This window comes from Alligator mississippiensis, chromosome 7 (genome assembly GCF_030867095.1).
Source record: "Alligator mississippiensis isolate rAllMis1 chromosome 7, rAllMis1, whole genome shotgun sequence".
NCBI lineage: Eukaryota > Metazoa > Chordata > Crocodylia > Alligatoridae > Alligator > Alligator mississippiensis.
Genome location: NC_081830.1, coordinates 59,824,507 through 59,896,595, shown reverse-complemented (window position 1 = coordinate 59,896,595; position 72,089 = coordinate 59,824,507). Strand labels below are relative to the sequence as shown.

The 72,089-nt window shown below is 43.5% G+C and overlaps 2 protein-coding genes and 1 non-coding gene across 4 annotated transcripts; 2 read left to right on the top strand and 1 right to left on the bottom strand.

Annotated features, from left to right (window-relative positions):
• Positions 1 to 39,508: 39,508 nt before the first annotated feature.
• LOC102558366 (zinc finger protein ZIC 1) lies at positions 39,509 to 43,822 on the bottom strand. The gene is made up of 3 exons (XM_006278598.3): positions 42,172 to 43,822; positions 40,894 to 41,057; positions 39,509 to 40,130 (listed from the first exon to the last, which is right to left on the bottom strand). Exons 1-3 carry the CDS (start codon positions 43,145 to 43,147, stop codon positions 39,933 to 39,935), a joined length of 1,338 nt encoding a protein of 445 aa, XP_006278660.1. The 5' UTR covers positions 43,148 to 43,822; the 3' UTR covers positions 39,509 to 39,932.
• Positions 43,823 to 46,374: 2,552 nt separating this feature from the next.
• On the top strand, positions 46,375 to 49,734 carry LOC102558599 (uncharacterized). Its single transcript, XR_009463460.1, has 3 exons — positions 46,375 to 46,514; positions 48,134 to 48,276; positions 49,537 to 49,734. It is a non-coding gene; the product is annotated as an uncharacterized LOC102558599 (transcript).
• Positions 49,735 to 55,032: 5,298 nt separating this feature from the next.
• Positions 55,033 to 65,757, top strand: ZIC4 (Zic family member 4). 2 transcript variants are annotated; one of them, XM_059731016.1, is made up of 3 exons: positions 55,033 to 56,367; positions 60,845 to 61,169; positions 63,226 to 65,757. In XM_059731016.1, coding segments are annotated over exons 1-3 (1,533 nt in total). In that variant the 5' UTR covers positions 55,033 to 55,160; the 3' UTR covers positions 63,227 to 65,757. The 2 variants fall into 2 exon arrangements, with proteins under 2 accessions (XP_059586999.1, XP_059586998.1); XM_059731015.1 differs by lacking the exon at positions 63,226 to 65,757 and having other exon boundaries at positions 60,845 to 62,203.
• The last annotated feature ends 6,332 nt before the right edge of the window (positions 65,758 to 72,089 follow it).

Here is a 72,089-nt window from a genome sequence, read left to right as displayed (position 1 = left end):
ACCAGGACCCAGGGATCAATGTTTCTATGAAATCAATATCAATAGTTCCCTATCCTTTCTTTGCACACTTCTTAAATCCCAGAGCATGTTTCTTTGAGGGATTTTTTGGTTTTTTGTATGTTTGGCTAAGTTACAGGAAGGTTAGGAGGACCAAGTGGACATTGATGGATTTTTTTCTTATTTGGAACAGTGAAAAATAGAGAGAAACAGGGGAAAAAAAGATCTGGATAAATTATCTGCTCTAAGATTATGTTGGCTGGATATAGCAAGAGAGAACCCTTCAGAGGCAAAAGGTACAGAGATACTCATGAGAAGATCCATTGTTCAGAGGTATGTACTATGTAGCTACATTTCCAGAACCCATAAAGCCCAGATTAATTTGATGAAGTTTGGTGAGTCATTCAAATTTGGAATATTTAGTGAAATTAACTCTCTGATCATCCTGAGGTTAACACATCACTAGTAATTTGGCACTTTTTCCCCTAATATACACGTTTTTGCCCTTGACTTCAGGGTCATCAGGAGGCAGTTGTATATATGAAATGAATATATAACCTAGGAATTGTACAGCCAAAATGATCCACAAACACTCTATGTCTAACAAAATACTGTAGGTCCATTCATTTCAAGATTATTTTCAGTTTGAGATGACCCATCTCCACAAATAGTTTCATCATAAATACAGTCCCACTTCAAAAAGACAGGAGAGATGGAAAGATTATTTAAAACACAACAGTTGTCCTTGCATGATGAGTCTAAAATAAGGTTCTCTGGAGGTTATATAAAATCAAAAAAATCCTGTTCCTGTTGTAATTATTTGACCTAGAGAAGTAAGTTATCTTGACAAACAGACTTTTTTTTCTGGTGGAAACTATGCCTCCCCAAGGAGGATTTGCTGAAATAAATACATTTTAAAGGTAGAAAAAGCCTTAGACTGGCTCTCAAGAAAGTTGTTTTCTGTGCAGATGTTTGCCTTCCTAACAGAAAGTTGTGTTGTTCTAGAAGACATGAGTTTTTGCCTGCAATATTCATCCCAAACAGTAACACCAGTATAACTAAAACATGAATTAGGTTCTGATAGAATGGCCAAAGGTAGAGCAGATTTTCATTTAATTTAATCCATCTGGAGTTAGACACCCAACTCCAGTGGCCTGTCAATTGGTACAGGATGCCTAATTCTTTTTGTTCCTTTAAAAAAACAAAAATCCCTGTCTAATTAGGTAATTTACTGACTTATGAAGTCATCTTCATATATTGCTACCTTAACATAAACTTCAAGTGGGGCATAGCTTGTGCAGCTCCTTCACACTGAACTGGGCCATGTTATAAGGAAATATTTTTTTCATCCCTCTATCATCTGCTCAGATTAGACACCATTGGGTCAACTATGCTGTGACTCAACTCCACTGGAGTTACTCAAATAAACATAAGCAACAAACTGTGATTAGCCAATCAGTATATTTTTTCACCCCTAATGCAGGGCTTTTGAGTCACACAGCAGCATCAGAATTACAATTGTTATTTGGCTTTCAAAGGTAAGAAGAGCAGAACAAATCCAATAAAACAGCATTCACATTCATTCAGATTCCCCAAATTTATTCATCTTAACTGTGTTCATGATCGTTGACAGGGGTGACACCAGCTTCTTCCCAGTGTTGGGGCTAAGGTGGGCTAAAGAGAAAATTGTGGGGGCTGCGTTTTCTATCTTCTGGCCAAACATACTTATTTGGGTTTTTTAACAATACCCACTTAAACATGTTTCTTTTTCCTTCCTTCCTTCCTTCCTTCCTAACCCCAGACAAAGGTGGGATACGGGCCGTATGGACTGAGCCAGGTCAGGCCAGTAGCACTGCACCTCTGCGGGCGGGAGTGGGGTGGGCTCAGCTGCATGAGGTTGGTGGCAGCAGCCTAGGAGGAGGCAGGGGGCTTGGACAGGAGTGGAGCTGGGAGGGGTGGCTACAGGGGAGCTAAGGTGAATTTTGGGGCAGCTATAGCCTTGACATCTATTATTTTAAAAAATATTTTAAATAAATTGTCATGCAAAAATCCATATCCACGTGCAAACAAGGGCATTTGCATGCAAACAAGTGTATTTGCTTTTTGCTGTTTGTTACTCTCTTGTTTTTTAAGTTTCTATCATCCTATCATGGAGCAAAAGTAATATCACGTGATTTCGGTGATCAATTAGTTGCACTATTTGGATAAACTATTACTATATTAAAATAGCACCAACAATATACTGCATACTGGCTGCGTCTACATGAGATGCTGACTGCGTAGTAGCCAGTTACCACTGCGCAGTAGCATCCTGCAGCAAGAAGCATGATGCAACACTAATGAACAGTATGAATGAGCTACTGCACAGTCAGCATCCCTAAAAAGCTATTCAGCGACACTACTGTACAGTAAGTCCAGTCATTTAGTACTTGTTTATACAGTGTCTTGTGTAGATGTGTCCACTGTCTACTTATGGAAAATATAATTCCTGCCCCAAAGAATATATATACTTAAGAGACTGTTCCAATAACCTTTGACATTTTTCAAATATCAAAAAAACAGAAGTCCAATTTGATAGCATACCTATTGTTTGTACTGATTTGAGTTACTCCAGCAGGGTTATGTCACAATGATATAAGCCAATACTATAGCCAATTATTTCAAATAACTGTATGCAGAATTTCTACAGCAGATTCAGAGATTGTAAGACCAGAAGGGACTACTGAAGATCATCGGGTCCAGCCCCCTGCACCAAGCAGGAAAGACAACTGGGAGTCAGGTGACCCCAACAAGGTGCCCGTCCAGTCTCCTCTTGAAGATTTCCAGGGTAGGTGATTGCACCACCTCTGGAGGGAGTTTATTCCACAGTTGGGACACCCAGACTGTGAAGAAGTTTTTCCAAATTTTGAGCCTGAATGGATCTTCCAGGAGTTTATGGACATTACAACTGGTTTTCCCCTCAAGTGTCCCGGTGAACAGTTGCTTACCGAGCCCTTGTTGTACTCCCCTAGTGTAGCAGTAAGCTGCTATCAGGTCCCCTCTCAGCCTTCTTTTCCTCAGGCCAAAGAGTCCCAGATCCCTCAGCCTTTCTTTGTATGGCTTGCCTTTTAAGACTATGATCATACAGGTGGCTCTACTTTGGAGTCTCTCAAGCTTGTCCACATCCTTGTTAAAGTGTGATGCCCAGAACTGGATGCAGTACTCCAGCTGCGGTCTCACCAGTGCTGAATAGAGTGGAAGAATCACCTCCTTGGCTTTGGTGGAGATGCATCAATTGATGCATGCCAGAGTATTATTTACCCTACTGGCTACAGCATCACATTGCCTGCTCATATTCACACTGTGATCTATTACCCCCAGGTCCCTTTTATTTGTGGTGCTAGTCAGTTCAGTGCTGCCAAGCCTGTAGGTGTGTTGGGGGATGCTCATCCCGAGGTGAAGCACTTTACATTTCTCAATGTTGAACTTCATCAGGTTCCAATCCACCCAACTTGCTAGCCTGTCTAGGCCCACCTGTAACTGTAACTTATCTTCAAGCACGACCACGCTTCCCCATAACTTGGTGTCGTCTGCGAACTTAGCCTGTGAGCTCTTCACCCCCACATCCAAATTGTTAATAAAGATGTTGAAAAGTACTGGAACGAGCACGGACCCCTGTGGGACACCACTGCCCACTTCTTGCCAGGATGACACAGATCCATTCACTATGACTCTCTGGGTCCTGTCCTGCAGCCTTTTTCTCACCCACCTAACTGTCTTGGAGTTAAGTCCACAATCCTCCAATTTTCTCATGAGGACATCATGGGATACTAGATCAAAGACCTTTTGAGAGTCTAGGTATACAATATCAACCTGCTCTCTCATGTCCTGGTGGCGAGTTACCTGATCATAGAAGGAGATGAGGTTGGTAAGGCAAGATCTGCCTGTGACAAAGCCATGCTGGCTGTCATTCAGAATCTTACCTTCTGCAAGCTTTTTGCAGATAGACTCCTTGAAGAGCTTTTCTAGGATTTTCCCTAGGATGGAAGTTAGGCTGATTGGCCTATAGTTACCTGGGTCCTCTCTCCTGCCCTTCTTGTGGATGGGCACAACATCGGCCCTCTGCCAGTTCTCAGGGACTTCTCCAGAGCACCACAAGTTGTGGAAGAGTTTTGCCAGGAGTTCCACAATGACTTCAGCCAGCTCCTTCAGCACTCTTGGGTGAAGATCATCCAGTCCTGCTGACCTGTATACATCTAATTTTATTAATTGGTCATACACCAATTCTACAGCAATAGTAGGAAGGTGATTATTCCTACCATGCTCATCCTCTACTCTACCTGGCATGGTTTTCCCTTGGTATGGTGAAAGACCAAGGTGAAGTAGTCATTCAGGAGTTCAGCTTTCTCTTCGGTGCCAGTAACCAGCTCTCCTGAGTTGCTGAGCAATGGCCCCACACTCCCATTTGTTTGCCTCCTGTTCCTATGTACTTAAAGAAGAACTTCTTGTTTTCCTTGATTCCCATTGATAATCTAAGATGATAAATAGAATCATGTTTTATTTCTATATAACATGGTCAAACAATTCATTCATATTCAAGGACTGTATTCCCATCATTGTGATAAATATTTAAATTTATTGTTTTTATTTGTGTTGTCCAGTTTAATATTGCCATTGTCTAATATATCACATCATACTCTTAAGTACTGTGTTCATTTCAAGTAATGAAAAACTCCTTAGTAAAATACATTTGTATAGGAGAGACAATGTCTTATTTTCTTTTAATGCAAAATTCCATATATTAAATCTTTATGCACTAGATTTATTTGCATTCCCACCTCTTGAACTAGATTTGTTAGAAATGGCCTGATACCCTGTTTCACTAATCTGACTATTCATGCTGGACTGGCAGCTAGTTTTACTAAGGAAAACGGGAAGCAAAACTAGTATGTGTGTCAATACAAAGTCTGCAATTGCTGAATTTATTAAAAATATTTGGCATACCTGTCTGAAAAGTTGAAATCCCACCCCAAAATAAAGAACTTGACTTTTAGAGGTAAGAAGAGATGAATTCAAAATTTCATTACTTGACCTACTGATCTGCCTGCCCATCAAAGATCATCATAACCTTCAATAATTGGGTTAGGTGTTTGTTTACCACTTGCTAGTTAATAGACATATGAGTTGTATCCTCAGCTGGTGTAAATCAGCATACCTCCAGTTACCTCAGTAAAGCTAACCAATTGACATAGTCAAGGACCTAGCCAATTAACTTTATGAAATGTTGTAATACATTACCCAAAAAAAGTTTAGACATGGTACAGAAAGTTCATGGAAATGATCTATTGACAGTTGTTATACATTTCCTATAGATCTTTATGTTCTATCCTTTGTGTCTCCCATTAATTTAATTGCAGCCAGGATTTCACTCCCAATGTCCTAATGGGTTTTGAAAAATTCAGAATTTAAACGCCATGTTTTTTTCCATCCATGAGGAGTACTTGAGATCGCAACATTTTTCCTCAGTAAGTTGGGAAATATGGAATTTAACTCTATTGACTAATTTTTGTGCCTGTGATTTTTCTGTTTTGTTCTTATTTCCTATAACAATAAAGATACAGTATCAGTACATTTAGCTTTACTGGTAATTCAACAGATGCCTTCATTCTTTGGCTTTCATGGACAAAAAACTAGTAGTTGCCATTTTTCTTTGTTAGGGCCCCTTATGCATATGCTCAATATTAAGTAACAATGGTTCTATGAAACTTAATTGACTAGGGCATTAGTCAGTCCATAACTATGTAGCTAGGAACTGTTTTTATGTTTTTATGTTCACCTCGCTGTCATAAAAAATAATTTTATAGCTGTTTTCCAGACTATATTTAATTATTTTAAAACTGAAATGAACTGTTTTATATCATCTGCAACAAAGCAGGAAAATCCTGTAGCTGCTTTCTAGATTGTCTTTGGATCTGATAAATATGTTTTTTGCTTGTGAATTTCCTTGAATATCTCAAAGATCTGAATGCTCTCCTTCTTCTAGCATAACAACTAAGCTAGAACTATGCCACAGTAAACGTAGTAAAATAGATTACTCTGATTTACAATTTAAAATTATTTATATTTAATATTAGCGTATCTATAGTAGGTCACTGGAGAAATAATAAAAATGGTAGATTGTTGTTACTGCTTTAAAAAGGGGGATTTTTATTTAAGCAAATCATGTCAGTGTCTGAAGCCTACTGGATTATCTTCTAACATATGGTAAGTATTGGTTATGTGGTGTGCTGGCTTGCATTTCATTGTTGGAAAAGCATAGAAAACTGATTTTAGTATGCCTTTGCTCTTAGCAGCAGGGTATAATCATTTTTAAAAGAAATTATGGAATCAAGCATTAGCATACTGTGTAAATTTAGGATTTATGGAAGGATGTCATATATCACACACATATATTGCTTTTGGATGCATTAGGAAATCTTCAGTACCACATGTCACTGTTTTGTAGTAATTTAAAATGGTAACTATGAACAGCAAAAGATGTTAATGCTTCAATTGTTTTCCATATTTTTAATACTGTTAAGTATTTAATAAACATATTGAAATGTTAATATGTATCCATTTTGCAACCACTGAACTTTAAGGATTCCCCTCTATTTATACACTGATTATTATTATTATCCTGTAGACTAAGGTATTTATTAATCCTTGGGTATTTGACACCTTCTGGACTTGCCATTTTTCTAGGATTTCAGTCAGATGACTAGAGAATGGGCAATTCTGTGCAAAGGAAGTGGAAAATTCTGACAGCCCTAGAGGAGGAAGTTTAGGCCCCTTGGAAAGTTTTGGACAAATTCACTTTTACTCTTTAGTACACTCCCTTATCTTTCCTACCAGTGGCAGTGCTAAGTGAGGAGGGGGGGAGGGGGCTATAGCCACCCCAAAATTCACCTTAGCCCCCCCGTAGCCATCCCTCCCAGTGCCACCCCTGTCCAAGTGCCACCGCCCCCCGGGCTGTAGATGTATAGTGCATCCCCCCAAATTTTCTGTCTAGCCCACAGCCCCCGCACCAGGAAAAGGCTGGCTCCACACCTGTTCCCTACTCTTCTTTTTTAATAACTCCCTTTTCCATCCTTCTGGTTCCTGGAGAACCCAAGCACCCTAGGAAGCAGCAAGACCAAGGTAAGTCATTTGTCTTCCCTTCCTCTTGAATTCTTGCATCAGTTTCAGGCTTCTTTCATCACCTCCTGCCAGCTCTTCATCTTCAAGGGCCTGTATAGCTTTGCCCCTACATACAGCTTCTATTTGCCTTCTACTCCCTACCTCATACCTGACACTGAAAACTGAATCCATCCTGACGTTTCCATAGGCCCAGTGAAGTCAGTGGCAAACTTTCCATGATTTTCTAAGGACTTTGGATCATGGTCTTTCTTAGACAATATGCCATGCAGTCTCAAGCTTTCCCTTGAAATAACTTCTGGAGGCCTTTAGGTTACAAACTGCTGTCCCTGAATCAGCAAAGCATTTAAGTTCATGCCTAACTTTAAGAGTACAGGCAGAAGTGCAGCTCCCCAGCCTAACTCATGGTGCTTCACACAAAGTGCCATGACTTAAACCAATCCTCTTGACCCAACAGACATTAGCTGTTGGGTCGGGAGGGTTGGGGAACAAACTCCAATTTAGAGCTAATTGAGGGAGAGTGGCTGTGCCTCTGCAGCCTCTTCCCTTAGCACTGTCCCCACTCTTCCAGCCCCTGGTGCAGTCTCAGAATGGGAGGGGAAGAAGGCAGGGGACAGAGGTCCTTTCTGGAATTTCTTCAGCCTGCACTCAAGTAGGGAGGAGTGTGTTTTGGAGCCCTTCACCTCAGAGGGTGAGTTCCAATCCACCCACCTCACCCTCCAGCACCAGTTAAGTAACCCCCAAAACAAGCTCCCTCTGCTCCCCTCCCCCATTCTGAAAACATCACTGGGAGCAAGGCTGCATCAGCCCAGCCCTACTTTCAGCACATGCTGACACAAGTTAACGAAGGCTCTCTACTTTGAAGTGCCTTCATCTGAATCCTCATGTAATGAGGGTATGGAGGGTTCAGATTGTCATGGGATTGTGCCCTTTTAAAGCACTCTGAAGCTGTGCACTTGTGTTAGGTCATAGCTGTAAAGTACTTTCAGGGGCCATAATGGGCAAAAATTGTCACTTCTATCTGCACCCTAAGACTGTAAGTGTCCCATTGACAGTAACAAGTTTTGGTCAGATTCCATAAAACAGGTACAACAGACTGAAAAGGAGCTTGATAATGAATGCCCTGAGTAACATAACAAAAATATATTCAGAATATGACAAATAAATGTAAATTATAGTCTCAACATTTTATATTTACTACTGATACTACTACTTTCTGGGCATAGAATTCTATGGTACAGTGAGTCTACCAATGTCAAAAGAATACAGTCAGGTACGTGCATTTGTTCTGTGTATTGGTAAAATAGAATTTGACAGGTCTGTTTAAAAATCATTGTCACCTTTACCAAAATTTAAAAATGAACGTAAAAATTATCAAATGAGAAACTAAAAAGAATCTCTTCTATAAGCAAATGTCATGCCATGCAGTGTAGGGACTTTCATTCCTCCACACACATTCTCATTTTCCATCTCTCATTTGTTTATAGTTATTTATCTCTCTAAATAATGCTCTGAGTGTGATGGTGGTCATCATGGCCAATACAATGGATATTATACCACTGATGTTTGATTAACATCACAGGACATTATAGCTTGAATTAAAAGAGCCAGTACTCTCTAGTTGTGGCAAACCCAGCAGCTTGGCACTGGGGGGCCAGGCCAGGAACATGGAGCAGACAGGATTAGGGAGCAGGAAGATGGGCAACATGAGACATGTATCTGTTAAAGAAAGGGACAACTGCAATGGTGGAAGTGATGACAACAGGGCCACAGGAGAGAAGCCGTAAGCTGTTGTGGTCATATAATGACTGCTCCGAGGTGAATGCTTGAAAGCAACAAATCGTGTTATCTCATTATGTACCAGCTCTAGTCCTCTGTCCTAAGTTAGGGGCTGATAAAAGTCAAAATAAGAATAAAACTGCTGGTGTGTTAGGTCTCTTAAACTTTAAACTGCTAACTTTTCCTGGAAGTCACTGCCATGGCTAGAGGCAACATCAATTATTTTAAATTATAATGTACCATGCCAGGACCAGCAATCATGTCAACAACTAGGCTGAGTAGTTTGAAATTTCAGAGGTAAATGTTTAAAAGTAAAATCCTTTCTGATGTGTCTCATCCTGTGTGGCTCTAGCCCCCTACGTTTACAGTGACTGTAGCTCTAACTTGCAAACTCCCCTACGTAGTAAGTGGGAGCATTACAAATGATAGATGTTCTCTGAAAAGGGGCATCCCAAATTCTGGGATACTCTCATGCTCTTGAACTGATGGGCTCTTTTTATATTCCACCTCTGCTCCTGAAGATAATGAATAGAAAATAATAATGAAACTGTTGTTTGCAATACCTGGCTGCTGCTCTCTTCTATTGCTTCTGTGTTGAACAGCTATTCAGTTCAATAGCTACACTGTAAAGCACAGGATATGAACCCAAATGTAACTCATTAAGGTTACACATTTAGACAAATTTTAACTGAAATACAGATGAGAAACAGATAATTGTGAGAAAATTCACCAGTGGGCTGGAGGAAATATCGTTCTTCATATTTCCACTCTGCCACACTCCAACCTCATGATCTTCACTCATTATTGTCTCCTTTGCTGTATACGTGCCCAGATCCTGTAAACTTGCAAACAGTGCTCCAACTGGTGATCTGAATTACTGGTGATCTTCAGAGATCCTTGATGCATTGTGCCTAGTGATTAATGAGCTAACTCTAAGGATCATTGCTTGGCGGAAAATCCTGTAAAATGTGCATGATATTTGTCCCATCTCCAAATGCGTTTAATTATTCTAATGATGGTATAGAATTCTCCAGTGAGTAATCTCTTCTGGAACTGTGTGTTTTAAAGTGTGCTTAGCTAGGTAATAGTGATTCAGTCATCCTTGGTCTAGAAAATTTGCTATCATAGTGGTAGCATTTATTTGTATTCAGGCATAGTATTTCCTTATAGTTATTTCCCAGGAATCTTGTAAGGTTTACAGAGGTTTTTCACATCTGCAGTAAACTATGCCACCTACACCTCACATAGGTAGATCAATTATACCTAGTTTCTGCATCCTGGGTGGCCATTTCTTGTCTGTCTTGTGCTTTGTGGATATAAATTAATCTCTACTCAGTGCTGATGGACAATACCAACTTTAGAGAGGCGGTGATCTAATGGGGGAAAATAACTCAACTGCAAAATAGAGAAATCAGAGGTGTGGGGAATATCAGCAATCCCAAAGAAACCATTCTACAAACTAAGGAAGGAAATAAACAGGATGGCAGAGACACAAAATGAGAAGATGTAGCCAAAATTGTTACATCTATTTCATTAACATGTGTGTGTTCATTTTATTGCTTTCACGCTTTTCATGTAACAAACATAAAAACTGGGTTTAGGGGAGGTGGAATCTTGATAGGGTTTTTGGTGGGGAAAATGGGCTATAGCAATACCCAGATTATATGAAAAGGCCCACATCTTGTAGACAAGTTAGAGAACTACTATTTTAAGGTGTGGATTTTTGCCTGAACACTGAATGTGCTTTAGCTCTTACATTGTTCATTAACAATGTATCAAAGAACCAAATAACACCTTTTTATTTACATATACTGGTCTATACTCTTGCTCCTTGACTCTAGCTCCAATTTCATTTCTTCCTGCTCTTTGTCTATGAATTAATTAAAAAACAGGGCTGGAATGGACCTCAGAAAGTCATCTACTTCACTGACTTTCTCAAGGCAGGATCATCCTTGTCTAAGCCATCCCAGACACATTTATTTAATTTCTACTTAAAATTTGTCAAGGATGGAAATTCCACAAGCTCTCTAGGTAACCTGTTCTAGTGCCTTATCTCTTTGGATAACAAAATCTTCTTCTTACACAGCCTAACTTTCCCTGTTGCATTTCTTGTCCATTTTTTCTTATCCTTTCTTCTCTGGATGCAGAAAACAACCGTTCAAGGTTCTCTTTGCAACATTTTTTTTTACCTTTTAAACTGATCTCAGATCTCCCCTCTGTCTTCTCTTCTTTAGACTAATTCCAGTTCTTCCCGTTCATCATCATATGTCATATTTTCTGGACTTCTGATATGTTTCTATGTTCTTCTGTGGGTTCTCTCCAGTTTTCCCACAATTTTGGTGTTCAAGAATGGATTCCTCCCTTATCTGTTCCCATGCATGGATCCTGGAGCCTATGGAGACCCCTCCAAGTATAGAACTGGAGGGAACAACCATTAAGAGGGTTGATGTTGGCCTATATTCAAAAACTGATTTGCTACTTGGAGAAACCTTTCTTTGTTTCCATGTACGCCTCTTGTCTGGTGTCATGAAGTTACTTTCTCTTGATTTCAGAAAGCACACTGGTTCCTCACTTACATTTTGCAGAGTTCCATAGTACCATGAATGCATTAATAACATCTGTTCAGGTGTCTAGGAGGAAAATCTTAGGGAACTACTCCCTGATCCATTAAATCATTCTAAAATCCAGTTGTATCTAATTAGTGTGTATTTTTGGCTGCCTTCAGTGTTTACATTGGTTTGTTTCCTGGCAGAGGGCTTTCAGGGCTATTTATTATTGCTTATATGTTAGTGTCTTTCCTGGACAGCCACCTTATGTTACCCAAATGTCTGTGTTAATTATCCTGGTTTCACTCATGAACTTAATCTATATATTTATTGAACGATTCATATATTTTCTCAGCATAGCAGATTGTTTTTGCTATAGCATAGGCTAAACAGCTAAGGGTGGAGTATAGACTGCCCAAGTTAAAAGGAACCTAATTAGAAACAGTCTGATAGAGTAAGCTTGCTCAAGTACAGAGATTGTCCTGACTTCACATAAAACAAGTTTCTTACATTGAAGGTAAGCAAAGAAAAATTGTGGTGCATGGCTGGATTTGTAGTTGCATTTTCTATCAAGGGGATAATTTAGCTTAAAAGGTGGGTTACCCCTTCCCCTCCAATATGAATCCATATCTGCCCTTTAAAAAATGTGAAGACCATTTCTGATTTAACTTAGGTCATGAAGCAAGAACTAGCTGCCTGTACTATTTAACTGTCTTTTTTACTATTAATCATATCTCAACCTCTTATTCTCCATGTGACGATTACAATTCAAGCATATGAAAAATCTTTGTAATTGAAAATGCCTCGGCTCCAGAACCCTAAACAATACTAAGGCACAAATGGAAATTAAACAATGTAACACGATAGCAGCATATATAGTGCCCAGTACTTTATATTGCAATGTAAATATTTCTGCTGGTTGATTTATTTAAATCACTGACTATGTGGTAACCATTTGGACAACATTTTTGTTCATAAAATAGCTAGATCTTTTGTACAAAAAGTCTTTCTTGTATAGCTACATTTTTTTAAATAAGAGTTCTGATATGCTGCATAAACTAAAAATACTTTATCAATTATGGTAAATTAACATTTTTATCTCAGGATTATGAATGCATGTAAAATTATGCATGTTCAACAGTGAAAGTTCTATGAAAAAGCATAAAATTTACAACTCATTAAGAGCTATTGACTGTTGTGTCCTATGACATTATGGAAAGCTGGGATATTATGGTCCCAGGCTTTCCTTGAAAGATCATAAATGGTTTTATTTTGAATTCACTCAATAAAACTGCTTTTGACTTTATAAAGTTACCAACATTGTTGGCATTCCAAAGTTATGAGCTAGTCTACAGCTGGATAAGATCAATTAGCCCCAAAAGAGAACATTAAACAAGCTTTTACTAATATTAGTTCATGCAGTTGCATTCTGTTACAAAAACAACATTTGAAGAGTGAACATCAACAAATTTTCAGTTTCCTTGTAGATACTGACCATGAAGTTGGATTTCAGAGAGTTATACAATTATAGTTGGATTGGTTCTTATTGCTCGTTTTCTGAAGCTCTAGTGACAGTTTATTTTTTCTTCCTTGTATCCTTTCCTAGTTATGATTTGTTTAACTGCAGGTATATTATATACAGCCAACACTTGAAAGAGCTCAGATAGAATGGAAAGATGATAGACATGTTCATAATGGCAAAAAATTGTATGATGGGTACCATCTGTCTTAGCAAACATTTTTACTTCAACCTTTTTATTAAGCACAATAGTTGTGCAAATGGGTGTTCACCTCAATTAGTATGATGTTAGACAACCTCATAGAAAGATGTCTTGGATAAAGACAAACACATATAGATAACCTCCTTGTGGTGGGAAGGGAGGAATAATGGGATGCAACCTGTACCCCAAACTTATTCACCCAATGCAAGACAGAGCACAATGGGCTTCACTAGGTCTATTGCTTCCCTTGGGGAAAAAAATAAGAAAACTGCTCTTAATAGGTAACAGATGGGAGCAGGATTAAACCCAGAGTGAATCACTGAGGACTCTGTAGAACTAGTGTTGCTTTTGCCCACAGAAATCATGAGCAATGCTCTTCTGCACAGCCCCAACACATTGCAGTGGCCCTCTGCCACAAATTAGTCCATATTCTCCTAAGACCTGAATATTCATTCTCTACCTGGACAAGTCTCCTGTAAATGACAGTAGGAGATTTGTTTACATGAGGACTGAGGTCTTTAACAGTAATTCTTTTTTTTCAACAAGAGCTTAATATAATTTTGAATTTTTCTGGATATTCCTTTTTTCCCTTAGAATTTAACAACCTGGCTTACATTTCAGTGACTTTTATTCAAACTTACTACAGCTGAGTTGCAAAATGTTGTCTTTGTCCTTAAGACCATGACAGAGAACTTTATCTGCATTCAGATGCCTACTGGTTTGTGGTATTTCAATAATAAAACAGCAGGATTGAAGGCTCATGATGAGAAATCTGACTAATTACCTGTTAGATGATAGATGGTTGTAGCTCGGCAGTGCCAGTCACTGAAAACAAAACACTTCTAGATATCAATCAGCTTCCTGACAAATTCAATTTCCATCACATTCAGTGGACAATAAATGTGAATTTTACCTCTATGCTACATAGCTTTGACTTTTAACTTTCAAATATGCATAATGATATTTTAATAAAGCAGAGATTTTTTAAAGTAAATTAGTATTTAAATACCTGACATATTCATATTTCAAGCTCAAAGCTGGTGGAAATAATTAACATTGTAAATCTGTCTTGTGTTCTACTGTAGAGGTTAAGGTGTACTTAATAGCAGTTTTTTCCATTTTCTTCGTATATTTTCATATGAGGTAAATTATTCACAGCAACTTTAATGGGTGTATTCACTCTTTCTCCAATTTCTTTTTTTTATTTTGTTGTAAACAAGTTGGGTGCACATTTTGCATGTGCTTCAAAAGGAAAAATGTCCAATTAACACCATCACATACCAGCATGTGGGCAGAGTTAAAACAAAGAGGGATTGAAGCATGGAAATTGAATATGGGCTTGAAGAAACACCCCTCTTTTTTTCCTTGCAAGGACTGATCGCATTGTCAACATCTGGAAGTTATGGTCAGGCTTGTCCAGCTAAAAATTATTCTGACTCTATTTACACTGCAAATCAAAAGTCAGTAAAAAAAAGAACCCATAGTAAAATCCAGGGAAATTGCTTAAAATCAGGCCTTCAGGTTCATCTTCCACTTAGTTGCAAAAGAGATAATAAAATGAGGACTAAGAAGAAAACACCACTTTGTTCAGAATTGCCCAGAAAGTATTTTTACAATGATCTATATTGTCACAGAACCCACCTCAAACAGGGAACAGAGATCCACTGAACATGCACTTAACAAATCAAACAGTCCCAACCCCAACAAAACTCACAGTCTGAACATGTGGCGAGAGACAGTAGATGGATAAAATACACAAAGAAGTGAGCAGAGTATAAATGAAATAATCATTCTTGGTATGAGAAGTAGTAGCGTCAATATTCACCAGGACCCTGCAAGCAAAGTTTGATCTCAACCCGTTGTTACAATGCAGATGTAGCTGTCGTTCTTTTACATAGCATGGCATAAAAAGGCCACGACACATTTTCACATGTACTTCAACCAATAAGTGCAGTCAAAGGTTGGGTGCTAATCAAGTATTCTTTGCTGGTGAAGTATGACCCAGTGAAGCAGCTGTATTAGGCGTTTTACCTCTCTGCTGTTCATGAGCTATGGGAAGCTTTATACTTTGAAACCGACTCATTCTTAAGTAGGCAACTCAGTCTTAGGGACCTGCTTCCTCTAAGAACATGGAAGGGAAAGACAAAAACACTTGACTGATTGAGGAAGGTTCCCAACAGCAGGTAGAAAAGGCTGTTTCTTTATTCATTACTTGGTTTAGTCTGCTTATTTCACCACTCCTGGACATGAGTGATCATTAGCTTCATTCCTTACTAAGAATTCCTTAAACGTTTCTTCTCTGCTGCTGGCTCTCCAGCCAACTGTTGAACTAAAAATGAACTTGGATTGTTACTGTGGTGGGAGAAACCTCCCTAAGGTCCGTTGTCTAGCTGTAATTTGATTGACAGTCAACGCGGGTAAAGAAAGACAGCTGTTTATTTGCTCGAGCAAAGACCATAATGCCAGCAAAAGGCAAAATGGCCCCTCCTCAAGGGTGAGGCGATCTTTTATACTTCTTACAACAAAGCAAGACTATATGGTTAACAAAAAGCAATACTTGGGGCGGTGCTCTATAAATCTTTGTAACAGCATATTTCTATTAAGCTGAACTAGCACTTTTAAAAGCTAAAAGTTAAGTAACAGTACAATTATAATATGTTAGCAAAACCTTACACAGTAGAAGATACTTCTCAAGGACGCAACCAGTGTATACCCAGAACAATGGTTTCTCTGTCTTATCTTACTTCTTGCTGTAGCTGATTTTTTTAGCACACAGACACAGATTCACTTTTTAACTCAGAAAATGCTTGGTGCAGTTAAAATGATTACTTGACACAAGCAAAGGCCTAGCTAACATTCTGCCTTGTGGTCAGATGCATTGCTAGGCCACAGGTCATGCCTTGTATTCAGCTGTAAAGCTAATACTTCTTAATAATCCAAATTATTGTAAACCTAACAGTATGCTTTCAGAAAACTATTCTATTTCAGGGTAATAACAAACCTGCGCACTACATTACTAAGTAAACAATCACATGAACCATATGGCTGTAGAGCCAGACTGGGCAGAAGTGTAGGATCACACCAATGGCAAAAAACCAGACAGAGAGGAAATGTGAAGGAATCAAGCTATGGAGAAGCTTGGATTCAGAGAGAAAAGCTCTAGAAGTTGTGAGAAAATTTGCCAAAGATTTACAGAAATGAGAGTTCTTCAGTGTGGTAAGGGTTTAAGTAAAGCCTAGTACGGCCTTGCTATTTTCATTTTTTAAATGGCCATACCTATGAAAGGATCTAACGTCATATTATCATATGCAGGGCATCACTATTCTAGTTTAATAATTGGCCAATGGCACTAATCCTGTTCACACTGTATTCAATGGGAAACTTATTGACTTCATTGTTACAGAATTATGGCCCTAAAACAGCACATAACACACCTGGCAAACTAAGGCCCATGGACCAAAAAACTTGCAGTTTCCCAGTCTTACAGTGTATCCACATATGGATTGCATTTGGCTAGCTGGTGTTATGTTTGGGTTAAATGGGTTTAAATCTGCCCTCCAAACCACATCCCTGCCTGTTTTGCAGCCTGGCATTTTGTAAGTAGCTGTCATTTTCCAATTTGCTGTAATACATGTTGTCTTTTTGGAATTTTCAAGGACTATTTCAACTTTCAGTCAAGCCAAATCCTTTAGTAGAGCTATGAGGGCTTGTTTCTTTTTTATATTTCCTTATTGCCACAGGAGAAGGCATCAATTTATACAAGAAACAAATGGTTTAACACATAAATTAAAAGTTATATCCCCAAGTGCAGATTATTAAAAACAAGGCATAATATACTATAGATCACCCTTATAAAACAATGGTAGTATTAACTAAATATTTCCTTTCCTGGTAAAAATACTAAATTTTAATGGATGCTAACTTTTATTTTGGGGTTTTTTTTCTTTGTTTTTGACATATTTTAGTGGAAAATGTCTTAAGTGAATTATGTTATGGAAGGGGCCAGTACTTTTAATGAAATACAACATTAAAGGACTCCAAAGAAAAAGTGTCCCTTTTAAAGGGCAACACGTCATTTATCACTGTAAATGGTAGTGATATAGTTTAGCTTGCTTTATTGCAGATGCTATAAATGGCACAACATTAAGGATGCATTCCTCTATTGCTTTGCAGGTAGAATTTCCATTGACTTCATTAAAAGGCCTGTGTGTGGAACAGCTGTAGAATCATGAATCAGGCCCCAAATGGTAAGTGGAGTCATTCCATTTTTATATAACTTGACATATCGATGTGGCAGTTATTTAATTACAGTTTTACAAGATCACTAAATAAAAGCCAAATGTCTTTTAGTTTTAATAAAGTGAAGCACACTTAACACTCTATTTGTACAAAATGTCGTTTCTAATTTATTTTCACGTGATATGGTCACAAATGTCCAATTTTTAGGCTCAGTGCACAACAGCGATAAGGTCAGAACCTGAAACACAATGATGTTATTAGCCCTGGTCTACGCTACCTTGTAAAAATGTCTTCCACTCAACATGTGCTCTATCATGCAAGAAGAATTGGTTACCAAATGATTTAACTTAATAGAGGTTTATGTAAAAATGGTAATGGTGATGATGCCCTTAACTTTAACCATTAGTCCATTTTCTTCTCAACTGATCTGTACAAGGAAAACTGCAGGAAAACATATTTTAAGGAGGATAAACAGAAATCAAAACTTGATTCTCATAGAATCAAAACACCAAGTAAGTGATCTGACAACAGTGGCCCAAATAACTGTTGCAAACAGCTTTATGCAGGAAGGGGAGCACAACACTTCTGGTATGGGATATAGTCCCTGCTTCAGAATAGGCATCAACCTCACTACATTCTAACCTGGTTTGATGCACCTAGATGCCAGCTATCCAAATGAGAAGGGCTGACATTAATAGCGGCAGTACCAAGCATTAAAAGAGACAATTTTATTTCAAGTTTTGGTGTTTTTTATCACATGATTAGAGAAAACAAAGCTTTCTAAAAGATTTATTAGTAAAAGAAGCAAAAGAATCCAGTATAGACAAACTGCATGCTCCCTAACATTTCATGTGCCAGAACATCCTGCCTCAGGCTTAGGTCATGATTTGGTAAAGGTATGTGATTTCAAGACATGAGAAACAAACAATGCATCTAGGATATCATTCCAGCATATTCTTACAATGCATTTTTTCCAAAATATTTCACATTTCAATTTAAAATAAAGTATAGAGATATAGAGTTATTAATTAGCCATACACTCAGAGATTCCCCCTCCCCTTCTTGGAATATGCATTTTTAACCATTTAAATACTGTACTTTTCAATATGACAGTTTAAGTTCTTTTAAAGCTATGTAACATGCACATCAATAGGTGACAGAGAAAATCATATACAATATAGTCGAAGAGCTTTACTGGATCATATCCATCTACTAAGTTCCTTTTGACTTTCTTGAAAGTTTCAAATGTACAACGACAGAAATTAGTCTTTAAATTGTTACCCCAAAAAAGTTCTGTCTTAAAGATACCATATGACCCAATTTTACAATCAGAGTCTTTCATATATCTCCATGTCCAAATACCTATTCTGGGACTCTGGACTCCTTGTTTTTTTATCACTCTAAACATTGGGGATTTTTCTAACAAGTTCTATTGGAAGTATTTATCAGGAACAATAGTCCAGTGGAACAAGCCTTTTATACCATGAAGAGTATTGGGAATAAGGAAAAAAAAATAAATCCATGTTGCCCAAAGTGAGTGGAAATGACATTTGTTCAGATTTTTATGATAAACTCATTCTGAGCGCTATGTTGCCAAGAAAAAATTTTCCAGTTTAAGAAATATACATGTGTCTGTACAGCTGGTAGCACTAGCACACATTAAAGGCAAAGAAAGTATATTTTGTCTTTTGTACAAATATTATATTACCCTGAAATACATTGCTACCCCAATATCTGGTTTATTAATTTGAGAATAGTCACCTTGCTGTATGCACTTATTAGCCTGGAGCGAATGGGAGTAGTGTGGGCACTAGGGCTCATGGTTGATAGCCCAGAGATTGCAAGTTCAAGGCTGTAACAGAACTGCTTCCACTAAATACCTTGTCACGAGGACATAAAAGAGAGGTGGACAGGCCTGGAAAATGTTATGACAAATATTTAGGTTCAAATGAGTAAAATAGATTCCTCTGCAGGAATCCAGCACAAGGACTATGCTCTAGTTATGTTTCAGTTAAACCCTCAAAATAAAATTAATCATGTAATCATAGGCAACTGGTAGGGGGTGCATGAAGGTGCACATGCCCCCCCTGACAGGGCCAGTGCCCTGCCTGACAGCCGACACTGATGCTGTTGGTAGGGCTGGTGCCCCCCCTGACAGGGCCGCTACCATCAGTGGCTTCTGTGGGTGCCCCCCCAGATTCAGGAGGTACCAGTCACTCGTGCATGTAATAATAACCCTTAGGGATATTGTAAAGTTAATTTGAGTCAACTCACCCAACTTGTCCCATCCTTTAAATATGTTTAAAGACATTTCTGTCCCTTTTAATTGTAATGCTTAAGACAAACAACCAGAACTTAAATCCATCTGTCCCACAATTACCTTTCCTTTTTCTATCTTCTACATTGTACAGGTCCATTGAGTGGCTTCCATGTAAATTAGGTTCAATCAATAAACCAAGAAAGGATGAGCTGCCCCTCTCTTCTCATTCTAACATTAGCATCACACTGAGACAACTTCAGTCTCCAACAACCTCACAGTCAAAAATTCAAAGTCCATTTCTAAACCTCATTTTCCCATATATAATTGTGGCCACTATGCCTTTAGGAGACCCATAATTACTTTAATTATAATGCATTATCACAAGTTTCCAGTGTATACCATACTATCAAAATCAGTCCAATGAAAAAGGAAAACCTCTGGGTTTACTACTATTTCAAAGGACAGCACTTGGAAAAATAACTGTGTACTGTGGCCTTACACTATGAAGTAAAATAAAAGAATATTATGAAGGTCATCTTAATTTTATAGTACAATAGTACTCAATTGTACTTTTTGTGCAGCTAAACTAAGAACGCCAATGGGCTTTGTAAACAGTAACTCAATTCTTGTCAAAATGCCTTTTCAAAATTAGGGTAATGTTATGCCCATTATCCCCATAAGGAAAGTCAAAAACAAAAAAAATAGGGACCCAGACCTCCAGGGGGTAGAGTACCTTCAGATCACAATTGAGGGTGATCAGCCTATCTTGCAAAGCAAGGCTCTAACATACTTGCTGAAGATTAAGCAGGACACCTATAACAGAATATGAATAAAATCTAGATCTTCTAACTTCTAGTCTTGTGCATTGACTACAAGATCACCAACTCTCTCCATTATATCACAAAATAATGAAATGAACATCTTCCAAAGCCAAACAATTTTTTTTCCAACAAGTTCTTCTAAGTACCCTAACAGATGTGTAGGTATGACAGACTGGTAATTTTTAATGACAGTTTTCCGTAACTGATGCAAACATGGTTAAACCTAAAGTCCCACAGCAACATAATACATATTCATTAGTACTGCATTCATCTGTTACACATTTCTCAAACTCCAGAATAGCTAAATGGCACATATACTATGGTGGTATCAACAAACCACTTATGGTTAAGGGCCGGTCACTGTTATCATTCAAAACTTTGGCGCACCATCATATAAAATTCTTTACAATCCATTCAGAGATGAAACTTGACTCATAGATGAATAAGGAATAGCTTTAAAAAAAGGAAGTCCATGGACAATCAGTGTATAGAATAATACAATGGTCATCAACCAGTCGATCTTGATCATGGTGCCTCTTACAGTCCATCTCAGTCTGTCAGAGGCTCCACGATCAGGAATGCCAGAACACACGTGGCTTGGCCGAGCCACCGCCCCTGTCACCCGGGACGAGCAGGGTGAGTGGAGTCAGAGCCCAGGTGGCTTGTCCCCAAAGCAAGGGCGGGCCAGGGGTGGAGCTAGTGCCCTGGGGGAACAGGGCGGGGCCAGGGGTAATCCTTTACTTACAAAAAGTGATCTTCACCATAAAAAGGTTGGAGACCACTTGACTAATAGATGGACAAGATGGAAAGAAACAAGATTGCAAATTACATATCACTGTTGTATATAGACATATATACACACACACAGACTAAATATACATATTTTTATATTTATATATTTATATTCAGTCTGTGTGTTTTATGTAGATATATATCTATATCTATATATAACACCAGTATGCTGTTCTCACTCTTATTTTTTCCATATGTATATATTTACAGTGAATTTAAAGCTAAACTCCAGTCTGCAAGATACATAGTGTAACTCTTGGAGGAGAGGCAAAGGCTGAAAATTAGGGCTCTGCAAAGCTTCAGACCCTCGTTCAATTCAGCAGAGATTCGGCCTGATTCAGTGGCTGAATCTCCAAATATGAACGGTATCAGAGGACCCTTTAATTTCTCCAAATTGAATTGGAACCCTTCAAATGGATGCGGATAGATTCAGAAAGATTTGGTGGTTCGGACATAGACGCAGCTTTAAATGTTTTTTTTACAAACCTCTAGGTACCAGGCGGCTCATGACCACTGCAATGCTGGGGCAAATGGAACGTCCCACAGGAGTGCTGGAGACTCCTCAGCATGCTCAGCAGCAGACCCAGAAGTGGACCTGAAGCACTTCCAGTCCACTTCCGGGTCTGCCTGGGAGCCTCTCTGGCTCAGTGAAAGGTGCCTCTTGGGTCTGGGGGGGCACCCGGGATCCCCCCATGGCCAACTGCTGAGCCAAGAGGGTGCAGAGAAGGCCCCCAATGCACTCCCTGGCAGACCCGGAAGTAGACTGGAAGTACTTCCAGTCCACTTCTGGGTTTACCGCCAAGCATGCTGGGGGCCCCGCATGCTCCCGTGGGATGCTCCATCTACCCCAGCATCACAGAGTTCACGAGCTATGCCTGGTACCTCAAGGTATGTAGAAAAAACAATTAATGCTGTGTCTATATCCAAATCACTGTTTCTCTGAATCAGCATCAAATCTTCAGATTTGGATTCAGCTCAATCAAATCAGGGACAGTGATCTGAATCAACAAATCAAATCACTGTCCCTGATTTGGGCCAAATACAAATCCAAATTGAATAGGGCCTGTTTCGCACACCTCTACTGAGAATCTGCTCTGATCCATGACACAAGACCAAATCCAGCTCAGAGATGGTTGGCACTCTGACTAACAGAAAAACCAGTGACCTGAGCATTTGGGTCAAACTACCCTTCTTTCTAAATGAACATGGAGTACATGCCAATGCTCAATGAAATAGAAGAGTGATGACCATGGGTAGATCCAAGGTTATGTAAAGAGGAATGCAGGAGAAATGACTGGTGCTGCAGGGGTGGCTGTCCCCACTGCACATTCTCCCACCAGGGTGAGTGGACCACACTATAGGAGAAGCAGCTGGGGACTTTTTTTAAGTTCCTGAATCAGGTAAGAATTCCTCCCCACTGTCCATTTCTACAAGAGATGCTTTACTGAGCAGTAGAGCAAATTATTGCATAGTAAGTGTCTGCCTAATCTGCATCTACATGTGCACAGCCTTACTGCACAGTAATTTGCTGTACTCAGCAATTAATTTCCTACCTTCGAATGCAAGTAGAAAATTAACAGCCTAGTAATTACTGCACAGTAAGGTATGTGTCAACAGCTGACCGGGACTAAATTTGCTCCCAGTCAGCTGGGCAGCAGGGGGCAGGAGATTGCTCCCTGCCCCCAGGAGCTGCCTGCTGCTGAGGTGGGCTATGCCGTGGGAGCCCTAGGCAGGGACAATGTCCTGCTGTACCAGCAGCAGGGAGCTCCCAGCCCCTGATCCACAATCACAGAGTAGGGGCAGAGAGCTCACTGCACAGAGTTCCTCACCCTGCCTGGAGCTGGCTGAGACCTGCCCCTAACTGGGACTATTCCTGGCCAGCCCTGGGCTGAGCAGGGAGGTCTGCATGAGCAGCCTGGAGCTGGCCAGGAACTATACTATTTCTGGCAGTCCCCAGCCAGCTCTGGGCTGCATGTGCAGACTTCCTTGTGAAGCCTCAGGCTGGCCAGGAAGTGTCCTGTTTAGGGGAAGGTCCCAGCCCTGCAGCTTTTTCCCAGCCTCATGCCCTAATCAGGCAATTGAGGTACAGGGCTTGGAAAGAGCTGCAGGGGAGGGGCAGGTCCCAGCCCCTTGCCCCGATCCACCAGTGGGGCAGCTAACAGTGAGGGGGCTCCCTGCTAGCTGTCCCATTGGTAGATGGGGGTAGGGGATTGGGACCCACCCCTCCCCTCTGCAGCTCTCTCCAGGCCCCCTGCCCCCGATTGGGGAGCTCAGACTTGGAAATCCCTGCTGCTGGGGTAGGGGGGCATTGTCCCCACTCAGGCTGTGCCACAGGAGCCCACCCTGACAGCAGGCAGGTCCTGGGGATGGGGAGCAGTCTCCCAGCCCCCACCAGGAGACAGCCATCTCCTGGCCCCATGCTCCCTGCCAACCCTTGGGCTAGTACCCAGGGGAAGCCTAGAGCTCCCCCTGCCTGCTGCAGGGAGCTGGTGCAGGGCTGGAGGGGGTGGGAGCGGACTGCTGCCAGGAGCAGCAAATCTGCTCCCAAATGGGTGCATGTGTAGATGCCTGCCAAGGGAGGGTTTACTCCGGAGTAAAGCCACGCAGCAGCATTTGCACATGTAGATGTGCCCAGTGACTCTCAGAACCCCTTCCCTTTCCCTTCATGCTCAGTGGCACATCCCTTCCTCTCCCATCCCATTTGTCCCCTCTTCCACCTACCACTGCCACTGTCCCCACTATCTCCATCTGCCCTGAAGGCAGGGGGAGCTTCAGAGCCACTTCTGTACTTCTCCAGATGGACTGCACAGGAGCTGGGCTCAGCCATGAACAGCAGCAGCAGCAGCAGTGACAGCCAAGTCCTCCCTTCCTTAGCCTGCTCTTGGGCTGGTGGGGAACATATGGAGTATCTGGCAGGGATAAGAAATCCATCTGTTACCACTGTCCTCAACCAAGCCCTGCTGGAGTAGGGTAGGAATGGCTCTGAAATTCTGTCCTCCCATCCCCAGGGCAGCTGGGGACAGTGGCAGTAGTAGACAGGGGCATGAAAGGAGACAGGACATGCCATTGAGCATGGAGGGAAAAAGAGGTGTGATACTTATCTGCTTCAGGAACTAAAATGTCCCCAGCTGCTGCTCCCATGGCACAGTCTGAGAAGGGGTTTCCTCTCTGGAACCACCCCTGGTGATGGGGCTTTCACTGATACAAAATCAAATGAAAGACTCAGTGTCTTTGTTGGGGCTTGGATCAGTCCATACAGCATATACTACAAAATAAATCTTATGACCCACAAACCTCACTGGCCATCCCCAAAAGAACGAATGAAAACAACCCTCACCCCTTTTCCTACAAAGGATTTTTAATACACTGGGGGCTCCCACAATGGAGTATGACATTACTAACACTGAATTCCTTTTAAAAAATAATATTCTCCAGCACATATGCTGTGAATTATTAACCATGAGTTATTAACACAAATACTTAAAAGTGACATATGGTCTTAAAAATAAATGAGCAAGGCACATTTTGATATGTGAAATCCCTGATTTTTTATTGTGTTTGTTTGATTACTCACTAATTTGCAAAATGTGGTAATCTGTACTAGGCATCCCAGTCATTAGCAAAATCATAGTGGGCTTTAGTGCACAGGTCTGAAAAAAGGACATGTTCCACAAGCAACAAAATACCCCTTTAAAAGAATTAAGGAAAAGCAGGCCTAAGTCTCATATATATTAAGACCTTTTTACCATTTCTGACAGTCCAAAGGAACCCCAGAATGTAAAATGGCCTTTAAGATGCCAGGGGTTAGTATAAATAAAAATCGGGCCAAAATCTTTCATGATTTTTTAGTACCTATTTTATATTTTAGCAACTCTTATTAAAGTCCGTGAGAAAAGGAGAGTGCTATACTCAGGATATTTAACCACCTAAATACAGATATAACAGCCTAAATTTTGGTATTCATTTTTTAAAGACTTGGTCAGGACTACAGACAAAGTAATCTGGAATGGATATAATGATGTTATCAATGATACCACTAGAAATAGATGTTAGCTCTTTTTGAGTCAAAGGAAGGGGGTCTCTAAAGATCTGACTAAAAGACAGTGACACTTTTGAAAAAATATTAGGTATAAATATTAGGTATATATATTTTAATCCAGTAATGAATATGTTTTTAAAAAAATACTTAAAAATAGAAACTAGATCATAACAGCTGCTAACTCCAAATCCTCTGATATGTGAAAGATAGGTTTTTCCTCTCGGTCTTTAATTAACATGATATAAGCATACACCTGCAAATAACAAGTTAGAACCACAGCGAAGTTTGATCTTAACCTGACAAAAGCGAAAGAATTTGAAGTTCACCTTTACATCACCTGTTGAGGAAAGGTACCGAGAAGGAAATGATTTTTTGTCATCAGCCCTTAAATTTATAGACCAGGGTGTTGCTCCAACTCCCACGAAAGTCAGTAGAAAGGTTTATAATGCCAATGTGAGCTGTAATGCCTAGGCACTGTAGAGTGTGTTACACAGAACTGTTCACATCCACCTTGAATCTGAAGATTTCAGTCAGAGCCATAACATAAATGGGCCTATCCTCAGGCAAAACTCCCCTTGAAGCAGCATCAGGCCTTTTGTTTAATTCTGCATGCGTGCAAATTTACTTTGACCAAACAAATAATTAATGTATTAAAAGGCTCTATGGGATGTTGGAAAAGTTGTCTAAAATTATTGCCAAGGCAGTGCTGAGACACTGCTTTATAGAATTAGACCATAAAATAGTATCACATGTAATTGCATTCATGTTGTCTTTGCCTTTTTGTAAATCTCTAGAGATTTACAGCACCATAGATTGAAGCAATACCACTAATATTTATAATGTTTCATTATTTTTGTCTGCTTGGAACAAAACCTATAGATTTATATAAAATCCAGCATGATGTGTCAGGAATAGCAGTGTCCACTTGCAGGATTTATAGCGGTTCACAAAATGCAGGCAGACACAATACCACAGTAATTGCAAGCTCCCAAACAGCTGCATGGCATTTACTCAAAACACTTTATGCATTTAGCACACTTAGCAAGTGGAACTTGAAATAGTCTCATTGTTTTTTGGGGAGGGAGGGTAAAGGGGGAATTTTATTTCTTTACTAGAATTGCAGAAAAATATATACAGGTCTAAGTTATGAAATCTTTGCATTGTTCTTACATCAGTAAAATGTGATCAAAATCAAAAAGAGCTGAGGAGGGATTAAGGACTTTAGGAGTTTGTCTATAGAGACTGTATTTAAAAGTTATTTTTGTAACTAGTCCAATTGCAGCTGAATAGCTTTCATATCAGAAGTGAATTCTTTCCAGCCTTTCAATAGATTTATGTATCTTGAAGTTTTGTAATGTATTCCCAGGAATACAAAAAGCATGGATGTTTATGACAGTTACTGGAACACAGAATCCAAATACTGCACAGACAGTGAAACATGTTCTCCTTACAACTGGTGTCATTCTAAAATGTGGGTCCATGCTTTCTGAAGAGCAAGGTTTTGATGCCAATGGGAGTCAGGCCAGAGTAAGAATGGGACTTTGTCCAGACTGAAAACACTGGACAATATTGTGATATTATCATTTTTAAATTAAATGTATTAGTGGCATTCTTAACTATACAGTAGTATATTTAATAGTAGTATATTTAATACTGCTTATTTGTGGTACTGAGTTCTGGAACCTTTACTGAAACCGCATTTGTAAAGAATGAGAAGGCCAAATGCCCTCAATATCTTTCTGTTTGAAAATCAAAAATTACATTTAGGGTAAACCTCAATGGATAGGGAAGCTCTTCTGATAAAACCAGAAAGATCAAAAACAGCTCTACTTTATGGCAGATTTATTACAGTCAAACGGTCTGATTTTGCTTTCATTAAAACATTGTTCTTCCTCCAGTGGGAACAGGATCCGGCCCATAGCTAGCACACATCAAGAGAAATATCCAAATTGCTGTACAAGTGTTTACTGCATGTAAATTTTCATTTTACAAAGCACCAGTCTCACCATCAAATCCCAACATTGATAGGGAGTTATCAGGATATATTTAGAAAAGACAGGTATAAGAATATTTTGCTTGTATCTGCTAATCCTTGACATATGAAAGCAGCTGTAGTAATCTGGTGAGTTTCTAACTTTTAGTCATTTGGCTGCAAGGGGCATTATAGTGGAAAGGACTAGAGCAGCTCTGATAGTTATTTGCCATGTTTATTGAATATATATTCAAAGGCACTTTTTTAAACTAAAGATACATATTTGCCCTGAAATTAATCATTAATCTTTAATTTATTCCAAGAAACTAATTTATTTGAATTAACATGCAAATCATTTTCCATAACTAAAAACTAAAGCAAAACAGACAAAAATGCTCCACCTGTAAAATCATTCATATTGGTCTGCAGTTTACTATTAATTGAGGGCCTGATCCAACTCTCACTGAAATCAGCAGGAGCCTACCATTGATTTCAAAGTGTGTTGGATTAAGTCCTTATTTCAGAACTCATTCATTTCATAGTAAATGTAGTTACATCCCCTGCATATCTTTTTCCATAGTGGCTAGTAGGGATAGTCAATAATATGGTATCTGAGAAAAATAATTATGTGAGAAAATACAAACCATTTCTTACAAAGCCTGAATATACTGAGTAATTACCAGAAGTATTACACTAAGAAAATAATCAAAGTCAGAAATGTGGGGGGTTTTGCCCCTCCCCCCAAAAAAACTAAACTAAAGCATACAAGAAAAGAAATTAGACAGGTGCTGAACTATGGTACCAACCATGTTCAATTTAGTAAAAGTCTTGTAAGCAAACTATTGTGAATAAAAAATAAATAACAAGAACCAAACTGATTTTATAATGTGGCTGTCAGTAAAGGCGCTGTAAGTTGTAGCATTGCAACTATCGTTCACTCACTCACAAAAAAGACTAGGCTTTTGATTTAAACTAAGGCTCTAGAATTATGCATGTAATTGTTTGCATTCTGACTCCACATGCGGAATCTGAGATGCCTGTAATAAGAAGCCTAAAGGCTTCAGTCTTCTGAATAGTTTACCACAAACTGTAAATTCAAGACAAGTACGGAAAATTCGTTATGTTAAATAAAAGTTATGTTGATACAAAGAAACATTTTAAGTTAAATGATGTTGATAATACATTATAGGGTATTTACAAACTATTGGTATAACAATTAAGCCTACAACATGTCTGGATTGGAAACACAGACTTGGTAGAAATGTATTTATATACAATGAACTATATATATGCATTCAATACAACATACGATATATTATGCAGTCTATGTTTGGTTTTAAGACATTTATTAAATTCCACTTCCTTTAGATAATAAATGAAAATATTCTTGTTCTCTTAGCAATATAAAACTGCACAATATTTTCTCATTTATAGTTTCGGTATGGTTTTCCTTCCTCATACAGTTTAGTAAAAGAGTGAAATAAATGCAAGTCATTCAAGTGTCAAACAACCTTAATATTCTAAGCAAGAGCCTTTTTGTTAAGAATAAGCAATACAAAATATCTAGGAAATATTCTAACTACTTCTTTTAGAATAGTATTTCCAATTCAAGTGTGTGTCTTGTGTGATCAATTTAAAAGTCCCTGTGAGAGTCACCACCCTCATTCCATCCAGACAGTGATTATTAGCAAAAATTACTTGAAATTAGCCGTAGAAGATGTTGGACTTTATACTGAAGGAAAGTTGGGCCTTATACAGCATTTAGAGCCTTACACCATTATACTTTATATATTTTTTGAATTACTGTTAAACATCTGAAGCATCACTCATCTGTCCTTCTGTGTAGAGTGGAATACCTGAAAACCTCTGCACAAACATGAAGAAGAAAATGAACCATTCCCAGAGTTCCTGCACCATATCTTCCTTACAGATAAGGAAGTTTCTGAGGACACAGCCCAGGATTGAGCAACTGAGGAAGGGGGAGGGGGGGGGACTGTAGAAAGGCATATTTTTGCCCTTCTACTGGTTTTATTCAAATGATAACCAGCTTGGGGGAACAGCCACCTACAGCACGTTAAAGGTCAGATGATTCAGTGAAATGTATAGCTGGAATCTGGCTTCTGAAATACATGTAAATGAGGGAAGGGGTGTGTGGGTGCGCATATATTTTGCTAACATACCCGTTTTTCATTGATAATATTATTACTTCCGGAGGAATCATTTCCTGACAAAGGTATAATATTAGAGCAAATTTTACTAAGCAATGAAATTGGGCAAATAAATAAAGAGTCAAATTCTACTGCCTCTCAGCTCAGTGGCAAGACTCTTATTAGGTTCAGTAGAAACAGAATCCAGCCCATAATTTATTATCAGAGATGGCTGATTAGAAACAGCGACCCTGCTCTCGCCTTGAGAGCCAACCTTGCTTTTGATGGAAGTTTCACCTGAGTAAGGAGTGCTGACGGGGCCCTTGTTCCTGCCCCTTCCTCCACGCTGCAGGAAAGAACATTTCTGCTCACGTTTAGCTAGTCAAAATAATGCCCGACACTGGAAGCTGTGTATTTAATATATCAGGCACCGTTCTCTTGAAAACAGCAGCCTCTTGCTCTGCACTGGATAAGCTGGGACTAGTTTTATCAGATACATGATTTATTAAAAACTGAACGCCTGCTTTCCCTTCCTTTTGACAACAAATTCAAGACGACAGACCAGCTCCAAAGTTGCCCGTGCCTGGCACCTGAGCTGTAAGTCCTGCACAACTTAACAAGACAAACTTTGACAAGCTCCTAGAGTACGGTGGGGGCGATCGTTGCCTTTCCCCTAGGACTGGAGCTAGCCTCTATGTAATGTATGCTTCATCCCCCAGACAGTTGGGCACTCAGATTACTGCATCACCTCAAGGAATTGCAATAAAACTCTAAATAGCACTGCCATGGATAGCTGCGTAGACACACAGGCATGGATGTATGTCTCTCTAGTAAATATTTAGGGATGCGCAGATTGACCTCACCCTCCCACCTCCAATATCCCAAGCGCAGTGTATGTCCTGAGTAGCGTTTGATTATTTTCTCCCGATGATGCCATTCCTTTTTTTAGGTAGGGTTCAACTATCTAAGAACCCTGCATGTTTTGCAGCTATGGAAATGTCAAAATAAGAACCAGCCACACCAAGATAAGATCACTCACAACTGGCTTTCCCGTGCAAGAAGGCACGAGCCCAACCCTCCCAGGCTGAGCTCAGCCTGCACCGCGAGCGAATTCCATTTGGATTTAAAGAAGAAAAAAAAAATCAAGTGTAACCCTAGCTTTTGATCTCTTTTAAGACTTTGCAGCTTTGTAGTTGTTGTGCACGATGCGCAACACCTCCCAGCTTTACTAGAGAGTGAAATAGCAACACTTGTTAGCAGAGCTGGGACGCTGGTTTCACACGCTTGCTCGGCGCTGGGGTTTCGAAGAACTGTATTCATTAGGACGCGAGGATTGGGCTTATTTATAACCAGCCCCAAGTGCCAAGGTGCCAGCTCCGAGAATCAACAAACGCCATGAACTCCCGGGTGCTGAACCACTCACTCCAGGGCCCGAAAGGCGAGGGATCCGCTCCCTCCTCCCCCCGCCCGCGCCCCCCCCCCCCTTCCTGCTGCTCCTCTGCCCTCAACTTAGTTCAACTTCCCAGCCTCCAGGGACAACTGCTCTCTGATTGCACTGGGATCTGGACCCTGGGGCTCCCTTTGCTCTGCTCGCTCACAGGGTATCATTTAACACCCCGCACAACTTCCAAGCAGCCTCCTGCTAAACGGTGGCAACCCGAGACCCGCCCCCGGAATCGGGACGTGCGGGCACCCGGGGCTGCCCCCGGCACGGGCGCTGCCTGCTCGGGCTGGTTCCCAGAGGGCAGGCGGTTTCGGAAACCACCCTGGTGCTGAGCGCTCAGGTGCCGGCAGAGCTCGGAGTGGCATCGGGGTGTCTGCAACACGGGGGGGGGGGGGCGGCATGAAAGCATCACTGAACGTGGAGAAAAGCCCTGGCGGCAGCTGCCTGCTCTGGGTGCTTCACTACGGGCTGCTGTGTCATGTCAGTGCCGAGCCCGGGCTCCGAGCCGCCGCCGCCCCCGCTCCCCGGCAGGATGGACAGGGGGCTGCTCCGCAGTCTTCGAGGGAGGCCACGAGCGCGGCCCCGACGGCGCTGCTGGACGGGGGGCCGCGGGCGGGCGCGGGGAGCCGAGCGGGCCGAGGCGGCGATGGAGAAACGCGGCACTTACCGGGCCCGGGAGCTATTGCGGGGGACGCTGCCGGGAGCTCTGAGCAGGGGACTGAAGGGAAGCGCAAAAGGCAGAAAGTTGGAAGAGAGGATTTAGGGGGGGAGGGGGGAGCAAAAGCACAGGCGCTGCCTTCTCCCCGGCCGCCACCGAAACAAAGGTCCCGGAGTGCGGGAGCCCGGCTCTGCGGGGCCAGACCCCCGCTCCCCCCCGCCAGGGTGGCTGCGGCTGGCCCGCGGGGCGGGGGCGGGGGCACGGCGGTGCGGGGCCGAGGCGCACCGAGAGCCCGGGAAGGCCGGGCCCTGAGCAGCGGGCGGCCCCGGGGCCCGGCGGGGGGCCGTGCTGGCGCGGCAGCCCGCGGGCCGAGAGCCTCTCGGGGGGGCAGTGTGTCTGTGTCGGTCTGGGCACGTGACGCAGGTGTGCGGGGGGCCCTGCGGCCGCCGCCCCGAGCCCGCGTGGGGCTCTCCCGTGCTGCTGCGAGGCGAGGCCGGCCGGGATTAGCGCTAATGCAGCGCCCTGCGCAGCTCGGCCTGATCTAGCACCTTGGGGGTGTCTGGCTCGCGCAGCGGAGTCAAGCAGGGGGGAAGAGTCCCCCGGCGGGCGTTTGTTTTAGCAGATCCGAGACTCCCCCCCTCACCTCCCCCCGCTGGGCTGGGGGATTTCGGCTCAGCCCAGCCCGGCCCTCCTGCTACCTCGGCAGTGGACGCCAGTCGCAGCAGCTTGAGGGCGGCGAGAAACCTGGCCGCAAGGCGCAGGTGTAGCAGGCGCCATTGGAGGGGCTGCGCGGGGGATCGGGCCTAGGAGGCAGCAGTCCTGCCACACGCGGGGTGCAGGGAAGTCGCATTAGTGCTGCTGGGCCGGCCCGTTCCTCTAACCTGCTCTGTGATGCTGCTCTCGTACAAAGGCTGAAAAAATCCCTGGGCGCCTAGGAGCGGTGCAGGCTGCAAATGGTGCCGGGTTTGCAGCTGCAAATGGACTCCATGCCCAGGCCGCGTGGGTGACTGGCACGCACGTGGCGAGGTGGGCAGCTCTGGCCCGGGCCCGGCAACGCCTGAGACGGGCTTCAGGGAAGAAATGCAGGAATCCACACCCAAACCCCGCTCCCTTCTCGAGACACTGCACTTCCCTGGGGGCTCCTCCAGGTCCCCTGTGCCACATAACACCACGGAAAGCCACGCGGCTAGCGGACACCTGATCTGAAAATTATTAGTATTGAAGGATCTGGCGATTTGCTAAAGTATCCGTTAAATTAAATAGGTTGTATCAGTGCAGCCCGCCGTGGGGAGGGGAGGGAGGACACACAGATGCATGGCGTGCAGAGGGGAAGTCCTTCAAAAGCTCAAATGCCCATGAACCGTTTCCAAAGGGATACAGATCCATGTAGGTAAATACTGGCTTTCTTTCAAGTGGACAAGAACGTGAATGCGACTTGGAACTCGGGACCTGCCGTGAAATAAGACCCGGTCTGTGACATTAGAAAGGGGGGGAAAGCCAAGCCCTTTCCGCTCGGCAGTAGATCTCCTTCTTAAGCAATTACAAGAAGACAAATCTAGGGCTCGCTTGATATAAACTAATCAAATTATTGCTCGGCTGCAAGTAGAGCCCGTGCAGCACCAGCCAGACGCTGCTTATTAGAAACTCTGTTGATGAGCAAAACGCTTGAGCTTGCTACATTGTCTGTTTATCCGGGTGTCTCGTAGTCAAGGTTTATGACCCTGCTTTGCCTTATATTATGATCTTACTTAAACCATCGATGTCTGAAAACAAACACGTGCATATTCCCTACCAAACTATTTTGGGAGCAAAGCCAGCGGTTTTCAGATGATTTAGGCTCTGTGTGGTTACCTTCTCTAGACAGTTAGGAGGTGGTGAGAGTCATAAATATTCAACAGCACGTGGAGCCAGTGTGCCCAAGCCCGGGAAGTGCGCAGGCGCAGGAGGCTACATCTAAAGCCAAAGCACTGTGTGTACTTAAAAAGAGAGCAGCCTGTTTCATGTGTGGCATTAGAAACTCTTTCAGAAACACTGGCAGCCTGATGCAGCAGGCAAATGCAGACTCTTCAAAATATGGTCGTTTCTTGTTTTCTAGGAATCATCCTTAGTAAAGCAGCACCCATCACCTATCTCCAAATTCCCAACTCGTTCTTCCTGAAAGAGGCAGTATCGAAAAGAAAACACATGTCTGTGCAGCTTGAAAAAAATGTGTTTTTGCTCCCATTTTTTCCAGCCTTCTGTGTTTCTAATAGGATTTTGCAAATGAGAAAGATCCAAAAATATGGGTTTACGAAGTCTTAACCTGCGTTAATGCAGAACTTTCAGGTTCTACTAAAACTGCACTGGGAAAAATATACACAAACACACAGACGTACACGTGTTTGTGAGTCGGTGTGTATTGCTGATCATGTGGTCTAGTTGGAGATCTACAACTAACGTGGGGGGGGTGTTGTGTGCGTGTGTGCCTTTGAAATGTAAACACACGCAAAGTCACACATATACACACGGACAGTTATAAAAAATATTAGCCTTTTCATAGAGAGCCAGTATGATCGCATGTATCCAAAAGGTAGTTAATTTGATTTATTATACTTGAAAAATCCTGTCTACAGTACGGGCGTCATCTGGAAACTTCATGCTATTTTATACTATCATTCTAAAGCCGAAATAAATGTTACGAATTGATGACAGCTTCCAGCTGCATGGTAAAAATAGCCCCCCTGGTTTCACATGATCGTGTTTCTTGTTATCGAAAATGAACCAAACCTGACCTAGAGAGTTCAGCAGGGGAAAAAATAAAATAAAAAACTTGGGCTGTGCTTTGTATATAACACACCCTATGGTTACAGTATGCCTGGGATAAAATAGAATAACTTAAAACATTCACCGAATTTGAAGAATTTGTCACTATTTCTAGTCTAGAATTAGTCGTCCAATTACTAATCCCATTGTATACATTAAAATAAATATTAGCTTTGTAAATATAATTAATTTATACTCATATCTACTGTATTAATTGCGTCTATGGAAAGACACTCCTACACAAACACAGCCAGGTAGATCTATTTTAGTTTAGGCCACAACTCAATATTAAAAAAAATAAATAAAAACACGAATGACATTTCGTCAATTATAGTCCTCTTTTCTGTATCTCCAATAATATGTGTATATATGCATCTGTGAGCGCCAGCACTTACGTTTATATACACAAAATATATATAGGATAGATCTGCACCGTAAATCCAGCAACGTTAGTAGCATGTACAATTATGTATGGATATAGGTATACAAACAAAATAGATCACATAGAGATCAGATAGAAATCTGTGCATCGAATCGCTGCCTGGAATCATGGAACCGAAAAAGATTTATTTCCTCACGTTTTTCTAAATGAGAATTTGTCTTGCCTACTCGAAGATCTCTGTTAATTTCAGCATCTCAGAGTGTGCCCATGAAACGGTTTCCGGGCGTTTTAATGCGTTGCTCCATTCATTCAACAATAATGGAGTCACAAGAGTATTTTTGTATTTTAATGAAAATGTAGCACTTTCCTGTTTAAACATCCTGGCTAAATGTCTGCGATTGGTTAATACAGCAGGATCGATAACCAATTCTGAAAGTTAAGTACCCGACCCCCACGTGTGTGTGTGCCTTCCACACACACATAAACACACCCACGCCTATATGTATAGAGGTGGAATATGGATAAGCATATGCGTGTGTCTGTTATTCATGTATAGTATCGTATCAGATGTACAGGTATAAAATTGGTGTGTGTATATATATGTATATGTGTATATATATATATATATATATATATATATATATATATATATACACACACACACACACACACACACAGACAGACATCTTCGTATGTCTATGCACAGAGCACACACACATACGAGCACACATATATACATTTCGCCAATAGTTTACACCGTGGTAGCTATCAGTGCAGTACACTTCGATTCATTTACACCAAAAGACATCAGCTGCACTTTTCTTACTAAAAATTAGTTTGTTACCCATAGATTTAAATTTTTGCAATTCTGCCTTTTGGACGTTTTATATTTAATAATTATTTGCAATTATTTCCCAGATGAAAGAGAACTTGGACTGATCACAGTGACAGCCTGTATGCTTTTTATACTCTAGTATACACAAATAATACCCATTACTATCATTTGCACAGAATTAACCGCTAAAAAGGGACTCTTGAAAAAATGAACAAGTGCTTCGTTAAGTGTCAAAAACTTACACGGTTGTGACAATTTACCGAAGTAACCAAGATCTCAGCAAAAATAAATAAATAAAAAAAATCCAAGTGGCATGCCCAGCAGTGGTGTGACTGTTATTTTTACTTCCAGTTAAAGCAAGAAAAAGGATAAGTAGGCAAGGCCAATTCGAAGCTTATGTCTTTATTTCGGACGTGGCTCGCTTTCTGCAGGCTAACTTGTATCATGAATGGTCTCGATTTTTTTTTAAAAATGCAAACGATCATTCACAAGCGATTAAAGCGATTTGAAAGGCGATTCTTGAAAGGACAGAAGCGACCGATTGCTGTTCTGTGTTGATGTGTGTGCTCGCATATAACACAAACATGTATATCTATGCTGTGAGAGTGTGCGCGCGCGCACACACACATACAATCTCTCACACGAGCACACATCACACAAACATAATGGCACAGGCGGGGTGTGTGCGTATGTGCACACGCATCGAGGCACCATTTGACAAATCGTGCTGTCTTGCTGGATATCTTCACAGGTTTCATATTGACACTAGGGAACTTATCAATAACTTCTCGGATGCAGAACGACCGAGCAGCGGTTTAAGCCCCAGCATATTGGCTCAATCAAAATACACAACTAGGTACGAAACAAGTCATTTTCAGCACACTCTTCCGTTTCTGCTAAATAGAGTCTCTCAATATATTTCGCTCCTAACATTCATGTATTTCGAAACCTAATAGCCCATGAAGAAAAGTATGAAAAATACATTTCAAGAAGCAGACGTTAAAGGTAGGGACAAAATAACAGGCTACGTGTAAGTTTGAAACCTCTATCGTTAATATTGTTCTTCTCGAGTCTTTGTTGTTAAGAGATCATGGTAAACTGTTAATTTCTACTGTAAAGTTGCTCCAGTGATTAGCTAACCAGGTTAAACATCCGATAGAATAATCACAATCTTTCTCTGAAAAATACCCCTGTGCCTTGAGGTTTCCAAACACTATTCTCGTCTCGACAACCAAAGAGAACACAGCAACTGGGAAGTGGATTTGAATTCAGCATTAGCGATTATTTATTTATTTTATTATTTATTTATTTATTTCCAGCAATACTCCCTAATTCTGACCACCGCTGCTGAAGCGATCGTTCATTAGTTCACGGCCGTCACCGTGTTCAGAGAACCCATCCAAATACACAACAACAAAAATGAAATCTCAGCCGTTTGGGATGCTGAAACAATTCTCAGAGAAAAAGCCTAAAAGAATAATCGTTAGCCATGTGTTCAGATCCATGTAAGTAATAGGTGCGCGCTAAGTGACCACTAGGGACTAAAATATAAGCTCAGAGAAACTTGCAAATGTTTTCTTCCAACTATTTAGCCCAACCTATGTCTCCTCTTTTAATTTACACTGCTGGCCATTTACATCCCCCACTATTTTCCTTCCTCTATGTTATTTTTTAAACACCTTCCCGATTAAACTGATGGGACACCTACCCTCCGACTATTCAGAGTTACCAACACTTTAGACCTTACTCATCGATTTTGCTCGGTTATTTTTGTCTTATTAAATACATTTCTGCAAGTTGCAACAATTCCTGGTTAGGTCCCAATGGTCTTGAACTTCTTTAAATCTCGCAAAACCCTGCAAGGTGGCGCTCTTTTCATTGAGAACTGATATTAGGCTTATAATAAGAATAACATTTTGTAGAAAGTAAAGTTAAACTATAGCATTTCTCGCGAGGTCTTTAGAGACCAGGATTGTGTGCACAACTAGCTGAAGGTTTTTCCCTCCAGTTTGACCAATTAAGACTTATTATTGTGATAGCTCGGGGACAGCAATATAAAAAGGTTCAGGGAGGCACAAAATGCATTTTAAAAAAATAAATAAATCTCTCGGTGATATGCTCTGGATAGTTTACAGATACACTGAAATTGTGAACGCATTAATATGAGCACAGGCTCAGCTTCCTCCTCCACTTCTAGCAGTTAATATGCCTATTGACTTGCTGTACACATAATATTTCTTTAAAGAAGCTGTTAAAGTGTCATCTTGGTCTACTGGAAGGTCAGTTTGTGCAATTCACTCTATGACATATCACAAGCACTCGCAGCTTTAGCCAAGCTCATGATTTGTGTTGTCTGTTGATATGTTGTCTGCTTAATGGGGCGATCATGCAAGCTACAACAAGGAACAAAGCCCAACAGTTCCAACAACCGTAGCTAAGTTAGTGGAAGCAGTACAGCCTGCAAATCTATCAAACTAAACTGCAAGAAAGACAATCTGATTTAGAGAAAAGGCGTTCTGCTACAGTCATTAAGCACAAGTAATTTAGATTTTTTATATTGTCTTCGCATTTACAAATTTACTGTATCAACGCCAGCCAATGGAACGAATTTCTTAAGTAAATGAGAAATAAATAAAAGAGATAGAAAGATAATCAAATTACATAAAATAATTCTTAGCCCCTAGATTTATTTTTTTTAGAAAGCTATTAACACTGGCAAAATTATAGTAATAATAATAGCACAGCATACGAAGTAATTGATTTAAATTAACATCACGTTTTAAGGAATATCAGCAAAAAACCGCCTTTATGAACCTAGTGCTGTACTTCCAGGGAGAAAGGGGAGGGGGTAGGGGGTGGGAGGGGAAGGCCCTTGGAAAGCCATGAATCTACAGCAGGAGAATTAGTTATGGTCATAAATGCTTTAAATTAAAATAGCAACTAAAATATCCTCTGTTTTAAATCTCCTAATATGTGTTATCCGGATTAATTTAATTTAGGGACATAGTATAGGCAGATTCATTGGTGGAGAGCGAGGCACTCCCTAGCACAATTCCCCCACATTAATATTTATGTAGCATATGCAATCTATTTCTGTTATTTTTATGGTTGTTATTCTATGTCTGCAAAGGTCATTTAAATTATACTGCGGCCGAAAATTTGTTTCATAAATTTTGATATAAATACTAATTACACACTATACTAATGCCAGCAGGGATCCGTTCATTTATCACATTTATATCACCGTCGCTGCTTTAGTGATGACATAATGGAAAGCAGTGAAAAACTGGTACAGTTTTATTTTAATATCCTAAAGCTGGCTGAAGTTGCAGCAGGTTGGCTGAATGAATAAGACTTCCTACCACAATGGATGGGATTTAAGAATCTTTAATAAGGTACGAAATGTTACCAAACAGTTCTGTAAACTAAATTTTACATACCAATTCTTCTAGCCATAAATATTGAATATCTGTAACATGTATAACCGGACCTTTACATGCGGATAAATATGGAAATTAGGATTTATATACATTATGTTCTGGTATTTGCCAAAAGCAACGGACAGATATAGTTTATAGCTTTTTTTAATATCACTTTACATAAACAAATGTAACAGTTTGACACGCAGATCCAGGCTTTCACTATACGAATTGCTTGACAGGACGTGGAACAACATTTTACTGCACTACTTAGACTGGACTTTGGGACGAAATGTTTGCACTTTATACAAAAAAAGCACATTAATACCAATAATATTCTGTTAGATCGACGTTTAGACTGTAATAATACAAAGTAATTCACATTTTGGTACACATTTACTAGAACATTCTTGCCATTCAGTACAAATAGTTGAATTTCTACCGCCTCCCTCTTCCCCCCTCCTCCCCCACCCGGCACCTCACCCTCCCTTCCCCTCCCCCCACATAAATGCAAAGACCACAATTCCACAGATTCCCCTTATTCAACTTGCGATATAACTATTTACAAAATCAAACAGTACATTTTAAGCTAATAATTCTGTATTTACAGAAAAAAAGGCCGCTGCCCAAGGAGACATGCAGTTGGAGACCTCTAATCAGTGGTTCCAGCAAAGCCCTACACAGTTGGCATCTGGCCTGGTAACCTTGTCCTCTCATGCATCGCACTAACCCCTTGCCTACCAAGCCTCTCAACAAAACAAAACAAAAAAGATTCTTCATTTGAGTCAGTCCTGGGTCTACTGGCAGCTTTTTTTTTTTATTAATTTTGATTTCAAAGTGTTCATTAATTTTGGAGTCTTTTAAATAGGGTTGGTTGGTTGTTATTTTTGTGGGATTTTAAAATTATTTTGTTTGTATTGGGTTTTAAACGTACCATTCGTTAAAATTTGATGTAAGCGTGCTGTGGCTGGACGTGTGATGGACTGCTGAGGAAGAGGGGGATAAGGAGCTTGTGGTCTGGTTTTCTGTAGATGGAGACACGATTGTTGGGGGGGTCGAGGATTCGTAGCCTGAACTGGCGGCGGGAGAAGGCTGGGACCCCTGGGAGGATGACTCATGGACCTGCAAAATAAATACGACATAAATAGATAACAGAGTAGAAAAGGGGGGGGGGGGGCAGATATAGAAAACAGGAATATAGACTTCTAATCCCCCCACCCCACCCCCACCCTACGGGCACCCCCATGCCCCCTCCTCCCCCACAGGGAACCTCTAGGCTGAATTCCCAACTTCGCCTCGGAAATGTTACAGACCGTTTTGCTGGGCCAAAGTCTGGGGAAATATTGCATTGCTGGGAATGCAGGTTGCTGGGCGCATAGAAACGCGCGACTCGAGCTGTTTGCATAAACAACCTGCTTCCCAGGCTCCCGCAGGGCACTCCCATGTGAGCTGCACCCGGGCCTGGCACACAAAAGGGAGCGGATCTGCTGGAAGCCCCGAGTTGCCCCGCTCGCCGAGCCCGGCTCGCCGCGGCCAGAGCCCGGAGCCTGCTCCTCCATTGTGAGCCCTCACGTTCCGCTCGGGAGCACGCCTGCCCTTGAGCCAAATAAACAGCGCTTGTTTAAACCTTTCTGGAAGAAACCCAGCCCTGGCCAGATTGCCCTTGTCTCTCCCAATTTTCTGGCCACTGAGCACTTCTCCCAAACGCTGCCTTACACCGCCACAGCCAGACTGAGAGCCAAACACAGGGCACTTCTTCTTCTTTTTTTTTTTTTTTGCAAGTCTCCCAGCCTTAGCTAGTTAAATAGCAGCGTTGTAAATCGCCAGGAAAGCGTCAGAGAGAAAGGCTGGGGAAGAGCACATAAAAGAATGCAACGTCCATTACCTTCATGTGTTTTCTGAGGGAGCTGGGGTGCGTGTAGGATTTATCGCACATTTTGCAAAGATATGGTTTGTCAGAAGTGTGCACATGCATATGCTTTTTACGGTCGCTGCTATTTGCAAAGCGCCTGTCACAGCCCTCGAATTCACACTTAAATGGCTTTTCACCTAGTGCAGAAAAAAAGGGGGAGCCGATTAGAAAGCCGCATTTGCACCGTTCGGGTGGAAGAGGCAGGAAATCGCCCCCGCGGCGCGGAGCCGTGAGACGCCTGCAACTTCCCAAATCGCGACTGCTGGTTCTCAGCACCCGGACCCACGCCCGGGCTTCACCTCCCCTCGCTGTGCGGGGCACGGTGGAAAGAGCCGTCCCTTCCACGACCCCCTCCCCCGCCCCAAAAGAAGAGCTTTATTTTAATTTCCCAGCCCCTGGCATGTCCTGCTCATCACAATGCTCCAAGCGATACACGAGGCGCTACAGCGCTCAGACACAAGCCTCAGCGTCTAGGTTCCGCTTTTCTGACTCATTCTCGTGATATTTAGCCTGCCCAGCCCACATATTTTCATACAATATTGAAAATTATTCTGACCAGGACCAGCTTTCCCCTTCATGCCTTCAGAGCTACCGACATCGTTGGGAATAATCTAGGAAATCCCTGCCCGCTCCCTGGCAATGGCAAGATACGGAGAGCAGCAAAAGCAGGCAGCGAAGTCTATGGATTTATATATCCTGCGATTTGGAAAAGTTTGTGCCCATCTCCAGGGCTCATTTTAATGCTACGATCAGAAAGGAACATCTTCGGCTCGGATTTTTTCAAATTACCCCTCGCAATTAAATATTAACCAACGCCGGATTTACAAAAGGGGATAGGAACTGGCTGCCTGGATATTTAGCCCAATTTCTCATTGTGATACAGTAAAATCTGACGACGACCGATTAATTAAAACCTATAAATTTACCCAGGCAGGATGCTGCTATTTTTTTTTTCTTTCACTCCCCTCCTCCAGGACAGTCGTTCTCCCTCTCTTTTCATTAACGTTAGGGGGGGAAATAATTATTTTATTTCATTTTATTTTGCTTCCGAGACGCTTTGGAAATTGTTTCCACTCCCTCCCCCCTGCTCCAAAGGCATCTCGCACAGCTCCCATCCACATTTGCAGAAAGCAAGTGCCCCTTGCCAATGCTTTCCCCTCCCATTTTTCCCCTGACTCCCAGCCAAGACTCTTTGGGGAAAGCTCAGCTCTGCTAGCTGCAGAAAGAAAGCTACAGAGAAGGGTACTGTACCTGTGTGAGTTCTTTTGTGTATTTTGAGATTCTCTGATCTGGCAAACACTTTCCCACAGCCTGGGAACGGGCAAGGGAAGGGCTTTTCACCTGTGTGGACTCGGATGTGATTTACAAGTTTATATTTGGCCTTGAAAGGCTTCCCCTCTCGAGGACACTCTTCCCAGAAACAGATGTGATTGGACTGCTCGGGTCCTCCAACGTGCTCCACGGTGACATGAGTCACCAGCTCGTGCATCGTGCTGAAAGTTTTGTTGCAGGACTTTTTGGGGTTTGACAATTGCTCGGGCTCAATCCACTTACAGATGAGTTCCTGTTTGATGGGCTGCCTCATGTAACGGAAGAAGGCCCCTGCCCCATGGTGGGCTGCCATGTTCATGTTCATGTGGCCATAGCCGTGCAGCTGGGTCGATGCATAGTGCTCGGATCGGGGGCTCGTGACCTGGCCGTACTGATCGGGTCTCCCGTACATGTCTCCGGAGAAGCCCAGGCGCATCTGCCCGTTCACCACGTTGGGAGAAGCGTGGCTCGTGGCTTGCTCGTGCAGCCCCGGGAAAAGGATGTGTCCCGCGGCATCGGTGTGGCCGTGGGGTCCGGCGAAGCTGCCGGCGGCGGAGGCGAAGAGGCTGTGCTGGGCGCTGGCCGCGGCCGCCTCGCCGAAGCCCCGGTTGCGGAACAGAAAGTCCCGGGTGGAGTTGAAGGCTGCGCTGGAGTAGGAGCTGACATGGGTCGGGTGGTGGTGGTGCCCCAGCGCCGCCGCCGCGTAGCCGGGTGCCTGCGAGGTAAAGGCGGTCTGACCGGCCGAGGCCAGCTCGTGGGTGCTGGGGTTAATTTTAAAGGCGCCCATGCCATCGGCGAAGGGGTTGATCCCCAGCCCCACTTCTCTGTCCGTCACATCGCCCGTGGAGTGGTGGCGAGACGATCCGAAGGTAGTGACTCCTATGGCGGGATACTGCGGTCCAGCATCCAGAAGCATCTTCCCACTCTCGGCGCAGCGACCAAAAACACACAACACGGAGGAGAAGCAGCAGCCAGCAGCAGCAGCGGCGGCAAAAACACCCTCTCTGGAAAGTCAGCGACAATCACCACCAAAGCGACCACATCAAAATCACCCCCCTCGGCATCGGCGCGCCGGAAAAAAAAAAGGGGGGGGGGAGAAGCAGAAGGAGGAGAGGGGGAAAGACCTCGCAGTTGCAAATAATAATAATAAAAAATATTCACCAAAAAAATCACTGTCTCTGCTCTGGCTTTGCCGGGGTTGCACGGGGAGGGGGTAGGGGGCTCGGAAGAAGCGGGTCGCGGATAACAATGCTGGAGAGAGATCAAGGCGCGCAGCAAAAACAAAAAACAAAACAAAACAAAAATAAACTTCCTTCAGTTCGCTTTGGGCTCTGGGAAGGCAGCGGAGTGGCCGAGAGATTTTTCTCTGCTCCTCGCCTTCCCGCACTCTCCCCGAGCTTTTTTTTTTTTTTTCCTCCTCTTTTTTTTGGGGGGCCTTTTTTTTTTCGCTTTGCAAAAAAAGGCGCAAATCATGCACAATATTGTCTTTTGCGGTTTATCTTCCTGGGGAGAAACTTTCACCTCCTCAGCCGGGCGGTGAACGCGAGACTGATAGCGGCAATCATTCCTGCAGATAAATGAATTGAAAAGACGACACCGTCCCCCCCCTTGATGAATGGGAGAAAGGGGAGGAGCGACGTCAAGGCGGACGTGGGAGATCATTGGTGCCTGGCGGCTCCCCCCTTCCCTCTCGGCTCCCCCCTTCCTCGCCAACTAAGGGCGCGCAAAGCCTCCTCTCGCTCCTGATTGGCCCGCCCGGCTCATCAATCCCAGGTATTGTGCAGCGCGTTGACATCCCTTTTGACAAACAGGGCTTCCAGGAGTAGCAACTTTTTTTTTTTATAAAGCCAAATTTTTTTTGCACGAAAATATTTCAAACGCATCTTTTTGTGTGTGTGCACGCGCGCGCGCTCCAAAAACCTGATCCATATTATTACTGTTATTTTTCCCCCCTCTCTTCACAATCATACTCTTAATGATGGTAATGATGATTGCCTGGAGATCAAGAATTTTTAACCACCCTGAGCAACTTTTTAGGGTGTGAAAAGGGAAGCCCTTTTGTGCCTGGCTTCTTTTGAAGTTGTGTTTTCTCCTTGTTTCAAACTGCAGCTCTCCAGAGCATATGCCGATTGCGTTTGATTTTACCTTTAAACAACAAGCGTGATTTCTCGGGGTAACTGACTCTAGCCCTCCATCAGTTTTCTGAAATAAATCTTGTTTTCTGCACCCATCAAAACGCAGGTGGGTGAGAGCTCTTAACTTTCTAGTTTCTGTTGTTGTTGTTTCCCCCCTTTTTGTTATTGTGGTTTGTTTTTTCCCTTCCCCTCACCCCTTCTTTTTTTTTTTTTTTTTCCTTTTTTTCCACGAGATCCCTTTCATTCAGGTAAAAAAAAAACTGTAAATTTCTCAAAGCTACTTTGTTTCCTCTCTGCTGCATGAAACTCCCGGGTACTTTCTTTTTTCTACTTTTTTTTCTTTTTTTGGTGGTGGTGGTGGGGGGAGGGTAAAATTTATTTAAAATCCTCGATAGATCGGAGCAATGTAAATTTTCTGACATTCAAACCTTTTCTAGTTCACAAATCAGTCACCCTTGTCACAGTTATTGAAATTCCTCAACTTGCCACACCAGGACGGTGGAAAAAGCAGGCGGTGTCTTTGTTGCTGACCAAGCTTTTGATCGCCAGAGAAAATTTACTTACCTTCAGATGAGTGAGCAGAAAAAGAAATAACACTCCCTTTGATTTAGTTAGGAAAATGCAGACATTTGGATTCAGTGCAAACATACAACACTTGGTTGTTTTCTAGATGCAACCCTCGATTAACCTGTCTTTCCCCAGCTCAAAGTCTATTGAAAAACTGCGGATAGTTCCTTTTTGTTCTTGCTACAAAGAGCCATTGACTATATAGTAAAATGATTGTTGAAAGGTATAAGTATAGCACTTAAAAGAAGAAAATCTTTGTGACTCAATCAATTAAGCTAAGTAACATTTTCACATTATTTTAAATGGTGCTCCGGCTTTTAAAAAAACATACCAGATTTGCCTTTTACTGAGAATATTAAAAAAAAAAACCAACCCTGCAGGCTATTTATTTACTCAGTAGGCTGAATATTTATTAGGTCTAATTATTTTCTGCTAACGAAAACACAAAAAGCTAGCTAAGAGTCGGAATCCTTCAATTTTCCCTTTTTTTAGCCCTCCACTTGGTTTATTCGCAAGTAAATCTTATCCCTTCAAACTCTTCTTCCTAAAGAAAGAAACTTTTAGCTCATCCTTTCAAATGAAAGGCATGTGGAAACAATCACCATCTCAGGTACTGGTGAATCGGACATGGGATCGCCTGAATATTTCTCATTTTAGGACTTCCTTTTTTTTAAAGGGGATATAGAACTGCCTTTTTTAAAGGGGATAAAGTGCGATTACAAAATAACAACTTTCAAAATGCATTAATAAATGTATCGCTGTATATTAGCTAGCTGAGCAGTTTGCATCTCTTTAATAGGTGAAGATGATTTTCAGTGCAGCCTTGTCGAATGATTACTCCTACTCATTATGAATAAATGTAGCTGGGGCTACATTTTTAGCCTGTTTTGTGAAGCAAGCGTGAAAAAAATACAATTACAATATCTTAGAGCAACAGGTATAAACTATGCATGGTGGGTGTGGGTGTGTGTGGGGGGAGGTCAGTGAGTGCTTGCCTATCTTTTACTGGATGTTATATTACTATTTATGCCTCCTGCTAAAAATACCAGGGTAAAGTGCAAGGTTCTCACACCCTAATAATGAGAAACCTACAAGGCAGTGACACCGGGAGTGCAATAAACTCGATTGTCCACTCTTAGACTCCCTCCAAAATGCAGGGGGAACCCACTCCTCTGCAACCTGTGGGCAATCTAGGAGGAAGGCTGGCGAGAGGATATTTTTAGGCAGCGCGTCTAAGTCTACAGAGTAACAGGGGATGTGAAAAAAAAAAAAGTTGTGGGTTGTAGAAGTTATCAAGTGGGATTTGCGGCGCGCGCTCTGCAGGGAACGAAAGCTGCTCCAGTTCAAAGCCACATGCACCAACGTGACACATAAGCCATTAAAATATCATCCTGACGGCTCATTTCTGCTTCATCATACATTCCCCAACTGCTTCCAGAAAGCCAGAAAAGAAGAAATGAAGGATGACCGCCTCGCTGGAACCGCCAGAGAGGTGGTGGGTTTTAGTTCCTACCCCCTCCTTTTTGTCAGTTCAGAAATGATGGGCAGAACTGAGGGAGCATCTTCAACAGGTCGAGTGGGGTAAGTGAGTGCGGGGGGCGGGGGGCACCGGCGGGCAGAGAGGGACCTAGCACCCGCTCCCCCCCAGCCTGCCTGGGTCCTTGGCACCCCCTGGCTAACAGGGAAGGGGGCCTGGCACCCCAAGACGAGGGGGCAGGGAGCCCATGCCCGCTCTGAGAAAGTGGCTTGGCATCCCGGCCCCCCACGTGGGGAAGGCTTGGCGCACCTTGGCTGGGAGAGGGCTGGCCACCTGCTGGGGTAGGCAAGGAGGCTGTGGAGCAGGGCGGCTTCCCCTCGAGGGGTCCTGTGCCCTTCGCCCCTGCCTCCCCTCACAGAGGGAAGGGGCCGCGTCTGCCCCAGGGCTGTGCTCCCCTGCGCCAAGGGGAAGGGGCTCCTCAGCCGTCGCTCCGCCAGAGCAGCGACATCCCCCCAGTCTGCCGAGGGGGCAGGGAGGGGCACGGGCTGTGCGCACCCCCGGGGGCAGCGGCTTCTCCGCCCCCACTGGGACGGCCCAGGGTGTCTCCGCCCCACTGGGACCGGGGCACAGGCACCCAGTGCTGCCCCCTCCCTCCAGCCCTCCCCCGAGGCGCGGGCAAAGACCCGGGCCAGGGGCGCCACCAGGGCAGGGGCTCGGGGCCACGCGTCGCTGCGCCCGCGGGAGGCGGAGGGGGTTCCACAACAGAGCAGAGCATCTCTGCCCGGGGCTGCAGCACGCTGCCACCCGGGGCCGCCGGGGGGTTGGTCTCGGGGATCCGTCCCGCGAAGCTGCTTTCCTTCCCGAGAGGCGCTTCACGGGTTAACTGCCCCCAGCACCGCGGCAGCGGACAAGCAGGGGGCTCGCTAGCTCGGCCGGCGGCGGCCCCAGGGCCGGGGGCTCGGCCACTGCCCTGCTCCAGCCGTCGAGCCGCCGCCAAGTGCAAGCGCCCCCAGGCAGGCGTGCCCTGCACCAGCACCACGCTCCGGCGAGTAGCGTGTGTCCCGCACATGCTCCGGGGCTGGGGCAGACCGCACAGGCCCGCAGGCGAAGCCGCGAGAAGGCGAGAGCTTCGGGGCATCCCGGGGACACGCACAAGGAGACCAAGCAGCCCCCAGCTCCCACTCGCCGCGCAGCCAGAGCGGCGTGGACAATCTCCCCCCTTTACAGCGAGGCTTGAATGCCCGTGAAATAACAAGCCTGTGGCTCCAGGGGAGAGTGCAGCAGCCGGGGCTTGTGGCTGTCCTGAGCCTTACAGGTGAACTTTATTTAAAGAAAAAATAGAGCCTAGCTTCAAGGCAAACCATAAACCTTCTCCCACTTCCCTGACGGGGTGCGGAAAGTACGGGCTGACCTGGGCAGTAACGGGGCTCGGGAGCAGTATCCTTGATGCTGGTCCTACCTGCGACTGGAGAGACAAGGCAGGGATCACATGCGGGGAGCCCGCCTTTCACCTGGGGCCCAGGGACGCGCCGGGGCAGCTGCAGCCGCCCCAAGCCCGAGCAGCCCGGGTCGTGGTGCCAACAACATTCGCTTCCTCGCTCACTGGGTTGTGTGCGGACCTGGAGGGTCAGCACCTTTGACCTGCAGCAGAAGTCAAAGTTTTCTAGGGGCAAACACCACCCACACACAGAAGCACCTTTCACGTTCACCCGTTGTCTTCCAGGTACTGAACAGGTTCGCGCAAGAGTAAAAATTGTTGCTCACATTTCGCCATCGCTTGAGCATCTATTAGATTAGCACTGGGTCTTCACTGTTGCTGCCTGCTAGCTTTAGGAAGGATCCATGTGGATGGAGAGCTCTGGAAAGGTTAGTGTTGTCCCGCAGAAACTCTCCTTCCTCAGGCAGGAGGACTATTTACGTGACAGAGGCATGAGAGATTTGACCAGTGCCCTATACCCAAGACTTCTTTCCAGACAGAGTCCTTCACCTTCGCTTTTGTCACCTGACGATCATTTACAATTCTAAATACGACACTGGGATTTTTTTCAGGTTTCAACAAGTTAAACTTGACGTTTTATGCATGCCCGGCATCCACAATCTTAAAAATTATTACGGCATCCACAATCTTAAAAATTAACAAGTTAAAAATGTAAAATAATAGTCTAGGTAAAGAAGATATTGTTGATCTATCTAAATAATCAACGTTTGTCAAAGTTTAGACGTGTTATATTAAGTTTCGTAAGTAGATACATACTTCTCTACTCTCTTACAAATTTTCCGTCATGGTGGTAAAAATGCTGAAGTGCATGTCAAATTATTTTAAGAGAATGTGAGCATATATTCATTATATTTTTATGAGGGGTCATAATTAACAAATCTGGTATTTATATTTGTAAATTCCTGGAGGACAAAAGAAAAAACCCCATATACACAGATTGATCTCAGATTCCGCTCTTTTTTTGTATATAAAAAAAATCAGCTGGTGCTTAATTTTTAAAAAATCGGATTAAAATATTTCAATAAAAATCAAGTCTGCAGGCAGACCTCGTGTTTCCTAGTGCTAAAAGGAATATATCCGAAGGCACCAAAGAGTACCATCTTCATCAGGGAGAATGGTGTGTCTGGTACAGAGAGCAAGTTGATATCCACAGCCAAGAGTGTCAGCTTTGTAATGTTAATCTATGTTGATGAAATATGATTAAAAACTGCGACAGCATCTCAGGTTGGTGTGTTGCAAGCAGTACGAAATTTAATTTTAGGAGGGAGAGGTCTGTAAACAATATATTCAAGTTGGTAGAAATTCGCCTTACAACACACTGCCAGAAGGTGAATGCCAGATCAAAGCAGAGATGAAAAGATGTCCTTTCATAATTCCCCCCCCCCCCCCAATCAACCATGGAAACTCCATTACTCTATAAAATACGTGCAAGCTTCTTTTTGGCGGGGAGGGGGAAGCTCCATTTTTCTCTTCAGTTTTGGAAAGGAGTTCAACAAGCTTTAGATGGGTTCATTCTTTTTTCTTTTTTACTATCTCGTTGCATGATTCTCGAATCATATCCCTTCTCATCATTTAATAACTCAGGAAAATTGTTTTACTCTTAACTTTCCACCCCTCTCCCCAAACAGGAACAAAGTCAAGAAATGAGACCCAAGACTTCCCTTGTAATGAGGAAAAGAAAACGACTTTACAGAAACATCCTGGAAAAGTCAAGTAAGTTAAAATATGTCTTTCTTGAAGTTCAAAGGAGACAATATTTTTTTCAGCTTAGTGGTTAACGTACTTGCATAAACACAAATCAGTGACACAACGCCCCACCAGCAGCTGCTTAATCCCGCTCAATGCCTATTCATTTGGAGGTTCTAGAATTAATATTTGACGACTCTCTCATTGAAACAACAACCCCTGACCCTATGTGATTGCACTGTCACATTATTCTATGACATATTCATCTTGAATTCATTTACGGACGATTTGATTGGAATGAGGTTTGACATGTATTGGATCCTATTAAAGAAGAAGACTTTGATCTTGTTGATGGGGTTTACATGATATGTATCATCTTTACCAGGGATACCAGGCTTTCACAATGTGGTGGCTACCAAGCTTCCACAATGTGGTGTCTAAGTAGTTAGTGACTGACATTTTATCTGACAGGAATACCTTAATCTTGAGGTCTTGAATGGAATATTCTATTTAAAATAAGCATATGATTTGGTTTATCTTGGGTACCCCTGGTTCCTAAAGAGCGAGAAAACAAAGTGCCATCACTTACTGGTTTGACTTCTGACTTTCCCTTTATTCTAGAACCCCGAAGGAAACTTATCTGACTAACGGGGCAAAATTAAATAGCAGCAGAGAAAGAACCTAATTTGATTAAATCCCCATCTTTCCTTTTTTTTTCTAGGAAAAAATACCTAAAACTTCTCTCTAAGCAACAGTTCTCAGTGTTTATTCTGGCGGTGCATCAAAATATTATTTTGTTGCAATTATAGCTACAGGTCAATGCCATTTGAATAGGTTGCTAGTTTTAATGCTATTTCAAACAGATTCCTTCCTCTTCAGGCTCAGCCTACTTATATGTGTAGCCAAAAGCGAGGTTGATGGTTAAAGGATAGATTATGGTGCCTTTTTTTTGTAAACTGTGCTTGCATTCTTGACCTTCCCATTTCCATAGTAAACACTGCAGTTAGGATTTTCAAGATCACGAATAATCCTTATTGACCTGCTCGAGCCTGAGATTTGAAATGTAAAGGTTATCTTTTAAATCTGTTATATGAGCATCCTAGTTCCCTACTCTTATTTCTGTCACAGTATAATTCATAGAGGCAACTCAAAAGTTCCTAGCTACTGAATAGAGAATTGAATCGTCTAGAGAAATGTGGATGACTTAACAAAAAACCACAGGACAGAGTCTGCGTCCAAATGCAGCCGGACAAGTCCCACTGAACAGGACGAGGGAAACTCCACGCGGTTGCAAGTAGTGTATGTATGAGGAGAATTCGGCCCTAATTTAGATATCACAGTCCCAATGTCCAGTATTTTACGTGGTGAAGCTGGCAAACACACGAGGGAGATGTTATTATGCATGGAGAATACAGTTACATTTCCTAGTTAATGCTTTGCTGTTCGCGTACGTTTACACTAAGATTAAACTGAAATAGAGTGATGTACATCTGTTGTGCAAGTAGTGGAAATATTGTGGCTTAGATCCGTGGGTTTTTTTGCAAACTAGTGGATAGTTTATTTAAGATCCCGCATAGCCACGGCAGGTAGACATGGTTAGTTTAATGTGTGGGATGAGATCAGGTTTTTTGCGGGGGGAGGGGAGTTCAGCTCCCACCCTTACCCTGATTGTATAGAAAACTGAAGCTACATTGATTCTAAACGAGATTAAGAAAGCTAAAATGCCTCGGCTGCTTATGGTTACAAATGTTAACTCAATCTGCTTTTCCTGTAGATGGTGAGGCGCGGGGCCTATGGGCACGTATTTGTAATACGTTAGCAAATATATTCTTCTGCCCGTGGATTTTTTTTTTTCCTACAGTTAGCATAAGTCTAAAAGAAAAATTTAATGCTCTTGTCCACAGCTGACTCCCAACGTACTGCTCTCGGGGTTCGGAGCCGGGTGGCTTCTGCACCCCCAAACGCACACCAGGGTCTTTATTCCGGATCCTATTTGTCTTAAGACTGCAAAACTGCCCCTATCTCCTTCTGCGGCAGGTTAAGCGTTCGCTGCCTCCTACCCCTCTGGCCTCGTGGTAAATCAGCTTATTCGTGTTTTGATCAGAATCCAGTGGGAAGGTTGAGTCTCTGGTTTTACTACAAAAAGATTCTGCGACCACTGCATCTGCAGACGTTAATTTTCCATTGCATTCTTGCAAGCCAGGAGGGAGTCCGGCTTAGACCCCTGGTAAGTAGAGGGGAAACTCCCTACTCAGCCTCCGAGGGCTGATTCCTGCTCTTGCCACTTCCGAAGCCCCAGCTCTCACTGCAAACCCTCGGAGGCCTTGGCCCTAAGGAGATGGGAGGAAAGCAGCAGTATGGCTCTTCACGTGCCAGTCCCCTTTTATAAACAGCCCCCAGCCAGCAAAAACACTGCCCTGGTCCCCCCACATCTTGTGATCTCTCTGGGGCAGCACATAACCCAGAATTCCGCGGTCATGCTTATCCCGGCAGACCCTCTTGAAAGGCAGTCCATGAGCTCCAGCGCTCGGACAGAAGAGGAAGTCCCCTGCAATGGCAGAAGTGGTTTACATTATAAACAGATACATGGGCAGAGGGGCCCTACAGTATCTGCTGTTGACAAGGGAGGCGTTTAAGAACTCGCCCAGGCTTTATCTGGCAAAACGTTGGCTCATCTTGAGGCCATGATTAATGGGACCTAAGTGATCATTGGAGTGCTGGTCAGACAAGCTCCAAGTGTCAAAGGGCTTCATGAACAGGCGTGCAAGTTTTCAAAACATTCTACAAGAAATGTGTAACTTTGCTGGTTTTGGCCAGGTCCTCCCTCCTCTTTTCTAATTCTCCGCCTTCCTGAAGTCATGCGCGCGGCTCTTCTCCCCCTCCCTCTCCTGCACACACACGGAGACGCCTCCGAAGTACACAACAAATTCTAGGAGAGAAAAATGCCAACTTCACCTACTATAATGAGAGACACCGAGGGCCACTTTTTCATTTATTTCAAAGCGAGCAGGAGAGAGAGAAAGTCCCTTAAGGAAGGGCCAAATAGAGCCATTAGCGTTTGACAAGAAACCATCACAATATTTTAAATTAGCTTAGGCAAACTGGTGATAACATTTCTAATTGATAAACTGTTCCAGATGTTTTCTCCCTTGACTGAGAAGTGTCAGGATTAATGGATAACGAGTATGTAGAGATGAAGTGTTTTAAGTAGGGATGAGGAAACAGCTTTATTGGGAAGTCACACTCAGTGTCTTTGTAAGTAACAAATTCCTAATTTCTAACGTCTGTCTCTTTCGTGCCCTCCGGTCAAGGTGGCCAGGACTCGGGCATGTCCCAACCAGTGGCGACTGAGAATAGACTGGGAAGTTCAGATATGGTGAACCCCAGGGCCGGTGTGGGGTTTAAAATGCTGGCCTAAATATGTTATATAAGGAGGGAAACTAATTGCATCATTTGTCACTTTTCATCATCTTCACCCAGAAAGATTTACACAATAACTGATCTAAATTCTCTAGCTAAATATTGGCTTTACATTAAGGAACAAATAGGCCAAGCCAGCCATGTAACCAGAACACCCAACTATAGCCAATCCTGGCTATGCAAAAGAGTAATAAAAATGTGCCATATATATAGTGTACACTTCAAAGTTACGAGCACGCATCATTTGCTCGGAGCCTCGGTTATGAGAATAACTCGATTTAGGTATTAAAATGCCAAACGACTTCTTGTTTTACTACTTAACATAAAATTGATCGATTGTAGCTTTAGCCAGGTACTGTTAAACTTTAATGGAAATGCAAAATGATGCGTCTAAACCTTTTTAAAGTCCCAGGAAATTGCATTTCGGAGTTCTGACTTCACGTCTGGATAAATAGGATAAAGTCGCCATAGACAATTATATAAATAAGCGTTGCTTTGTTTTAATAGCTCTGTTTACTGATGGATGGAATCATGTTTGTGACCGGATTTGCATTTTGCTATAACACTGTTGGCGGGTGTTTACACTTGTGTTATCCTTTCTCGACGCGGGTCTTCCTTCACTTTTTGTTTTTTAAAACCAGAGCTCAAAACGTAAGCAGATTTTTTCTTCTGTGCGGAATCTCTCGGCTTTACTCGGCTTGTAAGGCCTGAACGCGCAAAGCCAGATAGCTTACACTAGGCGTCCGTCATTACCCACATAAATCCCATAACCAGTGTATTGTTCCTCTGCTAAGAAGCGTAAAAAATATAGGGGTTTTTATGTGTGTTTTCGCGCGTATCTGGAGCCCAAGGGTGTTAGGCTGCACCATCCTGAACGAGAGAGAGAGAGAGAGAGAGAGAAAGCGAGAGACTCCCTCTTCTGGGTTAACCACTAGAGTCAGGCTGCGCCGAGCGGTTTCTCTCGCAGGCGGCGAGGAGAGCCCTGCTCCCAGCCCTGCCGCCGGGGCTCGGCTCCCGCCAGGGGCGCGTGCAAGGACTGCACTCGCCAGAGCGCCTGGCCCCGAGCCGCGGCACCGCGCTACCGCTCGCCTGCTCCTTTTGCAGCAGAAAGACCGGGGCTGTCAACAAGTGTCAGGAAACCGCAGCTCTTCCCGGGCCCCGCGCGCCCGCCCCGCGCCGCCCCGCCCCGCCCAGCCCCGAGGCCGCTGCTCTCGCCCAGTGCGGGAGGGGCCCTGCCCCCTCCCCTGCTCGCGGGGACGCGTGGGGCTGTAAGGAAGCAGGGTCAGGAGGGCGGGGGGCTCCTAAGGGAGCCGGGGCTGGATGCGGCCGCTTGGCTCCATGCTCCTGGCTTCCAGCCCCGGCCGCGCAGGCGGGAGAGGGACGCTGAGGGGCAGCCGCGCTCCGGGAGGCGAGGCCAGGCGGGACCAGCACAGCCCCCCGCGCTGCGTCCCGGGATTGGCGGGGCCAGTGCAGCACGGGGCGCCCCGCGCCGAGGAGGGCGCTGCAGGGTCCGAGCAGACGCCGCCCGCGACGCTGCGGAGGGGCCTCGGCTTCCCCGGGAGCCCCGGCCGCGCCCCGGGCAGCACTCTGCAGTGCGGCCGGCCGGCCGGGGGGCGCAGCAGCACCAGATTGGGAGCTGGGGGGGGGGGGGGGTAAACCCCCGGGCCAGGCGCATGCGCAGTTCCGCCCCCTTCCCACAAACACAGCCCGATAACCCCTTTCAGGCTTCAGCGGGACCTGTCATCGGTGACGTCACCCTCCAGGCGGCGGCCAATGGCAGGGCTCCGTGATTGTTTCGCTCTCCGGGCTGGAGCCGTGTCCATGAATCTATTCAGTAGCCTCCCAGCGTCCTGCTGCTGCTTCTCAAGCCTATGGGATTCCACGTAGGCATCTGGGGGGGAGGGGGGGCGAGGAGGAAAAACAAATAAATAATGGGAAAGTACAAGAAAAAAAGGAAGAAAAAAAAAAAACCCAAAACAAAAAAGCAAGCAAGCAAAGCAACCCCCTCCCCCGCCCAGCCCCGCAACCGGGAACCAGACTTGGAAAACTTTGAAAAAAAGTTTGTGCCTCTCTCTCTCCCTCTCTCCCTTTCTCTCTCCCTCTCTCTCCTCCCCGCTGTCAGGTGACTTTTTAGAATTAGAAGCTAATGAGCGTGGATGCTTTGGGGAGCCCAGTGATGGACCCTGCTGCACTCTCCAAACGGAACACGGCGCTGAGATTAGTAGACTTGGCAGGGGCTCATCACCACCACCACCACCACCATCATCATCATCACCCCCCTCAGAGCATGACAGGCTTCCCGGGCTTCGCCGGGCATCCCCACGCCATGGCTCCCACGCACCCTGGGGAGTACGCCGCGGAATCGCGCCTAGGGCCGAGTCCATTCCGGTCAGAACACATGGGGCACCATCACCACCGCCATCATCCTCCACCTCATCATCATCATCATCACCCCGCGGCCCTTAAACTCAGCCCTGCCCCTCATCCTCATCCCCACCACCAGCACCACCACCACCATCGTCCTCTGGCAGGCCAAGCTGAGGTGGTCTCTAGTCAAACAGGAGCATTTGGCCCGGCGCAGTCAACAACAGTCCCTTACCCAGTTTCTCACACAGCCCAGGCTATTCCAGCAGGTAGGGACTTTTTTATACGCAGAGATCTGACAGCCCCAGTCATGCCAGGGCTAACTGAGCAGCACACTGCTACAAGTTCTCACCACGGACTGTTTGTCTCAACAACAGGTAGCTACCCCGGACACCATGGTCACCACCACTCAGAAGCTGGGAATCATTCTCTGTTCACTGGACTCCATGAGCAGCCTTCCCATGCAGCTCCAGGTGGCCATCTAAACGGACAGATAAGACTGGGGTTACCTGGAGAAATGTACGCCAGGTCTGAACATTTCACTCAAGTACCAGCCTCCAGGACAGATCCTTTTGCTGCTTCTTCGCTTCATAGCTACGGTGGCATGAATCTGAACGTGAATTTGGCTCCACATCACGGCCCCGGCGCCTTCTTCCGTTACATGAGGCAGCCCATCAAACAGGAACTCATCTGTAAGTGGATTGAGTTGGACCAGGCTCCCAAAAAATTATGCTCGAAAACTTTCAGCACGATGCACGAGCTGGTGACTCATGTCACCGTGGAGCACGTTGGAGGACCCGAGCAGTCCAATCACATCTGTTTCTGGGAAGAGTGTCCGCGAGAAGGGAAGCCTTTCAAGGCCAAATATAAACTTGTAAATCACATCCGAGTCCACACAGGTGAAAAGCCCTTCCCTTGCCCGTTCCCAGGCTGTGGGAAAGTGTTTGCCAGATCAGAGAATCTCAAAATACACAAAAGAACTCACACAGGTCAGTATGGAAAGCTCTCCTTACTTTCTCTATTTTATTCAGCATCCTGTTTAAGAAGTGTGTTGCTCGCGTTGTTAGTGAATGCACGCCAAATTATTCTTTAAAATACATTCTCAGCCTTGTTTGCTTTTTTCCCGATTTGAAAAAAAATGCACCTCAAAAGTAATGGATGTACGTTTTAGAAGTTAATGCAGACCTCTGTAACGTGTGTGCATATCTGTCTGTGTAAATATTGTAAATTAGAGGCTGTTTCTTTGTAGACACTAAGGCGAGGAATTTTTCCCCGGTAGTTTAAAAGTAGTTGGAGGGGGGGAATGCAATGGTTATGCAAGCTGGCAAATTAAAAGTGAACAATGGAAGTTACAACTTGTCTAGTCAGTTTTGACTGATGTTGCCGATATGCTGCTGCCTCTAACATTGTGAGAATAACACAGCTGCGACCTTTCCGTTCAACAGTTCTGTTTTGGTCAGATGGAGTTTCAAATGTTTGATCTGAATTACACTGACATTTTAAATGAGCATTACCATCTTAACCACTTCGTGCCGCTGCAAATACGGGGTTTTGATTCTACGGAGGAAAAAGAAACCCCAAACCTGGTAATGTTTCGGCCTGCACATTTTAAAATGTCATTTGCAGAACTGTTAAGTGAGATTGGGACGTGTCAGAAACATCTGTTAGTTCTAGTTAACAGAAAGGAAAGTAACTCCCTGGAAGATTTTGCAAAGCTATGCTTGAACTCTTCCGGCCAGAAAAGCATCTATAATTAATGAAATTGCACGTAGAAAGTTTTCACACTTCCAGGAGCAGCCTGTGAAGTTGTATTAATTAGTTTAGCAGCCGGTGTTTGTAGTCTCGAGCGCTGACTTTTTTTCTGAGGGAGAAGATAAGGAATAAGCCCTTTTTGGAAAATTAAATCTGTTCCAGCATAGGGTTTTCCACCCCTCTCCCCCTCCCTCCCCTGTACAGCCTTATGCACTGCTAGGGAAACTACATAATCCTATTGTAGGATCTGCTTACAGCCAAGCGATTTTTTTCGCCCTCCAGTTTATAAAACTCCCCCTCCCCCATGCTCGGTCTTCGCCTTGACCCGAGTGGAGCTACATTTTACGATGCAGCTCTCCGTGGTATAGTAGGCAAGCGACATGGGCTAATTTTGTGTCGATATATTCTAAATATAGCAGAGCCACTTTATCCCGATTACGAAGTAGCATTTGGCAGGGTTGTGCGAACAGCTTATTTATACATCTATGCACTGAGGTTTAATGAGACCAATATGCCTTCGATCCTCTTTTTTTGGAGTAAAACAGGAAAGCCCACGGAAGAATCATGGTGTCTAAGGCATCTTCGGGCTGGCTCAGAACAGGTAGACCCATTAAACAGGAGAGTTGTCCCTTAATGACAGTGTTTTTCTTAAGTAAACAAACTTTTACTGCTCTTTAACGGCCTCACTGTTTGAAGTCTGTGAAGCAGAAAATGGTTAAATTCTTGGTGAAATTGACCTACATCAGAGAAGCAGGTTCAGGGCATGACAGGAATCGTGGGTTTGGGTTTATTAAACATCATTTCGTACGTATGTACTTTTCACTTTAACTTTCCCAGTGATTAATTGCTGCATTGTGAAAACTCCTGCAGGGCCTTTACGGTTCTACCGTTTCTATTAAACACCCATAAGTTGTCAAAAACAAAATGTTTCTGAAATCGTAATAGAACTTGCTACAAATTATTCATGAAGACAGTTCTAGATTCAACAGGAAAATAATTGCCTCCTCAAATATTAATGACTTTTCGTTTCTCTGAGGCTGGGAAACAGGGGAAGTGAGTGGATTTCTTGCGATTTGAGAATTTTCGAGATTAAATTATAGTCATTAATTCACAAAGATACGGAACAGGCAGGGCTGGCAGGGATTCACTTTCTTCTTCAAGCTTGCCAGGAACAATGGTGAAAAGTCTGGGATGGGAAGGGCTTTTCCCAGCACTACAACATATCTTCCTGCTTCTAGTTTCCAAAGCCAGCATTCACGGTGTTATGCTCCCCTCCTCCCCCTGAGAATTTTGTAAATACCTTAATCCACTCGCGGAGTTGGGGGATTAGGCTACAATCTCCAAGTTGAATTTCACTGAGCAGTTTTGCACAGCTACAAGTGTGGTTTTAAAATGGCGGTTTCCACTCTCCGCTTTTCCAGAGCCGTGGTAACTTTTTACATTTGGGCTTACAAAGGAAGAACAGTCCAAAGATCCTCTTTTTTCTTAAAGGATAAATATTTGCAGGCAGGAAACCCTGCTTTCTACCAGGGACCATTGCACATTCCTCGGCTTGCTCCTAGTTATCGAGGCGCTCAAAGAATGCGAGCCAGGCAACTGAGAAAATGTGCCTTCTGTTTTCAACCCGAGCTGATAGCGGACTGAGTGGAGGGGTTTTCCACCCGCTGGATCACAGGGGTTCAGCGAACTTGTGCATTTCTTAGCTCCGGAGAAATGAGATCTGCCGCAGCCCCTTTTACCTGAATACAACTCGCTTTGCACAAACCCAGGTTTACGAGGATGGCTTTCCCAGGGGTCTCCTAACTTACTGCTTGCTTGTACTACACTAATATCCTTGATTTGTTGTCTCAACGTAGATGCTGAAGGTCAAACTGTTTCCTTACGTGAAACTGTCATTAGACTATCTAGAAACTATCCTTAGGTTCCTACACCTACATTTATCGAGGCTATTTTGTTGCAGGACCTGAGCTGCACCGTTTTGTAAGTGATCTGATTTTTTTTTTTTGAACGAGTGTGAATTTTGCCAGGTATTTGCCTGTTTTCTATTTAAACGTTAGCGCTACAGTACGGGAGAAACTGTCATTGATTATTACACTGAAAGGGACTTAGTTTAAATATGGAGCCAGGACTTTTTTTTCCCCGCCCACCTTTTTCAAGTACATTTGCATTAAATATTTAGCATGCATTAATTTATTAAAGGACCGCTCTATATTCAAAATAAATGTAATAAAGGTTGCCTCGCTCCGAAATTAGTAATTGCAAACTGCAAAGGAAAAAAAAAATCAACATATATAAACATGCTACATTCTTTTGACCAAGTGCGCCATTATGGTGCACACAGTGGCTTTTGTTTGCACATCAAATCCAAATAAGTTCAGTCGCCTTTGCACACTGATACTATGTACTACTGAATCTTAAAAATAATATTCCCGCAGCTCGGATAGCAGAAGGGTCGTGCTCCTTTGCACGCGTGTTTTGCGGATTTATGTGATCAGTTAGAGCTCCGAATATCATTTAATACTGCAATTGTCTTGAAATGAGCACCCTATGTATTACGCAGTACATTCTTGTAGAGAATTGTAGGTGTCCCCTCTCACGACTCAAGCAATGCGATTTATTTTTGTAATGTTTGATCTCACATATCACCACCGAAACGAGACCCGATTTACATCTCCTTCATTACTGGTTATGTTAAAATGGTGTAAGGTTCTTACCCTAACAACAACAGCAGCAGCAGCAGCAGCAGCAGCAGCAGCAGCAGCAGGCATTGGCCTAGTCACTCTCTCACTGAGACTGCATCCTTTAACATCTCACAATCAATGTGCTTTTAAGAGGACTCCGGTCTTTAAACATCTCGAGATAACGTGCGGTTGCAGCAAGTGGGGGGAAAAATCAGTCGTATGTCTGAGATACAATTGTAATCAATACAAGAATACGCCGTATCAGATGTGACTGAGCAAGGTTATGAATAAGACGCACCTCTGGGAGTGTGAGAGATGTATTTAATGTATAAACGTTCCCAGGCACAAATCCTTGACCACTCCTGCCACAGCGCCACTGACCCCTGCCACACAAAGCACACACCGGTCACTTGTAGTGCGTACTTGGGCTTTAAGTTGTCCGGCTTCTTTGTCCTGTGCACAAACCTCACTTTAAGCAACAATTTAGGGGAAGGGGAAATGACTAGCGTTCAATAAGGGAGATAGGGCCGCTGGGGCGACAACGCGGTGCGTGTGACCGCGTGTGATTGTGCACGGTTGTGCGTGAGCCATTGTGCAGGAGGCAGCAGCGGAGAGGGTGCGTGGCGGGTGTATTGTGCCTGGTGCGGTGCGGTGCGGGGAGGGGAGGTGCGTGATGCGGCGCGCGTGACCGGTGCTGTGCGTGTCGGGGGGGGGGGAGCCAATGTGCACGTAAGGGCCCCATTGTGACGTGCTGCTGGGAGACAGGGGCGCGTGGAAAAAACAAAGGCACCGGCCCGAGCGCAACGTGCAGGCGCTGTGCGAGCCCGGGCGGGCTGCAGGCCGGGTCCGCGCGGGTGCTCCTGTCCTGCTGTTTGCGGCGGAATGGGGGGTCCCGGCGGAAGGGCCAGAGGAGAGCTCTCCGTCCCGGGGGCACGCGGAGGGACTGCATGTTTTAAAGCCCTGAGGACCCCCCTCTCCCCTCCCCCCGCACCCAGTTTACTAATGTCTGTCCTCGTTAATTGCATTCTTCCAGGGGAAAAGCCATTCAAATGTGAATTCGAGGGCTGTGACAGACGCTTCGCCAACAGCAGTGACAGGAAGAAGCACTCTCACGTGCACACCAGCGACAAACCGTACAACTGCAAAGTGAGAGGCTGTGACAAGTCCTACACGCACCCCAGCTCCCTGAGGAAGCACATGAAAGTGCACTGCAAGTCCCCTCCGCCGAGCTCGGGCTACGAGTCCTCCACCCCGTCCCTCGTGTCTCCCTCCTCGGACTCCGGCCGGGAGCCGCCCGCCTCCTGTTCGCACGCCGAGCCCGCGGCGTCCTCGCAAAGCGCCGCGAACCTGAGCGAATGGTACGTGTGTCAGAGCGCGGGGGCCAGCGCCATCCCGACTCCTCCCAGTAACTCTCCGTCTCCGGGCCCGGGAGAGGCCTCTTGCACGAACTGTGAGCCCAGGCCCAGTTGCTAAGCGCGCACACCACTGAGAAAGGGCTTCGCCCGCTCCGCTGTCCGGATCTCCCCGCGCCTGCTTGGCCTGCCCCTGGTCCCTTTGCCAGGCGGGAGCAGTGCACAGAGGCTGGCCAGGCCACTCCAGGGGAAGCCTCGCTAAGGGGGGGAGCAGGGGACAGAGGCTCCGCGCGGGCACACGGCCACGGGCCAGAAGACCCCTTGTAACATAGATTCAGCCCTTCCATGTTTCGAACTGTGTCCACGGTCCCCAGCACACGTGAAGGCAACTTCCGTTGGTCCTCGTTGCTCCCGCATCCTCCCCGCATTGCCCACACACCTCCGGCCGTCTCCTGCGACTCTGTTTACAAGCTCATCATCTTAACCGTCTTTTGTATCAAAGAACCAAAGTGTTGCCACGCGGATTTCTAGCTGGACAGGTTTTGTTCTCCTTGGTACCTTGTGCTAGAGTGTTTCCTTAGCCCACGATTTGCTGTGCGTGCCTGTGGTTTTCCTTCCTTCCTTCCTTCCTTCCTTCCTTCCTTCCTTCCTTCCTTCCTTCCTTCCTTCCTTCCTCTCTCTATCTCTCTAAATATCAACTATTATTTGCTACCGAATTGTATAAGATGGATCAATTAAATTCTTTGATTAATTAACCAGTTCGCTGGACGTTTCTGTAAAGAATCTCATTACTTCTCCCTGGTGCAGTATCTACCTATATTTTCCCCTCCAGGTTATCACTAATAAAAAAAAATGCCCAAGGGCTGCTTCATGATTTATTGTCCATTTTAGTTTACACTAGTAATGACTTTTAATACATAAACATATTTCAACCCTCCCCCCCCAGTGTCATTCCTGTTGAATTGTGGGTTCTTGTGATTTCTTAGAGGTGGAGGAAGAAAAACCATGTACGTGGGTGGGGGGAGGGGAGCGCTGTTATCGGTGACGTCATTGTGCTGAATCCACAAGGGCTGGAACTGTCCGAAAGGACTTGTGAGTTGTCAATTTCTCTGAATGAATCATGTAAACTCGGTGCTGGTCTTGTCTAAAGCGCACAATGTTTGTCCTGTAAAAAAATTTATATATATATATATATATATATATATATATATATATATATGAGACAATAAATATTGTAAGAGCAAAAGCAAACAGGCTTTAGAATGTTCCTCGTAGCTAAGATCCTAAAACTTGCATGTCCCCAACCTGGCATGATTCACTCCTAGGAAAAAAAAATAAAAATAATCGTGGGCGGGGAGGGGAGGAGATGGGGGCGAACCCTGCTGGGAAACCTGAAAATGCCCGATTGGTATAATTTTAATGACTTAATGATGTTTAAAAATACCACGTAGGAAAGGCAAATAAGCAGCGAGTTGCGCTGGGAGCGGTTCCCCAGGCAGGCTCCATGCAGCCCGCGTGCCTGCGAGGACTGTTTCTTTCCTATCCTGTGCAAAAAACCCTAAGTAATGATCGGTTCAGTCAGGTAACCAGGGTTAATGTCGTATGACCCCAGGAAAAATTATCCGGACAGTTGTGAAAGAACAGCAGCCCAGTCACCTTCCTTCCGCCGCACAGTTATTCATTTTTTTGGACAAAAGAACTACTACCTAGTGATTTCACGTCGTCCTATTAAAAGATGGGCAACTTTTGTTTAATCTCCTCTTGCTAGTGTAGTTGGCAACGCAAATAATGATGACCCAGCCCCATCCAGAAGGCGAGGTCTACTTAATGCATGTTCTAGTCACATAAAAAAATAGCAGCAGCACATAGCACGATTGTTCCCCACTGACTGTTCAAACCATGAAACTTATCCCGTGGAAATTAAAAGGTAGGGAAGCGATCAGCGAGGGGAGAGGGGGTTTCCATCTTGTCTAGAGATCTGTTTATTTCTCTATTTCTTTATTTACCGAAGTGTTTGGATGTGCAAGCTAATCACCTTTAATTTTTCATGTGCTTGTTACAGATGTCTACCTCGGTGCTCTCAAGGTAATCTAGACAGACGCAGCTGAAAGCCTGATTCTTATGCCTTAGACATCAAAGAAAGCTCGCACAAAGAAGTATTTCTTCGCAACGGTGAATCTTCATGGTAAGTTAGGATTTCTATGGCAATAGGCAAGTCATACTTAAATAGTGAAAGGCGAAGTCTGGAGCCCGTCCAGTCTTTTCATCAAGGACATAATATTTACGTCTAACAGGCCCTTTTTCTTGTGTATACAAGTATATATTTTTGTTTGACGCGAACTAAATCATTTTCATTTAATTTCCGGTAAACAAAACCCACGCGAATAGGCACTTGTTCCAGATCATAATCAAAATGGATAAGAATGGCAGGAAGAAAAGGCCCGCCTGAACCGGCGCGTCAGCTCACTTTTGTTTCTGCTCTCTGCCGTGATCAGAGAATGCGTTTGGGATTTGATGGCGAGTTTCTAAAGGCAAGGAAATGGTTTTTAAGGGGGAAAAGAAAAGGAGAAAGGTCTAATCAAGCTTGGGTTGTTCAAAGGGTCTGATTTTGGGGTTGAAAGTGTGAGTTTTATGGTGCATCAACATGCCACGTTAGGATCGCTATGGTAATGAGCAGGGCAATAGCAAGCGGCCTTCAAAGGAGGCACACTCCATTTGAGACAGTCTATTAAGATACATTTGCACTGACCTTTGGTTTCATGCTAGCTTAATACAGTCAATCTGCTCTTCGTCAGAGATATACATCCTCCCCCTCCTACACTTTCACAAAGGTTTTGTTTGCCTTCACCCTAAGGTGGGCTTTGCTCTAGCACTCTCGCCTTGCGATTCTTCCCCCAAAGGAGGGGCTTCTCGCTACTGACCCGTCCATCCTCGAGGTTAGCACCAACTTCCCTCCTAACCGGAGCAGACTCCGAAGGATGAGACACCCCGAATCGATAGTGCCCAAGAAGGATTTTTTCCTCCTCCCTCACAAATGAGAAGTTAGGAAATTAAAGGGACACTGGGGCTTTCTCAGCCTAATGGACTGGGGGCATTTAAGAGTCAGCTTAAGGCACCGTTCAAAACAAACAGGGAAGAGATCGGTGGCAAAAGTCCCCTCCCCTCGCGACAGGGGCAGGTTTGGAAAGTGGTAAGCGCCTGGAGGGAGGAAGAACTTGACACCCGGCTGGCCGAGGCCATGGGCGCTGGGTGATGGTCCAGGAAAGTTAGAAGTCCACGTTGCAGTAATTGTCTTGTTGTTTATTTTATCCAAGTACCCCAGTGAATAGGGGAAAAATAAACACGGGGAAAAAAATTCAAACAGTTGAGTCGTCTTTAGTGCCAGCCCTTGTGGCTGAATAAAAAGGATGGTCCAATTTCTATTGAGCTGAGAAATCTTTGAAGTGGGAGTTATTATCTGAGAAATTCCTGCTTGTCGTCCTAACAACGCTGATGAAACGTAAAAGGGTCTTTGTCAGCGATTTGTTCTCCTCTCTGTCAAACTCACCCTGCCCGTTAGCTCGAGACCGTTTCTAAAGAGATAAAATCAAACTTTTAAAAGGTAACTTCAGGGGCTCGAAGGAGACAGAAACTGCCAAAAAAGCCAGTGCTCCGTGTAGCCTCCATATGCCAGTGCATGTGTCCTCGTGGAGCCCCGTGCAGGCCGATGGAGCCGGTCTCCTCTCTGCTCCACGGGCTGAAACAGTCTCCACTTCTGCATTTTATCTTCTGAACTTTTCTGTCCAATAAATTACTCCTCCCCGTTTGCTGCCCAGACTCCAATCCTGGTGAAAAAGCGGCAATGGAGGGTTGCATTAGCACCCGTCTGTAACCAACACATGTTTTCTTTCCTGTATAATGGATACACTTCAGAGAAAAGGCTTTGATAATTTTAACATTCGGATACCTATTAAGCATGTATATACTGCAATGTACTGAAATTGTTACGCATTCAAGGAGATGGCTTCCATATGTTTCCATGTTTTATTGTCAATGAGTGTGAAGATAGTCAAATTGCATCTCTGTGTATCTTCATTTTATAAACATTACAGTGTGCAGTTAAACGGTGCCCTAATGAAGGCTTATGTAGGAGTTTTACATTTGAGATCATTAAATGCTATGTTTGTAAAAAGAATCCCCTGAAGTTGTAACTCATCAGTGTACTTTTATTTTAGTTGCCCTACAAGGCTTTGAAAGCCCACGCCTGCTCTTCTTCTCGGGCCCATTGATTTAAATGGGAGTTTGCCTGAGAAAACACAGAGTCAAACTGCAGGGAATTGGGTGCTTGGTTATTAATTCAAGATCCTGTCTCTTGGCATATTTCTAGAAGAATAAAATGTTCTCAATGATTGTGAGTATTCCAGACACAAATGCATCTTCAAAAGTCACTCGATAAAAGGGTTTAAAATGTTGGAATATTGTATCTCTTTTCAGACGTCTTCTAATTCATGGTTTTCTCCATCGCACAGTTATGAAGGGATTTTACTTTGTGTGTTTGAAAAAAAAGTATTTATTTTTAATAATTGGATTTTTACAATAAATATTTATAAACGTACCAACCTTGTGGGGTTTTGTTTTATAAACATATTTCTAAACACGTGTGAGTGTGTCAGCTACACCGAGCCACTTCTAAAGGACACCCTGGATAACCTTCTGCCTTTTAATTATACATTTGGTGTGAAATAATAGTTTCAAAAAGCCCTACATCATTTGGACATAGTCTCCCAGCAATGGAGAGCTCTGTTGGTTTCTAATGCCGTTCGGTCTAAACTATTTTAAACAATTATTTCTTTTTTGTTTTGGAAATCATATTAGAAAACAAAGGTTTGCCCTGACTTCCGAGAGAATATTCTTCCCCCATACCCAAAACTTCAAGGCTAGCTATAAGAACTGTCCTTTAAATACTGGCTGAGGGGTAGAGTGAGAAAGCGGGAAGTAGTGTCAGCTCTGTTCTTCCCAGTCTAAACCCCTTCTTTTGTTTTGTCTCTGCTGGTTTTCTTTGCCATTGCAAACGGATTCCTTCCAAATAAATTCCTCCTTTTGGATTTCCAGGATATTCCTGAAAATGACAAATGGCTGGGAGCTAGGGCTGTTGAGTTTTGCTGTTGTTGTTCAGGGAAGTGCCCCCAACACACAGAACCATTGCTACACTCACACTTTTTGCGAGCTTCCTCACCAGGGTCTAAGACACTTTGTTAAGACAAAACTAGTTTGTCAATAAAAGTAACCGAAAGTAAGCATTCATTTTCGCTATGCATCTCCCAGATTTTGAATTCCGTAGGTTGCAGTGTTGAACAGCTCGTGAGTATGTTCAAGATCGCCAGAGCTTGACTTTTTAAATCTTATTTTTCCAATTATGAACGATGCTTCAGTCTTATGCACATAGCGGCTTCAGGCTGCTTCTGCAGTGGTGCGCATGCGCACTAGCTTATATATATTTTAAGCAAAACTTGAAAGAAGTTGCCTAACGCAGAGACAACAGACGGCTAGCTTTTCCTCTGGCAGGAATATTGTCAATAAAGAATACCTTGGAATATGGAGGGAGAGAGCGAGGGAGCAAGAAAGAGAGAGAGAAAGAAATTTACTGATTTTAAAAGACGGCAAAATTGGCACATAAAGAAAAAAGAGAGCTCTCACTACATGCTAATTAAAGTATACAATTCTATGGGCTATAATGATTGAGCGAAGACATGTAGTTATTACACTTGACTGTAGTCAACAAGGGACGGAATGTCCCCTTAGACAGCATGGGGAGAGACGTGTGGGCATTATTAGTGGTCCTTTTATAGACATTGCCTTTTCTTTCTCAATGCTGACAAACCATTTTGGAGGGATTCATCCCCTGTTGCTTCCTATCATGGATCCCCATGCAAGCCCCTGCATTGTGCAAGTGCATTAATTAAAGACCATTCATTTAACAAAAGAACATTTGTATGTTAAGGAAAGGAAGATTAGAAATATGAATCAGTAAAGCAAGACCACCGTTTCCACAGAGAGATCCCTGAGATGAAGACACAGGAAAGCGATTCTGTTAAATGCACTTCACCTCACCCCTCCGCGCTCTCCACACCTACTGCCGGAGCGCTCGCTCTGGTCTGGCCCCTTGGGACAGCGCACCCAACATTTCTTACAATTAGGAAGGATTGTTTTCAAGTGTCTCTATAATGGCTCTTAGCGTTTTGCATCGCGTTACTTAACCTTCAGCTCCTACGTGTCCGGCGAGCCACTGATGCTTAGGCTGTAGGTGAAGGCTTCCTGCTTGCCTCTTGCCTATCAACGTTTTGAATGCTGCCAGCCTGTCAAGAGTGAGTAACACAGCAGAGATGTGTCAATCTTGCCCCCTGCTCCTGGTATAATAATATCTTTGGATAGCGACTGCACTGTAAAGGCAACACTCTTACAAGATTGTATGCAGCTTGGTAGAGAAGGAAATGCCTGAAACATAGCCAAGATAGCTCTGTGTGTGCGTGTGTCTTTACAACCCTCCTCGTGAAGACCTGGACCGATTTTTTTTGTTGAAATTAAAGTATCTAATTCACTAACGACGCCCATATACCCACGCGCGCGCGCGTGTGTGTGGGGGCTGAGTGAGTGCTTGCATATCAAGCCCAAGCGTTACTCTAAGAAGTGTGGCAGTGCAGCCCAGGTCCTGCCCAGCACGTGGCCAGAAGACCACTGCCTTGGCAATCTGGTGCTGCAATGCTGATCGGTACAAAAGCAGGAACAGTCGTGAGAAGATGAAGGAAAATGGCTCGAAATCGAGTCCATGTGGGTGCAGAGAGGAGTAGGAGTCTCCGTGTTCCCCACGTGACTTGTTAAGCGGCTACAGCTCCACTAAAGCCCTGGGCCATATGTTGTCGTCTTGACTCCCTCTGTCTTTTTTAGGGCGTCGTGTGGTGAATAGTATTCCTAGGATATAAAAGGAAGGGCATTAAAGTAAACGAACAAGAGAAAAGGCCACCTATCCTATATACCATGTCATATATTTAAAGTCTACACCTATTTCAAGTACCCGTAGAAGCAATCCCAGTTTTGTGTTAAGAGTCCAGGTTTGCACTGTACGATGACACTTTGGTAGGCTTATGTTTTTCCTGGGCAATGATTTCAAGGTTCTGCTGAAATAAACTGGAAGAACAATAATTAAGACACGTTAACCAGCCAGAAAAAAACCAACACCACCTCAGGTGTTTGCTCATTATGGCAACAGCTTCTGGAAACCTCTACAGTTTGAGTGTGTGACGGGGTTTTTTTCAACTTTTCCTACACTTCGAGGTAAAATTGGCATCCGAGAGGACCGGTGCCTGCCTTGTTTGCGTTCTTCAGCGATATTTATCTCTGTAAAGTGGAAGCGGTTGTAAATGTAAATAAGGATATTGAAGGATATTGGACGTGCTTTTTTTTTTTTTTTTTTAAACCACCACCCTATCAAACCCAGGTTATTTTCATGCAAATGTGAACAACCAGATTATGTCAGGAATAAATCAAAATAGGTCTTGGATCTGTAGGTTAGGAATGCGCATTGTCCTTTGGCTCCAGAAGTTCTTATTGTGAATTGTAGGCTTAGCAAACCTAAAGCTAGTGTGATCAGCGGGCAACACACAAGAACTGAGTTCTTCAGAGATCCTTCCTTAAGCGACTTTCTGTTTCTGAAATAAGATAGACACAGAGGCGCTTAGCCCAAGGTCTGCACCGCAATTCCGGTGCATGCAATAATTAGTGGGTAACAATGGATGCTGATTACACTCCAAAAAATTTCACCTACGCTTGGTTCTGCCATTCTAGATATCTCAATCAAGAGTAGATGAGTCTAGCCTTCGTAAAATGACAAACGTCAGCTCAGAGTGCCAGTGCTCACATTCAATAACCATGTTAAAGCCAAAATACTCTGCAACTTCTGACTAGTTGTACACTTTCAGGATTGGGTTGAATGATAGGTTCCTACCTATTTTGCTACCGTATTCATAAAGCAATGAGAACTCTGATTCAAAGCTCCAGTCCCTAACTGACGGGTTTGTTCTCTTTTATTTCGAAATGCGGATCCTTGTTAACTTTTTTTTTCAAATGAGGCTGCTCAACTTAAATTAGGTTATATCATATAGCTTTATGGGAGAAGATGAGGTATTAAAGCATTGACTAAAATGATTAAATGTAGACTTTCCTAGAGGAATTATTTTTTTTTCTCTACACCTGAGGATCTGTTCATCCTTGCATATAGTTGATAAAGTTGAGGAGCTCTCCTAGAAATTGCTAGAAAAAAATCGATAAGAAAGAAATTAGGAGTCAGTTGATTTTTTATTGTCCAGAATTAGGCCAACTTCTTTTAAAAGGGAGAAAAAAAAACTGTTGTAGAAATACAGAGACTCCTTTAAGTGTGAAATATCATTTCATTGTAAATAGTCAAAAAAGAATCGGTAATCCAACTTCCGGAAACTGTTCTGAATTATTTCAGCAGACTCTTTTAAAAGGGGATTAGCGGGGCTTTAGGGGCAAAATCCTTCTGTTTTATTCAATCTCTGATTTTATGTTATAATTACTAGATGTAAAGACTCTTGAATTAGTATGCAGGAGTCGTCCAGACATTATGCAGGTGCTATTCTAATCATTCAGCTTTTTAATTAAGGAACGAGGTAAGAAAACAGAATCATAAAAACACTTTTGTGAGAGCTGAGAAAATCGTGAGCGACTGCATGAATAAAGCCTTTATACCTTATCCTGACAGGTCAGACACCAATTGCCTGACTTACGACCTTTTCTTGATGAAACAATGGTTAACAGCTTTCTCACCTTGTTCCCATTATAGGCTTTATTCTAGTAGAGAATTTATGGAAATGCCCATAAAATGCATACATTAAAAGAGGAGGAGGGTATTGCAATTATAATTGATACAGATCCTGGACAAAGATACCGATCGCTCTGAAATCGCTAGGCAGCATATTTGTATGTCCGAAGGTCACACACAGACATTCAAGTGGGGACAAGTCAGATTAGGTTTAGGGCACAAAATTCATATCTACAAGAGGAGAAGAAAAAACAACACTTTATGAGATGAAAACAGCCAGGCTGACACGAATAAGGGAATCCATATTGCCTCTTTGTTCAAGACATCAACACGTACAATCCTGCTGGATCTCGTAATAAAAACTTAAAGCTTTTGTGTGTCTGGTTTTGTTTTTTGTTTTTTTTAATTTCCTTTCCTCCCCCACTGTCTCCCTGGCACACACTTTGCTGCATCACGTGTATTAACATATGAATGAAACAACCACAGCCAATGCACTTAAGGTAATACCTATGCCCTGTTCCTGCCTGATTATCTTTTTCTGGAAAGTTACATTAACTGATGACATTTACATAAATATGAATAATTATTAAGTTGGAGTTTCTCCTCTGCCAGTGGCAGGAATCTTTTCTTCCAGGGAGCAAATACTCATGGTCTAGACTTCAGTCCACAGTCGCTGCAACCCCAACCTTCCTGACATTTAACACTGTATACAAATAGGGAGGAGGAAAAGGGCGGGGGGGGGGGTGTGTGGGGGGGTCCACATTTATATTGTTTTCTTTATTCAAATGTGAAACTTTTATCTTGTGTCCCGCTTTCATCTCCCCTCCAGACCTCCAGTTCTGTGCAGAGTTCAGTGGCTGTAAATGATCGGTTCCCAAAAGAATCAATCCGCACTCCTCCAGCACTTTGCAGAGAACAATGCAAGTATTAGGATATCAGCAGCACTCGAAATGATCACGCGTTAAATTATTTTGCTTTCACGGATGAGGAGGCTTTTTTCCAATGTAAATCAAGCGCTTTAGTTATTAAGTCTGAACACTAATCTCCAACAACCTTGACATAATGTGGCAGAATGTGCCACACCACTTCGCACCTGCACTCTGAATAGAGGCGCCTTTTCAATGTAAGACACGCTTGTTGGCCTTGTGTTCCAAAGGAGTTGTCTGAATAAGTCAAGCTTTTTGAATACCCATACTCGCTTTCTCTTCCTCCTTTGATCACAGAAAATGTCTTCTAATTTGTCCTTTTTCATTGTAACAACGTTTTCAAGTCTCTTTTTATTTTCCAAACCACATATTTATAAAGAACATAAATCGCCCAAGAAAACAAAAGTTCTTTCCTAGCCAACTGGCCAAGTAGCCAGGATCACTTTATTATTCGGATGGGGGGTGAGGGTGAGGGGGGAGTTCTTGCAAAGACTGTTGCTTCTTGAGTTTGTTCTAAACAAATGCTTAACTTTTTGACACAATACTCAGAGATAAACAGGTTTGTTTCCTTTAAAACTAAGAGTAGTTCCAGCTGACTTTGGGATCCGCTCGCTGCTCTCACTGGGAGGATGAGCAGCTGTATTTAAATATTTATGCATCAGCAAGAAGTGGAGCAGAGGAGGTTCAGTAGTGGACATTTTCCACACACCCGGCGCCCTAACCTGGCACTGCTGCCATCTCCAGGTTCCCTGAGTTCAGAAGTCACATCATGGCGAAGCCTGGTTTCTAGAGCGTGTTTGCATAAATTAATTAATACCTGAGCTGTCTGTATTAACGACCTTCAGAGATAATTAACTCGAATTTGCAACTATGTGCAGGATGCCAAAGTTAATGGGGAACAGACCCCTCTAGTTTCTGCAGAAAGGCGAATCTTCTATCACTCATATTTTCTTTCCAGAGGTGGAACTGGGCATTGCCCTGCCCCTGGGTTATTACCGTGTTTGGGGGAGGGGGATCTAGGGGATGCTGAATTCATTCTGGACATGACAGTATTTGTTTCGACTTTTTGTGCTTTAGGGAGTGCTAAAGCAAAGCGCAGCCTAAGTTTCGTGCAAGTGACATTAAACAAGCCCTGTGTGTGCTGAGGCTGAATCCTAGCACGTTCAGCGTGCTCCGGATCTA

Coding starts and splice junctions, on each gene's coding strand:
- ZIC4 (XM_059731015.1), top strand. CDS start 55,161: ATGAGCGTGGATGCTTTGGGGAGCCCAGTGATGGACCCTGCTGCACTC. Junction 56,368..60,844: donor ACACAAAAGAACTCACACAG/GTCAGTATGGAA, acceptor GCATTCTTCCAG/GGGAAAAGCCATTCAAATGT.
- LOC102558366 (XM_006278598.3), bottom strand. CDS start 43,147: ATGCTTCTGGATGCTGGACCGCAGTATCCCGCCATAGGAGTCACTACC. Junction 41,058..42,171: donor ACACAAAAGAACTCACACAG/GTACAGTACCCT, acceptor TTTCTGCACTAG/GTGAAAAGCCATTTAAGTGT. Junction 40,131..40,893: donor CCCTCAGAAAACACATGAAG/GTAATGGACGTT, acceptor TTTATTTTGCAG/GTCCATGAGTCATCCTCCCA.